We start from the raw sequence: 70953 nt of genomic DNA, 5'->3' as shown, positions 1-70953 counted from the left end.
AGGAAATCCTCCTTGCCCACTCCTTTTCCTCAGAACTCAGCTCTTCTCCCTATGAGGGGATTCAGTGCTTAACTGGATATGGTCTTGCATCCTCCTCCAGCTGTTTAATGTTAGTTTTGTCTCCTCTCCTAGATGGTAAGCTTCTGTGGTCAGGAAATATCCTCTCCATCCCCGGTAGCTCTCAGAGCATCTAATTTGGCACTATGCCTGCAGTAGGTGCTCCATAAATGACTGATTTAGCATGAGGCACTCAATTGCCTTCCCAAGCACGTCTGAGCCCCACACTTCATCCCAGCAGCCATCCCCAGCTACGGCAAGGAACTTGTCCAGTAGACCAAAAGTAAGGGGACTCCAGCGATCATCTAATCCACTCCATCATCCCTTTATGCTGGAAGGTAAGTCAATGATGCTCCAAACGTTCCTAAATGTAGAGCTGAAAGCATCTTCAGAGATCATCTTTGTAAATGAGGAAATGGATGCCAAGGGACGCCCAGAGTCCCACGGTAAGGAGCACTGGGGGTGGGATTCGAATTCAGGTCCTCCGGCTCTAGATAGACGACTGTAAACCTCTGCATCCCAGCTTGGTTGGCTACTTGGAGACATGACACATGAGGAGAGAAGGGGGATGTCACCCAACATCTACAGCCCGACCCAGGGCAGGCAGAGTGGTGGTCCCAAGGGGCCTTGGCATCTATCTAGAAGAGCCACAATGGAACCAGATAAAGAGAAAAACTCCATTGCTGGCAGCTGGAGCCCCCGGAGCCACAGCAGAGAAGGAGGAGCGTCCCTGAGTGTCAGCTCAGACCCCTTCTCAGACTCCAGCACCCCCGCCTGCTCTGAGTTCAGTCCCATCTATTTCTTCTGAACCCCGACCTGTCAGGGCTCTGGGGAGGAGACTGCCGGTGCCAAGGCCACATCGGGCAGCCGGAGAAGAAAGGTTTGCAGCGAGCCCGGCCTGGGGAAACCCGCCTTCTCCCTCAGCAGTCGCCAGGAGCCATCACCCACGCTGTAGAGCACCGTGGTCATCCGATTGACCGTGTAGACCGTGTCCCCTCTGACCACGGCCGTAAAAAGCGCCCCCTTGCTATTGACGAACTGGCCCGGGAGGGCCGTCCACTGCCCTGTGGCCAGGTTCAGGCAGTCGATGGCGCAGTGAAGAAAGTCATCGGAGGGCCCGTTACGGACCACGTAGAGGCTGTCTCGATGGGCCACCATGCAGTGGCCGTAGCTCTGAGGCCTCCTAAGGGAGGCCACGGGAAGCCAGGAGTCAGCCCCGGGCTTATACTCGTACACCGCGGTGGTGTCGGCGGGCTGCCACAGACAGATGAAGAGACGGCCGAGGGCTTGGGCACAAGGGACGCCGGCGGCGGGCTGGGGGATGTCTGCTATGAAGGTCCAGCAGCCAGAGGCAAAGTCGTACCTCTCCACTGACCTCAGGGGCACCCTCTGGAACTCTCCGCCGATAGCGTAGAGGCTGCCCTCGTAGCCCACCAGAGCCACGTCATAGCGAGCCTGGTGGGGGCTGGGGAACTCATGCCAGGTCCCCCGGTCTGCGTCGTAGCAGAAACCCGGCTCCACGACTTCCTTGTTGGCCCCCCGGACGCCCCCCACGATGTACAGCTTGTTCTCCAGGGTGGTGACTCCGGCCAGCAAGGTGCTGGCCTCCACGGGCAGGGACGACAGAGTCCGCCACACGTCGTCCTTCTCGTCCAGGTAGCACAGGGTCCGGGTGGCATCCTCCAGGTACTGGGGGGTGGGAGTGTGAGTGCCCACGGCCACGAAGCTGCTGGGCCTCAGGGCCTCCACATACGACCGCACCTCCGGGGACAGTTCGTTGGTCAGCTCCGGGGGACCGTCGCGAATGAAGAGTGCCGCCCCTTGGAGCACCTCCCACAGGCCAAAGGCGGAGGCGGCTTCACACAAGACCACGCAGTTGTCCGAGGTGACGCTGTGGCTGAGGTAGTGGGCCAATGGGGGGGCCTGCAGGAAGGCAGCACATTCCACGGCTTCAAACAACTCCTCCTCGCCCCCCAAGGCTGGCCGCTGACCCCCCAGGACCTCTAGGGTCGTCTGGAAGCCACCGGCACTCAGCACCCCGAGGTGGATCTCACCTCGGCTGGCCTCCTGCATCCCCGACCGGAACAAGCCCCGGAAGAAGTCGCTGTTTTCCACCAACAAGGCCTTGTCAGCTACAAAGAGGCGTCCCCCTACCCAGACCCGGATGCAGCCGGGGAGAGATGGCTGCGGGGTGGGGGCTGCCATCGGGCCGGGGAGGAGGGTGCAGGATGGCTTCTCCCCCTCAAGGCAGGGTCTCCAGCTGATTTGATCCCTTCTCACCCCTTTCCCAGGGACTTCCAGGCAACGGAGAAACTTCCCTGTGGGAATATAAATAGCTTCCTGACTAAAGATAGACCCTGCTCATGTGACCCCACAAACCCAGGAGGCAGAGATTGAGCAGGGGAACCTGGAGATCATGGGACAGCCCCGTCTAGGGGCTCCCTCTGCGTCCTCCCAGGCTGATCCCTAGGCCGGGTTCTTTTCTGGGAGAGGAGAAGGCAAGAAGAAGAACTAGCCACATTTAAGGAGCCCCATGATTTTCTCCTCTGTAAAACTGAATTGTGGGGTTGAATCGTGGCTATCAAACTCAAATGGAAATGGGAGTCACTAAATCATACATGAAGATCCCTGCAGGCCCCCATTTACTTAGAAAACTACACATTCTATTTTTATTTATTTTGTTAGATATTTCCCAACTGAATGCTATCCAGCTCCAGAGAAAGAGCAGTTGGAGTCGTCTTTCACATCAGCGTATTTATGGTTTTATTTGGGGTCTGGGGTATGTGTGAGTTTGCTCTTACAACAATGACCAGTGTTTTGCTTGACAATAAAAAAAGTGGGAAAAATTCCCAATTATATTTTAATCTGGTACTGGCAACTCAGGAGAGTTGTAGCTGACCTTGTCCCATGTTCACAGCTCTAAATGATAACTTTTAAGGTCCCTTTCATCTCTAAAGCTATTTTTTTTTTAATCCTCACCTTCTGTCTTAGAATCAATACTATGTATTGGTACCAAGGCAGAAGAGTGTAAGGGCTAGGCAATGGAGGTTAAATGACTTGCCCAAGGTGGCCCAACTAGGAACGGTCTGAGATCAAATTTGAACCCAGGACCTCCCATCTCTAGGCCTGGCCCTCAATCCACTGAGCTACGCAGCTGCCCCCTCTAAAACTATTTTTATATAATTCTAAGATCCCATGTGATGGAAAGACCCTAGGGCTGGGAGTCAAGAGATTTGGATTCTTTTGGAAAGGGAGAAAGCTCTGGGGATGGAATGTCATATAGACTGTCAGACTCGGTCTATGCTTAACTTTTTTCCCTCCTTACAAGGAAAGGTGGGGAAGAGAGCAGGGAAGAATATTTTGGACATTGAATATGATATAAAACAAAAGGCATCCATAAAACATTAATTATTATTTTTATAGAGATGGATTTGAGGACTGACTTTGGGGCTATTAGTATGATCTTGAACAAGTCACTGCTTTTCTGGATTTCAGAATCTTTGTGAAAAAGGCATATGAAGGCATCTGGGTGGCTCAGTGGATTGAGAGCCAGGACTCAAGATGGGAGGACCTGGGTTCAAATCTGATCTCAGACACTTCCCAGCTGTGTGACCCTGGGCAAGTCACTTAAACCCCATTGCCTAGCTCTTACCACTCTTGGTGGTACCACTGCCTTGGAACCAATACACATACATTAATTTTAAATTTTTTAAAATAATTTGTCTAGGATCACATAGCTTCTGAGGTAAAATTTGAACTTGGGTTTTTCTGATTCTGAGTGCAGTGTTATATCCATGACATCAGTATCACTGATTCAGGAAGAACAGGAACCAGCTCCATCCATTGCTCCTTATCAGCTGGCATAGGGACCAAGGCAGATGGAACAGAGAGAGAGTTGTAGAGGAAGAACAGACCAGGGAACCCCATCAACAATATCTCTTGACTGTGCTGGAATGTACACAGTTTTTGTTGTTCAGTCATTTTTTTCAGTCACATTTGACTCTTGGTGGTCCCTTTTCTGGTTTTCTTGGCAAAGATACTAGAGTGTTTGCCATTTCCTTCTCCAGTTCATCTGACAGATGAGGAAACTGAGGCAGGCAAGGTTATGTGACTTGCCCAGTGTCACACAGTTAGGGCATGCCTGAGGCCAGATTTGAACTTAGGAAGATCAGTCTTCCGGACTCCAGGCTCCACTGTGCCCTGTTGGCATGTGCAGTTGACTACATGTTCATCAGTGACTCCAATATGGGAAAAGGGGCAGCTACAGAGCATCCAGCTTGCCCGCCCCCATTGTATACACACCAGTAAGGAAGGGCAGCTGGGGCTCGAAGTGGGGGTGGAAAAGAGGGCATAAGTCAGCTACATGAGCCTGGGAAGACAGATTCCCAGAGGAAGGGAGCCAGGAATAGAAAGGATAAAGGAGAGACCCTGGGGACAGAGAGAGGAGGAGGAGGATCTAAGGAATGGCCGAAGGCCAGATTTGTCAGCCATTCCTCCAGCATCCCTCTCTCTTCCCAACTCCCTTCCTCTCCTGCTCCAGTTTGGGACACGGGTTCCTTTTGCTGCACAGAACCCCGACTCAGTGCTGTGGGCAATCTCCCAATAGAAGCTCCAGTGTATTTCCTCCATTCAGCCCCATCTTGGGAGTCCAGAGTCTGATGGTTCTCAGCCTCTAACCAGTATCCCCATCCCCAGTTTGTAACAGCCCTACTCACTTTCTGGGCTCAAGGCAGGGATGCACTCCCCTATAGGCATTGGGGAATTGTGAATGTTTGGTGGGGGGAACAGATAGAGAAAACAAAGATCTATGAGCCAGAAGTTGGGGAAGAGCCAAAGCCAAGCCTCTCCTCATAACCTCAGTCAGGTAATAAACATTTATTAAGCACCTGATGTATGCCAGGCACTGTGCTAAGCCCTAAGGACAAAAAGAAAAGGAAAAGGCAATCCTTTCCCTCAAAGAGCTCACAGTCTCTGGGAATATTGTTCTCAGCATAGAGGCAGAAATCAGTGGATAGAACTTGGACTTGGAGTCAAGAAGGCCAGAGTCCAAATTGTGTCTCATATACTTACTAGCCGTGTGTCCTTGGGCAAGTCACAGAACCTGTCTGCCTCATTTTCTTCCTTTGTAAAAGGCTCCAAGGCTCAATTTCTTCTCTGAAAGATGAAGATGAATAATTCCTGTCGCATGTGACTCACAGGGTCGTCAGGAGGCTCAGAGGAGAGGGATATCATGTAAAGCGCCCTGTTGTTCATCCTTCCTCTTGGAAGAGGACCTCACAGGGTGACATCTTCCCTTGAGAGCGAATTGGATTTAAGAAGGGCAGAGCCGCACAAAGTCATCAGCCCAGCTCTCTCTTCAAGAATCATCCAGGACCAGGGGCAGGGCAAAAGTCAAGATGATGGCTGATGATCCAGAATGCAGTGGATGACCTTGGCATCTCTGATGTCCAACCAAGCTCTGAGTGCTCCACAGTGCCTTCATAGTCTTGGAGCAAATTGTTCTCATCTGTCACATACAGATGTCTATCATCATCATCATTATTACCTAGAAATATGCCTACAGTGGAGAAGGGCAAATCACCAGACTATCACAGTTTAACAAAAATCCTATAGGAAAATCTAATTCCTTTAGCTTTCTCTTTATGCTCTGGGGGACCACTGGTTCTGGAGTCAGAAGACTTGAGTTTGAAACTCATCTCTAAATGGTCACTAGCTTTGTGACCTTGAATAAGTCACTTAACCTCTACTGGCCTCATTATTTTTCTTTCTAAATAAGGGAGTTGAACTAAATACACTCTGAATTCCCTTCCAACTCTAGACCCATAAGTCTAAATGTGCTCTCCTGGGGGGACATCAGGCAGCTTGGGCAATTAAGTGGCATGGTGTTTAGAGTGTAAGGTTAGGGGTCAAGAAGAATCATCTTTCTGAGTTCAAAACTGGCCTCAGAACTTACTGGTTGTGTGATCCTGGGTAAGTCACTTAACTCTCTGTCTCAGTTTCCTCATCTGCAAAATGAGCTGGGGAAGAAAACAGCAATTGTTGGTCATGATTAAACAATGATAAGAGGGGGCATCTTTTTTAGAAGAGAGTCACTACCATGGCATATAACTGTGGTGGTGAACCTAAGGCACATATGCCAGAAGGGACACTCAGAGCTCTCTCTTGGGGGCATACCTGCTATTGCCCCAGCACAGAGTTTGCCAGAGTTCATTACTAGAAAACCAGAGGGACATGGGGCTGGGCTACTCCCCTCCCCTTCCCCATGCATGCCTTAGGATGTCATCTACCCTTCTAAAAGGTTTGCCATCACTGGCATATAATGAGGATTATTAATCTTATTAGCCATCTCCCATCTATCTATCTCTCATTAAAATTTGTTAAATTGGGGGTAGCTAGGTGACTCAGTGGATTGAAAGCCAGACCTTGAGATAGGAGGTCTTGGGTTCAAATCTGACCTCAAACACTTCCTAGCTGTGTGGCCCTGGGCAAGTCATTTAACCCCAATTGCCTACCCCTTACCAGTTTTATGCCTTGGATGCAATTCACAGTATTGATTCTAAGATGGAAGGCAAGAGCTTTTTTTTTTTAACTTATTAAATTTTCCTTCTGGTTTAGAAATCATTATTTGGTGAACATAGGGGGTTTAAGTCAATGCACAATGCCTGAGCACTTCTGGGCGAATTGATAAATATCTCATTTCTACCCTTCTAAAAGGATCAGGATGATCCTGTGTGAATCTTAAAAACTACTCAGACTGTACTTTAGAAGATTTTATTTAGTTATTCCCTTATTGTAACAATGGAGATACTTGGTCTAACAAGAATCAGGAATGTATTGGGAACTTTTAAAATTACTCCACCCTAATTAGACATACTTTAGGGGAAAATAAAGTTGTAAACTCCTGATTGAACAATGAAAGTACTTAACTCATACCTTATAGTGAAGCTAGAACTTTAAGTTAAGTCTGTTTTTAGATCTAATACAAAAGGGTGTTAAGTACCTGTAAAGGTTAAATTAATCACAAATAGGTCAAGTAACTTACAAAAGGCAAGCTTAACAAAGAAGTGTGAAGTACTCAAAAGATATAATCTAACCAGAGAAGGTGAGAACTAAAGAGTGGTGAGAACTAAGAATGGGCAGTTCTGGAAAAAAGTGTCTACTGTGATTGGTAGGTGTGAAAATTTAGGGGAGGTGACATAAGAGAAAATTCTCTTTAAAAGAAGGCTAAAAGTCAGTTCAAGAGATTATTCTGAACTCAGGTCAGGAGACTGAATTCAGTGGAGGACTGGAAACCAGCTTGGAGATGGTCTCGTGGTGAGTGTTAAGACTGACTCCCTTACCCTTAGGCTCAGGGAGGCCACTTTGGCCAAGGCCTTTACTACTGCCTGGCTCAGCCTGAGCTGAAGCAATTTAAATTAATTCTCTCTCTCTCTCTCTCTCTCTCTCTCTCTCTCTCTCTCTCTCTCTCTCTCTCTCTCTCTCTCTCTCTCTTCTCTTCTCTCTTCTCTTTCTCTCTCTCTTCCTTAATTCCTTCTCTCTATATTAATTAAATCTCCATAATTTCCAGATGACTTGGGTATTTTATTATTTGGGAACCATCCCTGGCGACCAAATATTTAAATTTTAAGTCAAAACACTAAAATTATCTTTACACCTGTGAGGGTCCCACCATCCCATGAAGTTCCTAAGCAGCCAGTCTCTTTCTTTCTTGCAAATGAAACAAGTATGCATGTTATGGGGACTCTTCTGTGGTAGTGGGCAACATCTGCCTAGAAGCCTGGACATAAAGAGCTTCTCCTTCTCCCTGTATCTTCTCACCCTCCCCTCTGCAGAAGCCCCTCCTTCCCTTCACAGGGCATTTTGCCAAAGATTTGAGGGGGGGAAGTCTTCCACAACCCACTGGGCCCTGAGCAGCTGGTTTTAATTTTCTCCCTGTTATCAATACTAAGAATCCCCCAGGGAGTTAGAGAGGACATCAAACAGCCCCATGCTCCCACCAAGTCTCCACCAAGCCCACAGTGGCTAATTCTCCAGCTTTTACACCGCCTCTCCTTCTCTCATGCCCTGGGGGAATCTGTGTCCCTGTTCTGATAAGGGAGATGAGGACTCTGCTTCCATGTTTCAGCTCAACTCTGACTAGCATCAGAGACCAGGACCAGTCTCAGAGCCAGGAGGCAGCTAGTCTTTGCCTGGGCCGGTTCCCACACATTCTTCCCTGGTGTATGTTTCAGACTGATCGTTCCAATTCCTGTAGTTCATGTTCCAGACCCAGAGACTCTACCCACATGTTCCTTTCAGTGACCTTGAGTCCCTGGTGCACTGACCCTTGCTGGCGAAATAGGATGCAGGAGTGTTTACTGTCCATCTGAGCCATAGTCACAGGCAGATTTGGACAGTATATGGAATAGCAGAGAGCCCTGGACTTGGAATCAAAGGCCCTGAATTAGAATTGCACTACTGCTATTTACTATCTGTGTAAGGGAAGGCAAGTCTCTTCCCTTCAGTGGACCTATTTTGTCAACTATAAAATGAGGCATTTTTAGCAATCAAGCAATCAGCATTATTAAGCACCTACTATGTGCCAGGAACAGTGTTAAGTGCTGGGGTTACAAAAAGAGGTAAAAGACAATCCTTGTCCTCAAGGAGTTTATAATCTAATGGAGAAGAGAACAAACAAACAAAATCAGATATGTTTCACGCAGGAAAATTGGGAAATAGTCAATAGAGAAAAGGCACTAGACTCAAGAGGGGCTGGGGAAGGTGGGATTTTAGATGAGACTTAAAGGAGCCAAAGCCTCCAAACAACCACAAAAGAATAAAATATCTCAGAACAAATTCTGAAGTGCCAAAACCAACAGAAGAGAGTGAAACAGGGTTTCATTGAAAGGGGCAGCAGTAAGAACCCATCTTGCCAGGACAAGAGGTGAGCTCAATGGAATCAGCAGTATGAGGAGTAGCCTTGTATGAACAAACACTGAGGAGTTTGAGGAGTGACCCGGTGCAAGCACTCCTAGGAGGAGCCTTCAGTGGAAGGAAAGGAACAACCCCAACACTTGCCATACCCAGGGGAGTTGGCATCTGAGGAGTGGATTTCAGTTAAATTCATTGCACATGGCACCTGGAACAACCTAGGAACAGTACTCCCTCCACCCTGGAAGAGGAGCTAAGCCTCAACATATAGGCAAGATCATGAAAAAAGCCTCCCCAAAGGAGTAAAAAATAAAGAAAAGATCTGACTCCAGAAAGCTTTTTCAGCAATAGGGAAAGTGAAAATGCAGGTTCCGAAGAGGACAGCAATGCAAAAAAAAAAAAAAAAAAACAGAAACATGTGAACCCTCAAAGGTAAATGTGAGAGGATCATGGGCCCAAAATTGAACTCCTGGAAGAGTTCCAAAAGAGAATTAAAAAACAAATAATGAGAAACTTAGAAGAAAAATTAGAAAATGATAGAACAAGTCAACAACTTAGAGCAAAAACTAATTGAAGAAAACAGATTCCTAAAAAAAGAGAAATATAGAACTTTAAACAGGAAAATAACTCTTTTAAAAGAAGAAGTACAAAGCCTCAAAGAAGAAATGACTCCCTAAAAATTAGAATTGGAAAAAAATGAAAGCTAATGACTCCATAACACAGAAGGAACCAACAAAATAAATTTAAAAGAATGAAAAAATAGAAGAAAATTTGAAATCTCTCTCTGGTAAAATAACTGATCTGGAAAAAAGAGATAACCCAAGAATCATTGGGTTGCCTGAAAATCATGTTTGAAAAAAGAACCTGGACACCATATTATAAGAAATTATCAGGGAGAACTGCCCTGATGCTTTCAAACTAGAGAGGAAATAGAAATTGAAAAAATTCACCAATCACCACCTGAAAGAGATCCCAAATTTAACAATCCAAGGACTATTATATTCAAATCCCAGAACACTCAGGCCAAGGAGAAAATACTGAAAGCAACCAGAAAAAAAATTGAAATACCAAGGAGTCACAGACAGAATTACATAGGACCTAGTGGCTTCTACATTAAAGGTCCAAAAGGCATGGAATAGTATGTTCTATAAAGCAAAGGACCCAGGACTACTACCAAGAATCACCTACCTAGAAAACTGCACATAATACTCCAGGTAAGTAAATACACATTTAATGAAAATGGAGGACCACCAGACATTCCTGACTAAACAACCAGAGCCAAAAAGAAAATTCAATGATCAAATTTGACACTCAAGAGAAGCATAAAAAAGATACAAAAACAAAAACAAAGCTCAAGGTTAAACTGATCATACTCCTACATGGGGTAGTGTTAACGAGAATAGTTAAGATATCTTTGATAAGAGATACTTATGGTACTTAAGGTAATAAAGGAAATAATGGCATTAAACTGATTGCATTATTACCTAAGGTGATAACTAAGATACTTAAGATATAAGAGACATTTAAGGTATTCTAGGGAAACAATAGGGTTAAAATGATCCAATTGCTGCTACATAATGAGATAACTAAGAGATAAGATATCTATGAGTCTTGAAGAACCTAAGGTATCTTAATTACTCAGGATACTTAAGCTATGGAAGATACTTAAGAGTTTTATCACTATTAGGACAGTGACTAAGAGTATACATAAAGAGGAAGGAGTAAGTTGAATATGATAGGATGATATTCCTTACCCCCCCCCCAAAAAAAAACCAAAGCAAAAAAAAGTCAAGGGATAAGAAAGAGAAATGCACTAGGAAAAGAGAAAAGGAGAGAAAATTGGAAATAAATTATCTCACATGAAGCACATGAAAATCAATACAATGGAGGGAAAGATGGGGTAGGGGACAAGGCTCAAATCTTAGTTTCATCAGAATTGGCACAAAGTGGAAATAATATCCACATGCAATTAGTTATAGAAGCCCTTTTTACCCTATATGAAAGTAAGAAGGGAATGGGAAACAAGAAAAGGGGAAGATGGACAAAAGGGACAGTGAAGTTGAAGAGGCTAGTAGTCAGGAAAAAAAGTATTTTCCAACAGGGAAAGGCTAAAAGGAGAGGAAGAGAAGGATAGACAAGAGAAAAATAATATGGAGGGAAACACAGTAACCATAACTGTGAATATGAATGGGATGAACTCACCCATAAAACAGAAGAGGATAGCAGAGTGGATTGAAGGCCAGACTTCCACAATATGTTACCTACAAGAAACACATTTAAAGAAGGGAGATACACATAGAGTCATGATAAAGGACTATAATAGGATCTACTATGCTTCAACCAAAATTTAAAAAGCAGGAGTAGCAATTATGATCTCAGGCTGATTATAATGGAATACTACAATGCCATAAGAAATAACAGAGAAGATGATCACAAAAAAAAACCTGGAAAGACTTATGTGAAGCAATAAAAAGTGAAATTGCTAATGACTTAACTATTATCAGCAGTACAAAGATCCAGAACAACTCCAAAAGACCCAATATGAAAAAGGCTATCTACTGGAATAGAAGGAACTAATGAAGTCTAAATGCATATTGAAGCATACCATTCTTCACTTTTATTTCCTCCATGGATTTTTCACTAGTGTAAGTGATATGAGTCTTTATTCGTAACATGATGAACATAGTAATATATATTATATAATAAATACATATATAACCTATATCATTTTACTTGCCACCTTGGGGAAGTGGGTGGGGTGGAAAAGAGGGAGAAAACATGGATTGAAAAATGTCAGATAATGATTATTGAAAATTGTATTGACATATAATCTGGAAAAAATTAAAAACTTTCAAGAAGGAAAAAAGATAAAGAAGACCAGGAAGGTCAGTAGGCAGAGATGAAGAAGGACAACCTTCAAGGCATGGGAGATAGCCAGAGAAAATGCCTGGAACTAAGAAAAAGAGTGTTTGGTTCAATGGAACAGCAAAAGCCCAGTGTCATTAGATTATAGAGTAAATATTGGAGAGTAAGATGTGATTAGACTGAGGTAGGAGGGCACTGGGTTAGGAAGGGCTTTAAATGTCAAACAGAGCATTTTTGTATTTGATCCAGGCAGCAATAGGAAATTTATTGAGTAGGAGAGAGGCGTGGTCTGGACCATACTTTAGGAAAAACACTTTAAAAGCTGAACTTGTTGGAGTGGAGTGGAGAAAGACTTTAGGCAGGCAGAAGACCCATCAGCAGACCAGCAGACTGCTATAATAATCTAGCAGTGAGGTGATGATGGATTGCACCAGACTGGTGGTAATGTCAAAGAAAAGAGAGTGTATTGGAGAGAAGTTGCAAAGGTAAAACCAAAATGCCTTAGCAGTAGATTGGATACTGGGGGGAGGGGGGGTGAGAAATGGTGCTGAATCCAGGATGACTCCTAGGTTGTGAGCCTTGGGGACTGAGAGTATGGTGTTGCCCTCTGTACTGATAGGGAAGGTCAGAGAAGGATATTATTTAGGGAGAAAGATAATGAACTCTGTTTTGAACCTGTCAAATTTAAGATGTCTGTTGGATAGCCTTTTCAAGATATCTGAAAGTTGGTTGGAGAGGCAATACTGAAGATCAGCACAGAGACTGGTGTAGGATGGGTAGATCTAAGAACCATCAGACTGTTGTTGTTCAGTCATTTCAGTCATGCCCAACTCTGTGACTCCATTTGGGGATTCTCTTGGCAAAGATACTAAGTAGATTTGCCATTTCCTTCTCCAGTTCATTTTCTAGTTCAGGGAAACTGAGGCCAACAGGAGTAAATGACTTGCCTGAGGTCACACAGATAGATGGTGTCTGAAGCTAGATTTAAACCAAGATCTTCCTGATCTCCAGTCTAGTACCCTGCACTAAACAATTGACCTACCTGAGTGGTAGGTGCTAGTATTATCCCCATCTTGCAGATGAGAAAATGGAGGCAAATGGAGGTTAAGTGACTTGTCCGGGATGACATAGCTGGTAAGTATCTGAAGTCAGATTTGAATTCAGGTTTTCCTGACTCCAGGCCCAGTGCTTTGGGCACTATGGTACCACCTAGCTGCTCTTATTTGTGCTTAGCCCAGTGTTCTAGACCTCAATCGGATCAGTTTGGGTAAAGAATGATGTGGCATTGGTTGTAAGAGACTAACCCCATTTCTTGACCCTGAAATTTCAAGATCATGACCACAAGATCCTGGCCTGGACTCTTGGGTGATTGCCCTGCATAAATATTATTCCACCATGACTTAACCACAGAACTCTCAGGGTCATTGAAAAGTGCTGAAATCACATCTTTAGTGAGTCAAAGACCAGAGATTTCATTGTGTGAGAACTCCTTCCAGCCAATCAGTACCTTCTGGAATTTATATTCTTAGAGTATGACCTGAATCTCAGAGAAGCTGTGACTTGCCCAGAGGGGCAGCTAGGTAACAGTGGATAGAGTGCCAGGGCTAGAGTTGAGAGGAGCTGAGTTCAAATCTAGCCTCATATACTTCCTAGCTGGGTGACCCTTAACTCTGTTGGGCTATCCTTTGCCTTTCTGTCTCAGAAGTGTTACTTTTAAGATAGAAAGTAAGGGAAAGAAAGAAAGAAAGAAAGAAAGAAAGAAAGAAAGAAAGAAAGAAAGAAAGAAAGAAAGAAAGAAAGAAAGAAAGAAAGAAAGAAAGAAAGAAAGAAAGAAAGAAAGAAAGAAAGAAAGAAAGAAAGAAAGAAAGAAAGAAAGAAAGAAAGAAAGAAAGAAAGAAGAAAGAAAGAAAGAAAAAAGAAAAAAGAAGGAAGGAAGGAAGGAAGGAAGGAAGGAGGAAGGAAGGAAGGAAGGAAGGAAGGAAGGAAGGAAGGAAGGAAGGAAGGAAGGAAGGAAGGAAGGAAGGAAGGAAGGAAGGAAAAGAAAGAAGCAAATGAAGGGGATGGAAGAATTGATTTTTCAAATCCCAACAGACGTAACCAAATCTCTCCCCAATCTGATTTCATCCAATTTATTTCAACAATACATACATTTGTGTGTGTGTGTGTGTGGACACACACACATATATATAATTTTTTTCTTCAGTGGTGTTTAATTTTTCTCACATATAAAAAATTTTGGTGTCCATTTTCTAACATTTTGAATGCCACATTTTCTCCTTCCTTACCTTACCTTCCCCCTCCTTAAGACAGTAAGCAGTTTTATATTGTTTATATATGTACTGTCATACCAAACATTTCCATATTTGCCATGTTATGAAAGAAGACACATAAAAAAAAGACCAGGAAGAAAATAAAATAAAGAACGATCAGCTTTGCTCTGCATTCAGACGTCAGTTCTTTCTCAGGGGGTAGATGGCATTTTTTTCATCATGAGTCCTTTGGGATTGTCTTGATCATTGGATTACTGAGAAGAGCAGGGAGTCATTCCCAGTTGTTCATCATATTTTATTACTGTTTACTGTTGCTCCTGGTTCTGCTCACTTCACTCTGCATCAGTTCATGTAAGTCTTTCCAAAACTAGCCTGCTTATTGTTTCTTACATCTCAATTGTACTCCATCACCAACATATACCACCTTATTCAGTCATTCCCCAATTTTTGGACATCCCTTCAATTATCCAATTCTTTGTCATAACAAAGAGAACATATATATGTATACATATATATATATATATATATATAAACCTTATTTCATGTCTTAATACCCATTGTAAGATAGAAGAGCAACAAGGACCAGGCAATCAGGGATAAGTGACTTGCTCAGGGTCACTCAGCTAGAAAGTGTCTGAGACCAAATTTGAACCCAGGTTCTCCCAATTCCAATCCTGGCACTCCATCCACTGTGCACCCTAGCTGCTCCTAAATATTTTTATACAAATGGGTCCTTTTCCTTTTTTTTTTAAATCTCTATGGGGGGACCTAGCCCTATGGGTATGCACAGGTTTACAGTCCTTCAGGCACAGTTCCAAATTGCTCTCCAGAATGGTTGGCTCATCAACAAACATATTAATAACGAACATTAAATGTTGATTGTGTACAACGCTTTGTGCTAGTCAATGGAGATACAAAGATAAAAATGAAAGCTGAGAGTCTGTTGGGAGTATTGGACATATGCATACACAAGTAAAATACAAGATAAATCGAGAGAGATTCTGCCTAAGGAATACCTAGGCAGGATCGAAGCTAAGCCTTGAATGAGCACAAATTGTCTAAGAGGAGGAGAGAGGGAAGAAGTGTATTATCTACACAAGAAATAGCAGCATCTGCTGATACATGGAAGCTAAGAGACAAAGTTGAGTTCAGGGAATAATGGTAGGTCACTTTGGTTGAAATGTGGAGGTTGTAAAAAGGAATGGTAGGAAATGAAGCTGGGAAGGAAGAGAGGAACTCTGTTTCAGAGTGCCAGAAATGCCAGAGTTTAAGAGTTTTGTAATTTAGCCTGGAAGCAATGGGGACACATGGAATGTTTCAGAGCGATGGAGTAGATGTTCAAGCCCTTCACAACCTGGTTCCCTCTCATCCTTCCAGTCTGTCTGACCTGGGCAATTCCCTTGATCTCTGTTTGTCTCAGTTTCCTTGTCTATAAAATGGAAGTAATAATAACACTTACCACTCAAGAGTTTTTTGAGGATCAAAGGAGATAATAATTGTAAAGCTCTTGGCACAGTGTATGGCCCCTAGGAAGTTCTATATAAATTTTAACTATTGTTATGATTCTTATAACTTTATCTCCCCCACATCATTTTTTTAAAGACCCTTGCCTTCTGTCTTAGTATCCATTCTAAGACAGAAGAATGGCAAGGGATAGGCAATGGGGGTTAAGTGACTTGCCCAAGGTCACACAGCTAAGGAGTGTCAAAGGCCAGATTTGAACCCAGGTCTTCCTGACTCTAGGGACGATGCTCTATCATTGTGCAGTCTAGCTGCCCCCACACACATACTTTTTGATCTAGTGATATTGCTTTTTCTCTAAAACTCCATCTCCCAACTCTAGGCATTTTCTCTGGCTGTTCCCTAAGCCCAGTGTGCTCTCCTTCCTCATCTCTGCTTCCCAGTTTCCTTTAAGTTCCAGCTAAAACCCCACCTTCTACCAGCCCCTCTTAATTCTAGTGCCTTCCCTCTGCTGGTTATCTCCAATTTCCCCCCAATTATACCTTGTTTGTACAGTTATTTTTCGTATGTCTCCCCAGTTAGTCTGTGAGCTCCTTGAGAGTCTTTTGCTTTTCTTTGTATTCCTAGCCCTTAGCACAATGCCTGACTCATAGTAGACAAAAGGAACTTAATAAATACCATTGCCTGAATGCTTGACTCAGTATTTTGTAGTTCTCTAATGGGGGTGGGGGGGGCAGAAAGGGAAGGGAATAAGGATTGATAGAGTACCTACTATGTGCCAGGCATTATGCTAAACAGCTTACAAATATCTCTTTTGATCCTTGCAACTATCCTAGAAAGTAGGTGCTGGTATTATCCCATTTCACAGGTGAGGAAACTGAGGCAAAAAGAGGTTAAATAACTTGTCCAAGATCACACAGCTAGTAAGCACCTGGGGCACATCTTCCTGACTCCAGCCATCTATCTATCCACCGCCCCACCAGCTGCCTTCCTTTTTATATTCTACGTTGCACTTGTGTTGACACTTTATCATCTCCACTAATAAGAGTGATAAAATAATATCTTCTGTTCGGCTAGCACTTCAGCATTTGCCAAGCACTTTACATATATTATCTCATTTTATCCTCACAGCGCTGGGCTGTCCCAGGTTAAATGCCTCCTCTAAGGTCCCACGGCTAGCACACTAAGTATCGGTTCTTTGTGGCAGGGGCTGCGGCTTATTTATCTGGATCTCTCCTCCCTCCTCAGACTGAGTGATGTCTTCAGTCATTTCAGCCATGTCCAGCTCTTCAAAACTCCATCTGGAATTTTCTTGGCAACAATTCTGGAGTGGTTTTCCATTTCTTTCTCCAGCTCATTTTACAGATGAGGAAACTGAAGCACATAGCATTAAGTGACTTGCCCAGGGTCACATAGCTAGTAAGTATCCAAGGTCAGCTTTGAACTCAGGTCTTCCTAACTCCAGCCGTGGTACTTTACCCATTCATTGTGCCATCTAGCTGTCCCACATGGTATGTAGTTGGCTCTTAATAATGAATGGGGGGGCAGCTGGGTGGCTCAGTGGATTGAGAGTCAGGCCCAGAGACAGGAGGTCCTGGGTTCAAATTTGGCCTTAGACACTTCCTAGCTGTGTGACCCTGGGCAAGTCACTTAACCCCCATTGCCTAGCCCTTACTGCTCTTCTGTCTTGGAACAAATGTATATTGATTCTAAGATAGAAGGTAAGGGTTTTAAAAAAAAGACTTTAGGGAATTTCCCTTTGGGAAGGAAGGAACCAGTGTGTATGGTGAAGAAAGGAGCAGGGAGAAGGGCTCAGCTAATTGTAACTGGGTCCCCCAGGTCTCTTTGAGCATCTCTCAGTCATCTCCTTTTCCTCCTCCTCTTCTGATCCTAGGCCTCCCCAAGGAAATCCTCTTCTTCCTGCTCTTTAACAAAATGAGGTTCTGGCAAGGATGCACAGCAAGGTTTGCCCCAGCCTCCACTCCCCTCCCCAGACTGAGACTCAGCAAACACTTGGCCTTGAGAAAGGAGACAATCAGATGTGTCTGGTGACCAGCCCATACTCCCAGCTTTTGAATTAATGGTTTTTGATTGGAAATACATTAGAAAATACAATTTTAGCAGCTATTCTCAATGACTCCATAGCACAATGTGGATAAAATCACAGGGCAGCTTTAGCTTCCTAGTTCTCTGTCCCAGCATTGGCCCCTCCCTCCTTCTCTCCCTCCCTTCCTCCCCCTCTCTCTCCCTCCCTCCCTCCCCCCCTCTCTTCCCCCCTCTCCTTGTCCATCTCTCTATCTCCCTATCTCCCTCTTGCTTTCTCTCCCCACCCCTCCCTCTCTCCCTTTCTCTCTGTCTTTCTCTGTTTTTCTCTCTCTTTGTCTCTGTCTCTGTCTCTTCTGTCTGTCTGTCTGTCTCTCACACACACACACAGAGGATTTTTAGAACTGGAAGCAACTTTTAGAGATCTAGTCCAACTTTAGGCCATTAACTTAAGGAATAAGTAATAATAATGGTTCATCCATCTGTAGTTAGGTCCAATTCTCCATAATCCCATTTGGGGTTCCTTTGGCAAAGATACTGGGGTGATTTGCCATTTCTTTCTCCAGTTCATTTTATAGATGAGGAAACTGAGGCAAACAGGGCTAAGTAGTGACTTACTCACATGGCTAACAAATGTCTGAGGCCAAATTTGAACTCATGAAATAGTTTTCTTGACGCTAGGTCAGGCACTCTAGCCACTCTGCCACCTCACTGTCCCCGCAGAATAATGACAGCTAGCATTTATATACCTTTGAGTTTATTTTTTTTAATATGTTATGTTATCTCATTTGAGGTTCCCAACAACCCTAGGAAGTAGGTTCTATTATTAATTTCATTTTGCAAATGAATAAACAGACAGAATTTAAATTACTTGTCCAAAGTCACTCAGCTAATAAGTATGCAGCCAGATTTTATCTGAAGGCTCCTGGAGCCCAGGTCCAACTTGCTACCCACTAGGCCACCTCTTTGCTTAATATAAGAAATCAAACCAGCTAAGTAGTAAACAACAGAACCAAGACTCAAGCCCAGATCTTCTGGCTTCAAATCCAGGGCTCCAAATCATGGTAGGATATTGCCTCTGGCCTGGCGTTCTCTCTGGGAGGCTTTCTCCATCGTAGGGTCCTCCAAGTTCATGAGATCCAGGACTGAGCCCATCTCTCTGGCCATGGAGAACTGGCCAAGTGGGAATGTTCTCACTTCCCCATCCTTGACTCCAAGGGAAAATCCCTGGCTATTAGCTTTTCAAGCCAACCTAGCCAGACAGTGAAGTGTAAACACATTCCTCCCAACACCTTGCAGTCTTAATAACAGGCATAGTTTATAAAGACCTCTCAGAGACACAGTTGGATTCTATAAATATTCCTGGAGCTCTGTCCAGGAAAATGGTTTTCCTTTGGGGATGAGGAAGAGTTCTTTACAGGAAACTCTGCCCCCGCTTACCCCCACCCCAGCCCCTCTGGCTCCTCTGCCTGGGTTCCCAGGAGTGGGTCCTCCTAAGTGACATGGGAGAGTTAGCCTGGATCATTTCTAAGATCTCCTCCAACCCTGACGCGAGAGGAATCCATTAGTGATTCATTCGATAAGGGGCATGTGCAAGGAGGGAGCTCTGACATTTATCTTTTCCACCCTTCTTTTTTCTCACACCTTCCCACTCCTCAGTCCAAGCGCCCCCCCCCCCCCCCCCCAGCAATGCTATCAGGCTAGCAAGGAGGAATGCACATTGAACTGGGAGTCAGGACGGTTTAGTCCTGGTGACTTTGGACAAGTAGGGGCGCTTTTCTGAGCCTCAGTTTCATCGCCAGCGAAATGGGAACAATAGCTCTCTTTAAGGTTAAAAAAAAAACCCGGGCTCCCTAGTATGATCTCTCTCCCTAAGCCACCACCCCACCCCACCCCCACCCCCGCCCCGCGCTTACTCCCGGAGATGAGCCCCCGCGATGGGGGGAGTCTGCAGTCCTTACAAGGAGTTTGGCCACTGCTCAGGGGACGGCTCCGCCTGCCGGGCCCTCCTCCTCCTCCTTCCCCTGAGGGCCCCAGCAACACTGGAGAGGGACGGGGCGGGCAGCGTGGAACTGGAGTTGGAATCAGAGCCCGGAGCCCGGGAGGCCACGTTCAGTGGGGCGTCGGTGAGGGGTATCGGAGAGGTCTCTTTCGGCCAGAATGGGAGAGTGAGTGAACCTCAGCCTCCGAGCTCCAGCTCTCCCTCTCCGGACAGGCGGACACCCAGAAGGGACCCGCTCCAGAGGCGCTCCGGACCCCCCAGGAGTCAGTGTCTGGTCCTCGACGGTCACTGGACTAAACAACCTGGGCTCTTAGAGGGCAGGAGCGCCCAATGAGCTTGTCTTTACCTGCCTGCTCCCGGGAGTGGTGTCAGCCTAAGCTCTGGTGCTCCGAGGAACTAGGCGTTAAGGGGATCCCCGCCTCTTCCAAGTGACCCTCCGCGGGAGCCCCCAGTTATTCTCCTAGAGGTGACATCCCGCCCCCCGGTCCTCTGCCCGCTGGATTGATCATGTCGGTGTTTGGCAAACCCCGGGCTGGGAGCCTGGGTCCGGAGCGCCTGATACACAGTTCGATCCCGGAGGTTAACGTGGCCATCCTGGGCTGCAGAGGAGCCGGGAAATCTGGTGAGTGGGATGGAGGAAAGGGAGCAGCGGGACTGCAAGCCTGCCTCCCGGGGGCTCCCGGAGCCCTCCCCCTAGGCAGGTAGAGATAGACGGGTCTGTCTTAGGACTTGAGTGCCAAGCTACTGTGGCCCTTCATTCCCTCTGTTCTCTATCCCAGGGAAGGGAAGTTGACGTTTTCTCTTTCCTTCTACTCCTCCCTATCCCAGTGATCTGAGGGAATGGTAACTAGACCCAGCCAAGGCCACATCTAGCTGCAAAAATTCAATCTCTGGATGAAGATGGGGTTCTGGGGAGACAAATAGGGCTTTGGGGGAGGGTTTTGGACAATGGGAAAATCAGTCGTTTGGGAAGGTATCTTGGAGAGTCAGCCTCAAAGCCTATAAAGCTGGCCTCAAAAGCCAGAAGGAACTGGATTCAAGTGCCACCTTTACTACATACTGGCTGTGTGACCCCAGACAAGTTACTTAGCCTCTCAGAGCTCTAGGAAACTCTGGATTGCAGAGAAGTTGCTGCCCTGGGTTAATAGAGGATGATGTTTCCTCTTGGGGAGTTCCCCTACAACCAGGAAATCATGGTCCAATAGCTTGCCTCATCCCATCCCTTTGGGAGGTACATATAGTCTGACTTCTATGGCAACTGTGACAGGGACAGATTGATTTTTGTCTTGGGGATCACCATCTCCCAGCACAGTGCCTGACACATGATAACTTAAAAAATGTTTAAAGGAATGATTTGAGAGAAAGAGGAGAAAATCATGGAAGCAAAATTCTGGATTCTGAAAACTCTAAACCCCTCACTCTTTTTAAAAAACCTTACTTTCTGTTGTAGTATCAATTCTAAAACAGAAAAATGGCCATCGAGGTTAAGTGACTTGCCCAGGGTCACACAGCTAGAAAGTGTCTGAATTCAGATTTGAACCCAGGTACTCCCAACTCCAGGCCTGGCATGCTATCCATTGTGCTGTCCCCAAAACCCTCACTCTTGCAGAAGTAGTCTTTCCTTCTTCCATTAGGTTCTTCCTGCCTAACACTTTGTTCTGCTTTCTTTAATGTACTTATCATGTATTATTTACTGAGTATTTTAGTTATCTGAGTTTTATCTTAGTCTCCCTTCCAGACCATAGATCTCTTATTTAAACTTTTCATCTTCCCAAGAGATTGTCAATCAGTCAGCAAGCATTTTATTAAGCTATGAGGGTGTGCCAGGCTCTGCATGCTGAGTGTCTGGTAAAGAAAGAAAGAAAGAAAGAAAGAAAGAAAGAAAGAAAGAAAGAAAGAAAGAAAGAAAGAAAGAAAGAAAGAAGAAAGAAAGAAAGAAAGAAAGAAAGAAAGAAAGAAAGAAAGAAAGAAAGAAAGAAAGAAAGAAAGAAAGAAAGAAAGAAAGAAAGAAAGAAAGAAAGAAAGAAGAGAGAAAGAAAGAATAGAGAGAAAGAAAGAGAGAGAGAAAGGAAGAAAGAAAGAAAGAGAGAGAGAGAGAGAGAAAGAAGAGAGAGAAAGAAAGAAAGAAAGAAAGAAAGAAAGAAAGGAAGAAAGAAAAGAAAGAAAGAAAGAAAGAAGAAGAAAGAAAGAAAGAAAGAGAGAGAAAGAGAGAGAGAAAGAGAGAAAGAAAGAGAGAGAAAGAAAGAGAGAGAAAGAAAGAGAGAGAGAAAGAGAGAGAGAGAAAGGAAAGAAAGGAAGAAAGAAAGAAAGGAAGAAAGAAAGAAAGGAAGAAAGGAAGAAAGGAAGAAAGAAAGAAAGAAAGAAAGAAAGAAAGAAAGAAAGAAAGAGAAAGAAAGAGAAAGAAAGAAAGAATGAGAAAGAAAGAAAGAAGAAGAAAGAAAGAAAGAAAGAAAGAAAGAAAGAAAGAAAGAAAGAAAGAAAGAAAGAAGAAAGAAAGAGAAGAAAGAAAGAAAGAAAGAAGAGAAAGAAAGAAAGAAAGAAAGAAAGAAGAAAGAAAGAAAGAAAGAAAGAAAGAAAGAGAAAAGAAGAAAGAAAGAAAGAAGTAAGAAGAAGAGAGAAGAGAGAAGAGAGAGAGAGAGAGAGAGAGAGAGAGAGAGAGAGAGAGAGAGAGAGGGAGGGAGGAGGGAGGAGAGGGAGGGAGGGAGGAGGAAGGAAGGAAGGAAGGAAGGAAGGAAGGAAGGAAGGAAGGAAGGAAGGAAGGAAGGAAGGAAGGAAGGAAGGAAGGAAGGAAGGAAGGAAGGAAGGAAGGAAGGAAGGAAGGAAGGAAGGAAGGAAGGAAGGAAGGAAGGAAGGAAAGCAAAAACATAATTTTTACCCTCAGAGAATTGACATTTAATAAATGTCCCTTGAACTGGAATTTGCATATAGAATGAATGCCACTATGACAGTTGGAAATGGAGCCTTGGTCAGACTTCTGTGTTTTTTCCCTCTTAGGTCTTGATTGGTCCAAGTCAGCAGGCTCTCTCTTTGACTTCTCTCTATTTTCACCTATCACATACCAAAAAAAAAAAAAAATTTAAGCCCTTACACCTTCTATCTTAGAATCAGTGGTTAAGTGACTTGCCCAGGGTCACCCAACTAGGAAGTGTTTGATTTTGAACTCAGGACCTCCCATCTCTGAACCTGGCTCTCAACCCATTGAGCCCCCCAGCTGCTCCCTCACCTACCACTTTTTAAGGTCCCAACAATTAGTCGATGATCCCATTTAGGAACAATTGGGATTGCTTTTTCCTCATCACATTCCTTTAGAACTGTGATAGGTGAGCAGACTGCAACTTCAAAACCAATGGCCTGATGTAGAACAAAATTGGCACCTGGTTTTCCTGAAGCATAAAGAGTGGAGAGAGAAAGGTCAGCTCAGCAGCTCAGTGGATAGAAAGCCAAACCTGAAGACAGGAGATCCTGGGTGCAAATATAGCCTCAATCACCTCCCAGCTGCCCCTTCCTAGGCAAGTCCTTTATCTCCAATTGCCTAGCACTTACCAATCTTCTGCTTTGGAACCAATACTTAGTCTCCATTCTAAAACAGAAGGTAAGAATTTTTTTTAAGTAGATAGAGAAGTTGTGTGAAGAGCTGGCCTCTGTGCTAATGATAATAATGATAATAGTTAATATCTATGGAATACTTTACTATGTTCCAGACATGGTGCTAAGTGCTTTACAATTATTGTCTCATTTTATCCTCACAACAAATGTAAGAGGTAGATACTATTATCATACCCATTTTACAGATGAGAATACTGAGGCAGCAGAAATTAAATGACTTCCCAGAATCACACAGTGAGTGTCTGATGTCATATTTGAACTCAGGGCTTCTCCCTGGATCAAATCTTTCCTTTGCTACCTACCGACTGGATGGCTCTGGGCAAGTCATTTAACTTCCCAGACACCTTACTGAAGCTTTATAAACTGCAGAGAAAGTGCTATTCTAGATCGGTAAAGGGAGTTGTGTTTTTTTTTTAATCTGGAAGTTTACTATAACAATGAAATCCCTGGTTACAACGACCCTATTTCTTTGCTGCAGAGAAGGGTTATTTTTTACCTTCATTATGAGTTTTGCCTGTTTGAGGGAATGTCCTTTTTCTGTACTTTTTTGGAACTGCCTATTGTGTCAAGGCAGAATATGTCATCTTTTTTTAAATGGAAAGGGATTGAATTCTTAGCATTGAAAATCAAGATGTTAACTAACCAAAGCCATTTTTCAATGGCATCATTTCTTTCACTAAGAGCTACATAAATAAAAGAATTGGAATTTTTCAACTATGTATTCCCAGATGGGAGTTTGCAAAATAATGGAATCTTGGAATCTTGGGGAAAAGTTTTCAGAAGCATTTAGAAAAGCACTTTTAGTTAAGAAAATATCCTGCTTCTTTTTACAGAGCAGCCTAACATCTGACCCTGCATGACTGATTTCAGGACCCAGAACGAACCTCTGTTGACTTTGCTAACTGATAAATGTTCTTCATATGTTTTTAAATTCCTTCCAAAATTGGTTCCAAAAATGTTATATTCAGTGAAAACCCTCCCTCTGGCATTTTCAGTCATCTAGTGTTTCCACCTTGGTAAACTTGGAGCTGGGAAGGAGCAAGGACTAGAATTCTAAAGTCAGTCTATCTTGACCAGAGGCTACGATTTCTCGCAGGAAAACTGACTTTTTACTGCTCCTGAGGGACATTCTGCATCTCCAGCCTTTATCTTTTCTTTTTGGTCCTTTAGAAAAAAACGAGTAAAATTCCCACATCAGCATCCCACCCCACCCCCAACGTTGCTCGAAGGACAATAAGCTCTTCCCTTATTGATATGTTTTGTCCAAGCAAGGGGCCCAGGGCAGCTTGGGGGGGGGGGTGTCTTTACATAACTCTGGCTGTGTACATCATTTGCCCTCCATGTTTTAATCCCTAGCTTAATGAAATCCTTGAGTGATCTCCTTGTTTCTGATTCCTTCGGAGTAGGGTGAGGATCTCAATGATGCAAAACCCTCCTTAATGCCTTCTCAGGCTCCTTTTCTCCCCTGGAGAGCTGGACTCTCCATCAGTGGGGATCAGAAGGATCAAAATGGTTGTTTCTTGCAAACACGAATGTGCCTGCTTGCAGTGAAAAGAGACTAAGATGGCAGGGGGAGATTGGGAAAAACCATCTTTATTTGTTTGTTTTGCCTCTTGCAGCTTTGACTGTGAAGTTTCTGACCAAGCGGTTTATCAGTGAATATGATCCTAACTTGGGTAAGATGCTTATTTACTTATTTCCATCTCCCCCTTGTTTCTCTTTCCAGGGGATCCATCCCTGAGAGGGGCAGCTAGGTGGCTCAGGGGATAGAGTGACAGACTTGGAGTCAGGGAGACCCAAGATCAAATCTCTTACTCAAATACTTACTAATTGTATGACCCCAGACCAGTCACTTAACCCAAACAGCCTCAGTTTCTTCATCTGTAAAATGAACTGGAGAAGGAAATGGCAAACCGCTCCAGGACCTTTGCCAAGAAAACCCTAAATAAGGGGTACAAAGAGTCAGGTATGATCAAAAGACTGAACAGCAACAAAAACAACAATCCCTGAGTGTCTCCACTGAGACCTGATTTCCAGCTACCCCAAGACTATCCCTACAGCTCTGATTGGGGGAGAGAAGTGAATTGCCAAGAGCAGGTGGAGTGGAAGGATTATTGGTTCAGGGATCCAAGAGCCTCCATTCCAATCTTGGTTCTCCTGCTTTATTACTTGTAAGACCTTAGGCAATCAATCAATCAGTCTTATTTAATGGCCTACTATGTGGGAGACACAAAGACAGAAAACCAGCAATCCTTGTGCTTAAGGATTTTAAAAACAAGTAAGTCACTTTGCCCTGATTGTCCTTAACTTCCTTATCTATGTAATGAGAATTGGATGGCACAATCTCTAGTATTCCTTCTAGCTCTAAATTTGTAATCTTATGATATAGGTTCAGGCCCAGACTCTGATGTTTACAAATTATGTGACTTTGGGGACAGATAGGCGACTCAGTGGATAAAAAGCCAAACCTAGAGACAGGAGGTCCTGGGTTCAAATTTGGCCTCAGATACTTCCCAGCTGTGTGACCCTGGGCAAGTCATTTAACCCCATTGCCTAGCCCTTACCACTCTTTTGCCTTGGAATCAATACATAGTATTGATTTTTAAAAAACTGTCATATACTCTGTCTTTCAGTCAAGGTTCCTGATTTGTAAGCTCCTCGCTGCATGCCTCTGTATCTACTATTCTCCAGGAACTCCTTCCTTACCTCTAATTCTTGAAATCCTTTTGTTGTTGTTCAGTCGTTTACCAGTTGTGTCCAATTCTGCATGACCCCATTTGGGGGTTTCTTTGCAAAGATATTAGACTGGTTTGCCATTTCTTTCTCCAGATCATTTTATAGATGAGGAAACTGAGGCAAAGATGGTTAAGTGACTTGCCCAGGGTCATACAGTTAGTAAGTATCTGAGACCAGATTTGAACTCAGAAAGGAGTCTTCTTATTTCAAGCACAGTGCTCTATCCACTACACCACCTAGCTGCCCCTTAGAATCATGCTTTCCTTCCTTTGTATTTGTTTTAATGGATCTATTTCACTGTTCTATTGGCTGCCCTCCCCCTAGAATGGAAGTTCTTTGTGGGTAGGGACTGTTGGTGCCTTGGGTCATTGTATCCAGTGGAAGTGAGAAATTGAGAATGGTTTGTAGCAGGAGCTTGGAGTAGCTGGGACTGATGGCCTGTCATTTGAATGAGAACATTCTGGTTTGGAATGTGACCGGGAGAGGCAGTTGGAGGAAGGAGCAGACCAACTGACGGCTGGACTCTGACTTTGGAGGCAGAGAAGTCTGTTAGGTCTTTCTGGCTTTCGGAGACTGAAGCCTGAAGGTTGTCTTTGGCTTTGAAGACAGAAGAAAGAAGGACAAAGTCCCGCTCTCTCTGGCTTGCTCTGTTGTGATAGTGACTGAACTTCCAGACCTATCAGCCATTTTCCAAATTGAACTTTTTTCCATAATCCTTCAAAATAAGACTCATCCTAGCCTTAGGGAGTCCCCCAAACCCTCTTTCCTCTTATTCCCTTATCCTTCCCTGTCTTCTCCAATAAACCCCTTACTTAAGATAGAGAAGAGAAAGAGAATTTCATTTGAGACATCATAAACTCACCCTGAGTAGATTTAAAAGACCAACAGAAGAAGGAGGGTGAAGGGAGGGAGTAAGAAGATGAACAGCCTGATCTGGAGTTATCAATTACCATTTAAAATAGTCCCTTATTACAATCCTCAGACCTGCCGCTGTGCCTCACAAATAATGGGCTCATTGAGGTCAGATGCCTGACTGTGTACCACCTTGAACCAGTAGTTCAGGATGTGAAGCTCGGTTTCCTGAGCTGGAAAATGAGGGCGTTAGAATGGGTATCCTCAAGGACCTCCTGTAACGCCAACATTCTAGGAATATAGAAATATGTCTCTGAGTATTGTTATCAGGATCAAATGACATCCTGAAAATGAAAGCCCTTCCTAACTATTATTTATAAATATCCATTGTAACAATGATGCATGTATAACTCAGTGAAATTGCTTGTCTGCTCTAGGAGGTGGGAGGGAAGAGGGGAGGGAAAGGACATGAATCATGGAACCATGGAAAAATATTCTTAATTAATTAATTAATTTAAAAAATAAATTTCAGTTATAGGATCAAAGACTTAGAGGTCATTAGTCTAAATTAAGACAATACATGACCTTCAAGGATTTAAACTACACACACCACACACATACACATTTTATTTTATTTTTTAAAACTCTTTCCTTCTGTCTTAGAATCCATACTGTGTAGGGGCAGCTAGATGGCTCAGGAGATTGAGAGGCAGGCCTAGAGAAGGAGATCCTGGGTTCAAATCTGGCCTCAGGCACTTCCCAGCTATGTGATCCTGGGCAAGTCACTTAACCCCCGTTGCCTAGCCCTTACCACCCTTCTACCTTAGAACCAATTCACAGTATCAATTCTAAGACAGAAAGTAAAGGTTAAAAAAAAATCAATAGAGCAGGGCTCTAAAGGAATGGGACATGGAATAAGCCAGTCTTTAGGTTGATGGGGGAGAAGGAGATAAAGGTCCAGAAACGGTTGTTGCTTGGAGAGGGCAGGTCAGGATGGACTTCTGGAAAGTGGGAAGGGGAGAACAGAGGGAAATATAAAGATGATCAATACCTGGAGTGAGAAGGATGCTGAAAAGGGAGAAAGGCATGGAGTCAGGAATACCTGAGCTCAAATCTGGCCTGAGACACTTACTGTGTGATCCTGGATGAGTTGCTTAATCCTGTTTCTTCATCTGCCAAACAAGCTGGAGAAGGAAATGGCAAAAAGATACTCCAGTGTCTTTGCCAAGAAAACCCCAAATATAGGTTCAAATCTGGCCTCAGACACTCCCCAGCTGTGTGACCCTGGGCAAGTCACTTAACCCCCATGACCTAGCCTTTACCACTCTTCTGCCTTGGAACCAATACACAGCATTGATTTTAAGATGGAAGGTAAGAATTTTTTTAAAAATAAAACCACAAGGAGTTAGACATGATTTTTTTAATTAATTTAAAATTTTTAATATCAAATTAGAGTTAGACACAATTTAAAGACTGGACAACAAAAACAACAATGCCTAAGAGTCTCCATTGAGGCCTAATTTCCACCCCAAGATGAGTTGGACAAGGGATTGAGGGTGCCAGTGGGTGAGTCCCTTGGCAGAGGCATACAGCCTACCCTATGTGAATTATCCTTTTTAAGCAAAAGTGCTCTCGTCCTCCCCAGTTACAGATCTCAGTCCATTCATCTTGTTTGTCCTTGGCGGTTTGAGCTTCATGATTAAGCCTGGTGTTCTGAGTGGCGGATGGAGTCATTGGAATGTTAGAGGGAGTCTGGGACTCGAGACTTGGCTCAGCATGGGCATGCACTCCTGCGTCCTCGCGGAGCTCCACACCGCACCCAGGTGCTTCTGTCTGGCGGACCGAGAGGGGCCTCCGCCATTCTCGCCTTTTTTCGCTGCCTAACAGAGGAGCAGAATTCAGAGAGCTGCTCTGGGGTCTCTGCTTCCCATTCTTGGGCAGCGGAGTCTGTGGCTTCAAGAGGAAGAAGAAAGGAGCGCAGGGCAAAAGTGAATGATAACAAGTGTTGTCTGTTTGGACTTCAATGTTGTCCATAAAGGGATCTCCTCCTAGGGAAACTCCCTCCAGCTGGGCAGACCCATATAATTTTATTGTCTTCTAGTAATTTTATAGCCTTGAAGAGTTGTCTGTATAAGAATCCCTGTGAGCCACATGGTGACTTAATTTTAAAATGGGATATCTATATTTTGTTATATTTTTAATTGATTTTGTATTTCTCAATTATATTAAAATTTTTTTACCTTCCATCTTAAAATTGATATAAATAATTTGTTTTAAAAACTTACCTTCTATCTTAGAACCATTATTGTGTAATGGTTCCAAGGCAGAAGAGCCGTAAGGGCTAGGCAATGGGGGTTAAGTGACTTGCCCAGGGTCACACAGCTAAGAAGTGTCTGAGGCCAAATTTGAACCCAAGACTTCCTACCTCCAGGCCTGACTCCTCAATCCACTGAGCCATCTAGCTGACCCCCCCTCAATTACATTTTAATCTGGTTCAGGTCTACATGAGTGTCATGGGCACTTGCCCCCTCATATTGCTACTCAGGTCCATGCCTGACAGCAACAGCAGGAACTGGCCAAGAAAACTCAGTGTCCCTTTTTTTTTTCCTAACTCCTCACCTTTTATCTTAGAATCAGTACTATGTATGGGTTCCAAGGCAGAAGAGTGGTAAGGGCTAGGCAATGGGGTTAAGTGACTTGCCCAGGGTCACCCAGCTGGGAAGTGTCTGAGGCCAGATTTGAACCTGGGACCTCCCATCTCTAGGCCTGGCTCGCAATCCACTGAGTCACCCAGCTGCCCCCTCAAAGTGTCCCTTTGAGATGTGCACTTCTTCCCATCCCCCACTTCCCACCAAGATCACACACTCCTCATCCCCAAACCTTTACCCTGCTGAAAATGTGACTCTGAGACCGAGTTCCTTGTGGGTTCCTAGATGTGACGGGGAGAAGAGGAAAACTCTCTGGGACCAACCCTCTGAGGTGTTCTTGGAATAGTGACTCTTGGGTGAAAGTATGACGGGGGCAACGTTTGTTTACCAGAGTCCCTCCTCCCTTCTCAGCATCCTCTTCACTCTAAGCGTCTGCTTTCATTTTAGACCTACTTGACCCTTCTGGCTCTACATTCAACGTATACTTTTTTCATTGGGTCCTCATCAAATCCCTATAAGGAAAGAAGGTGAGATATCTTTATGCCCATTCTACAGCCAAGGAAACTGATGACACGAGAGAGATTGAGTGACTTGCCCCACATCACAGAGAGCCTTTTCCCCCTGAGTCATCTCTGAAGAGCAGTGACTCTGGATCACCATCTGCTTCGGTTTTCACAAACGTAAGGGAGTAAAGAGGTCCAGGAAGTTTTAGCAGCAGGGTTTACTTCCTTTAAGAAACTTTGCTAGCATCTGATGTTCCTAGAGATGATGACTAAGTAGCAGGCTGTCACTCTCCCCTGGAGACCTTATACTCTGGCTAGAAAACAAAGCCAGCACCAAGAAGAAAACCAGAAAACGACGAGAGATACAGTGCTATCGGGGAAAGAGCACTGAGGGACTAGAGTTCAGATTCTGATAATGATGCTCCTAGGACCCTTGGCAAATCCTTTTGTTTCTCTAAGTCTCGGTTTCCTCAACTAAAATAAGAGGGAAACAGAAGGAGAAAAATGGGGACTTGCCAAGGTGGGTTGGCTTTATGGAAGAGGGGGGCGATGATGGCTCCTGCTTGGGACGTGGTGAATTTGAGCTGCCAATGGATTGTCCAATGAAGATGCCCCAATGAGCCATTGGCCATGGAGAATAAAGGCTAGGAGAAAGGTGAGGGCTGGACAGGTAGGAATGGTGCTCATCTGTGCAGAGATGATCATTGAATGCATGGCTTCTGATGAGGTCACCAAAAGGAGGGGAGGGGAGAGAGCAGACTTGATGAGCCTCTAAGGACCTTCCCAACTCTACAGTCCAGGGTCCTAATCAACTGCCAAACTGTGTGGGAGAGCCTGGAGAAAGAAGTCGAGGCTGGAATCGTCACAAAATGCTTCTCGGCAGACAAGTGGTTTGAATTTGTCTTTGGCCTGAAAGGACGCATAGAATTGGAATGGGCAGCTGGTGGCACAGAGGATAATTTTGTGCCTGGAGTCAGGAGTTCAAAGCTGGCCTCAGACACTAACTGGTTGGGTGACCTAGACAAATCCCTTAACCCTTTTGGTCTCAGTTTCTTCACCTGTCAAATGAGTTGGAGAAGGAAATGGCAAACCACTATGGAATCTTTACCCAGAAAACCTCAAATGGGGTCATAAAGAGTTAGACAAGGGGCAGTTGGGTGGCTCAGTGGATGGAGAGCCAGGCCCAGAGACAAGAGGTCCTGGGTTCAAATCTAGGCTCAAACACTTCCTAGCTGTGTGACCCTGGACAAGTCACTTAACCCCCATTGCCTAGCCCTTACCGCTCTTCTGCCTTGGAACCAATACACAGTCTTAATTCTAAGACGGAAGGTAAGAGTTTAAAAAAAATCCTGAAAGGCTAGAAAAAAACAAAGCATCAGACACAACTTAAAAAATATCTCCATGGCCTAGCACAGTACATGGCACATACTGCATGCTTGATTAATGTTCACTGATGGATTAATTGATGATCAAAGTCCCAATGGTGGGAATGAGATTGTGGGCCCTGGGAGTGAAGCAGAAAAGTTTTTACCTGATATGAGAGGCTTCGGGGTTCCCCAGTGTTATAAAAGTTCTAGGCAGAGGAGTGACATGATGGCCAGAGGAAATAGATAGAGCACCAGGTCTGGAGACAAAGGGTTCTGGGTTCAACTCTGGCCTCAGACACTTCCTAGCTGTGTGACCCTGGACAAGTCACTTAACCACCATTGCCTAGCCCTTACTGCTCTTCTGCCTTGGAACCCATACACAGTATTGATTCCAAGATGGAAGGTGAGGGTTAAAAAAAAAAAGTAGAATGAGTCTAGCTCAAGCTGAGAAATAGGCAAAGTTTATCATCAGGTCTCTCCCTTGTTGAAACCTTTTTCAGTGCCTCCTCACACCCTACATAGGATCCAGGGGCTCTCACATTACCTGAGGTTTGCAGGATCTTTTTCCCCCATCCAACCCTCAGCCTATCCTTTCTAAAAGAAAAACAAACAAACATTTATTAAGTCCTTACTATGTGCTAGGCACTGTAATCTCTTGATCCTTACAATAATCCTAGGCGGTAGATATTGTTTTTATTCCTGTTTTATAATTAAGGAAACTGAAGCTAAGAGATTAAGTGACTTGCCCAAGGTCTGGACATGGCTAGTAAGTGCCTGAGGCAGAATTTGAACTCAGGTCTTCTTTGACTCCAGGTCCAGAGCTCTATCTGCTGTGCTACCTAGGGGTCCTTACCTGTGACCTTTCCTTCTCCTCCATCCTATTTTAATACTTACAAATCTTGTCTGACTTTCTGGAGGCTTTCTTAGGTAACCCCTCTAATCTAAAAAATTAGTCAGAGCTGAGTTGTCAATGTGTGCCAATAGGATCCTCCTCCCCAACACACTTGCTATGATACAATAAAGCTTTTGGGTGGCGAGGGATTCTAAGAGTGGGAATGTCATGCACAGGCTTTTGAAGGAAATATTTGGATTGGAAGATCACACTGGGCAAGTGGTTGCCTACACTGCTCATGCAAAGGGCTAGGACATCTCCCAGAGAGGAGTGCTGAACCAGGAGGCATGCTGGACTGAGTGATCTGTGTTTATATACTGCCTCAGATACATCTTCACTGTGCAGTGTTGGACCACTTCCTTAACTCTTTTAGATTAAGTTTTCTCACCTGTAAAATGGGGTTGGGGAATGGTAAACTACATGGCCTCTAAGATCCCTTCCATCTTTGGATCTGTGGTCAGATGCTGGGTGCTAGGTCCAGGATCATTCATGGACTTTCTTTCTGTCTCTCTGTCTCTGTCTCTCTCTGTCTCTCTGTCTTTCTGTCTCTCTCTCTCTCTCTTTCTCTCTCTCTCTCCTCTCTCTCTCACCCCTTTCTCTTTCTCCCTCCCTCCATCTCTCTTCTCTTTTTCTCTCTTCCCTTTTCTCTCTCCCTCCTTCCATCCATCTCTTTCTCTCCCCTTCTCTCCTCTTTTTCTCTCTTCCTTTTTCTTCTCTCCATCCATCTTTCTCTCTCTTCCCTTTTCCTCTTCCTTTCTCTCTCCCTCTATCCATCAATCTCTCTCTTCCTCTCACCCACTTTTTCTCTCTGTCTCTTTCTCTCTCCTCTATTTTCTTCTTTCCTTTCTCTATCCCTCCATACATTCCTCTCTCTCTCTCTGTCTCTCTCTGTCTCTCTGTCTCTGTCTCTCTCTGTCTCTCTGTCTGTCTCTCTGTCTCTCTCTGTCTCTGTCTCTGTCTCTCTCTCCCTCCATTTCCCCCTCTCCACCACCACCCCTCCTCCCTTTGGGAGGGATGGAGGCATAAGCCTCTTTGAGGAGGGTTGGTCCATTGTCTTTGCTGAGGCTGCATAGGGCATCTTGCCTGTTTGGGAGGCCCCAGGAGAGCTTATTGGGCCACTTTGGCAGGGAAATGAAAGAAACTGAATGAGATGTGAAACTCTAAGGACAGCTGTTGTTGGACCAAATATAGCAAAGTGTTTGGGCCATTTTTTCCATTGAATTTCTTGTCAAATAATTACTGCTATTTATATAAGCCCCCAAAGCAGACCATGGATGAGGGTTGTTAATGATTTATTCTCGATGTTCCCAAAACTTGTGTGTCTTCCAGGACCTGACTCAGGCCCTCGTCATGCAAGTACAAACAGTGGTCTGAAGAGGGCTTTGCTTGGAGGCTCAGGAGGGTGAAGTCATGCCCACCCTTCCCCTCCGCCCCCGTGGATGGACTCACTTCCAGGAAGGACTTTGCTAAATAGAAATGAGCCCAATGACACATGCCGGGGTTCTCTTGCTGATATGTCAGTGCAGGAGTCTAGAGGCAATGTGAATCTTAGCGAGGTTCTTGCAGGGCTGGCCTTTTGGTCTGAACTGAAGCCTATCATTTTATTGGTTAGGGAAAGCCTGGTGCAGAAATTCCTTTTCTGAAGAGCTACAAAGAAGGTTATGACCAAAAAGGGTGACCATAACAACAGCAGGAAGCATCCAGGTCCCAAGCCCAGAAGCCCATGGCTCAACCCCAAAGCAACCCAGAGACCCCTGCTCAACAGCTGATAGAGAGCAAGAAGAAACGGCAGGTTTTCTCCCCCCTCACCATGCTTCCCCCGCCTCCTTCCCCACTGATGTGCTCGCTGCTTCTGTATTTCAGAAGACACCTATACCTCAGAGGAGACCGTGGACCAACAGCCCATCTTGCTGAAGGTGATGGACACGGCAGATCAGGTAACACCAAGGAGCTCCTCCCTGCCATCTGAGAGCTAGCTGGTCCTCGGGTGGTCAAGAGCCTGGGACAATAGATTCAGAGCTGCAACTTGATCTAATTCAACCATTATTTTACAGGTAAAGAAGCGAAGCCCAGAACAGTCATGGGTCCATCTTTAGTGAAAGGGAACTCATTGTTTATCAAGGCAAAGGAGTGACTTGCCCAAAGTCTCATATATAATAAGGGACAGAGCCATGATTCAGTCCTGTGCCCTCTAAGATGTCTTGGGAGTGGGCAGCTAGTTGGCTCAGTGGATAGAGAGCCAGGTCTGGAGATGGGAGGTCCTGAGTTCAAATGTGACCTCAGATGTTTCTTAGCTAGCTGTATGGTTTTTTTTTTAGTAGCCAAACACATTTATTAGTCTTTTTTTTCTTTTTTCTTTTTCCAGGAACCCAAAAATATTTTGTAGTTCTAATGTAAGCAACTGAGTTGCACATCATACAATCATATCTTTCAAAAAATAAAATAAAATAAAAAACAAAACATAAGCTGTTTAAAAGCTGTGTGATTCTAGGCCAAATGACAGCCCTATTTGCCTAGCCCTTTCCCTTCTGTCGGAGGAGGAGGAGGAGGAGGAGGAGGAGTGGTCCTTTTCAGCCTCCACATGTGTGTAACCTTGAACAAGGTCCTGACCCTCCCTTGTGAGGGCATCATTTATGGGCTTCAGTTTTTACTTTTGTAAAATGAGAAGGTTGGACTAGATGGTCTCTTAAGGTTCCATTCTGGCTCTTAGAGTTTACATTTGAACATTGTGGCCCCTTGGGAGACGTTCTATGTTCTAACATTCTGTATTCTAAGGGCTTTGTCATCTCCACTAGTCTATGTTCAAAAATCCCTTCTGCTCTAAAATTCTTTTTTTCAAAGTCATGTCTGACTCTTCATGACCCCATTTGGGGTTTTCTTGGCAGAGACACTACACTGGTTTACCATTTCCTTCTCTAGCTCATTTGACAGAGAAGGAAACTGAGGCAAGCAGGGTAAGGTGACCTGCCCAGGACCACACAGCAAGTAGGTATGTCCAGGGTTACACAGAAAATGTGTCTGAGGCCAGGTTTGAACCTAGGACCTTCTGTCTTTAGACCTGACTCAGTTCACTGAGCCACCTAGCTGCCCTCTAAAATGCTATTTAAACTAGAATATTAGAAGGCAGCTGGGTGGCTCAGTGAACTGAGTCAAGGTTCAAACCTGGCCTCAGACACTTCCTAGCTGTGTGACCCTGTACAAGTCACTGAACCCCCAATGCCTAGCCCTTATCGATCTTCTGCTTTGGAATCAATATACAGTATTGATTCTAAGATGGAAGGAAAATAATAAATTAAAATAAATAAAATAAATAAAAATAATATATAAATATATATAAATTTAATAAATTTAAAAATAAACAAATAAATAAAATGGCATAGTGGCTGTATGCTTTGAGATCCCAGTGTTCATCCAAGGCATTAGTTACCAGGACAGCAATGGCAACATCACCAGTGTGATAGCAAGGTTCAAATGGATATTTAAATTTCTCTTAATCCTCACACACACAGTTCTACACGCACACACATATGATGATAAATGGCCATGCAAGTATAGATATATACCCACCCACCACTGTGCAGATGTCCAGCAAGTGCTCCCCTCACCATGGAATGGTTCTCTCTGAAGGACCCTGAGACAATGCCATGTGAGGATTAATTGAATATTAATTGAATTGAATTAATTAATTGAAAATAGAAGATTATTAACCTAAAGAAAAGAAGACTCAAGGGGAATATGATAGTTGTCTGAAAGTATTTGAAGAGCTTCCATGTGGTGGCTAGGTGGCTCAATGGATACAGACCCTGGGACTTAGAGTCAGGAAGACCTGAGTTCAAGTTCTTCCTAAGACATTTGATGAGTTGGGTGACTGTGGGCATGTCATGTATCCACTCCATGTTTCAGTTTCCTGATCTATAAAATGGGAATAATAATACCACCTACTTCTCAGGGTTGTTGTGAAGACAAAAATAAGATGATCTTTATAAAGTACTTTGCAAACCTTAAAGTACTTTAAAAATGCTAGCCATCATCATCATCATCATCATTATAAAAAGATAGTATAATTATATATTAATATTATGCATTATGTCATATTATTTTATTCATTGTTTTTTCATTTGTTTTATTTTTTATTCATTGTTTATTTTCATTGTTTTTTATTTCTTCATTCATTGCTATACAACTATATCATACCATATCAATAGAATATATAATTATAAATATAGTATCTTATTAATTATATTGTCAGAGACATGTTCTGTTTGATCTCAAAAGGCAGAATAGAAAGACTAAGTGGAGACTGCAGAGAGGTAAATGAAGGCTTAACTTAAGGAAAGCATCCCTAACCATTAACATTAGAGCTACCCCAAAGGGGAGTAGTACTTTGGGAAGGAGTGGATTCCCCTTTACTGGAGATGAAGGCTGGCCCACAGCTTCCGGACTATGCCGTAGTGGGAATTCTGGGTAAGACATGGGTTGGACTAACGGTCCTCTGAGGTCCCCCCCTGCTCCGAGATTCCGCACTTCTGCAGCCTCTCTCCTTTCGGTTCCCTTCAAAGGGACGTTGTGAGCAAGCCAGGAATCTTTAAACCATCCCTGCAACAAGCGGGAGTTGTCAATCATCTGTCCCCAGCAAGCTCTCCAGCGGGGCAAAGTTACATAGAAACGGGCCACCGTCTGCCGCCCGTGGATGGTCAGGTCTCAGAGCTGGTGACATTAGAGCCTCAGGACCCGGCAGGAGAGGGGACAATGGCCCCTTTCACGCCAAGCCAAACCCAGATTCAAACGTTCCTTTGACACGGGCTCCGCTGGGGAACAATGTACAAAGGAAGGAGAGATAGGGCGAGGGTAACTCAGGTGAGGGCTGGGGACGAGGTCCGAGACCAGCCCGTGTGTCATCTGCTTCTCTCTCTGACCCCCAGGACGTTCCCAGAAACTGTAAGCGCTACCTGAGCTGGGCGCAAGCCTTCCTCGTGGTCTATGGTATTGATGACAGGAGGAACTTTGAGGGCTGTAGCCAATACCTGGAGATCATCGCCCACCATGCAAAGGAGACCCAGCATGACTACCCAGTGCTGCTTCTGGGGAACAAGCTGGACATGGCCCAGTACCGGTACGGACCTGTAATCTACTTGTCTCTCTTCAGCAGCCAGGTAGAAGGATCCAGTGGCAAATCTGGTGGACTTCAGACGGAGACAAGGCCCTTTGGTCACTCTCTGATTCAGAGGTCATTCCTTCCTTCCTTCCTTCCCTCCTTCTCTCCTTCCTCCCTACCTTCCTTCCTTCCCTCCTTCTCTCCTTCCTCCCTACCTTCCTTCCTTCCCTCCTTCTCTCCTTCCTCCCTACCTTCCTTCCTTCCCTCCTTCTCTCCTTCCTTCCTTCTCTCCTTCTCTCCTTCTCTCCTTCCCTACTTCATTCCCTACTTCCTACCTTCCTTCCTTCCTTCCTTCCTTCCTGCCTACCTTCCTTCCTTCCCTCTTTCCCTCCTTCCTTCCCTCCTTCCTTCCTTCCTTCCTTCCTTCCTTCCTTCCTTCCTTCCTTCCTTCCTTCCATTGAATCCAGGAGGTCCAGAGGCCATTGAATCCAGGAGGTCGAGGTTATAGTTCTGGAGCAGGATGTCCCTGTATCATCTGAGGAATAGAGAAATGTAGGAGCAGCCAAGTAGTACCTGGTAGAGCTTCAGGTCTAGAGTTGGTAGGATGATAGCTCAGATCTGCTCTCAGACACCTTCTAGCAGTGTGACCCTGGGCAAATCACTTAACCACTGTTGTCTAGCCCTGACCTCTCTTCCATCTTGGAATCTTTGTATCCATTCTAAGTCTGAAAGTAAGGTTTGAAAAACAAAATTATGTCCCAGGTTGCTTCAAGAAGATAAAAGTACACACTCTTCTGCCTTGGAACCAATACACATTATTGATTCTAAGACAGAAAGTTAAGGATTAAAAAATTAAAAAAAAGGAAAAGAAAAGAAAGGAAAAAAGTAAAAAATAAATGAGAAGATATAGGTATGTTCCTAGAATTGCACTATGTAAACTTTGAGAATTCATGGCAAATAAGAAGATATGCTAGAAGGGGATAATGTTGTTCCCATTTGCAAAAGGGGTAAAAGAATGGATCCTAGAAACTACCCATTGGCAGGCTTGAAAATTCTGTGAAACAGTTAAAAATATTTATAGACATAGACGTGAACTTATCCCATCTACATCGCAGCACTCTCTCAACTTTGAAAACTAGAGTAAAACTTTTTGGTCCTCTCTTTGTATCAGAGAAGTTTGAATTTTTTCTTTTCCATTCATGGGGTGTTTATAGAAAAATTTTAGTTAAGTATTTGGTCATAGGCTTCATGGTTGGGTTTCTAAATGTTTTCTGTGTCATTTATGGCTTCCCCAAAATTACCCCGAAATTCCCAAGTAATTTCTAATGCTGCCCCATGATATATTGAAACTACGATGGGGAAAGTCATGGTGGGGACGGGATAACTGTATTTAGAAACCTTCCTGACTTTTAGAACATAGTGCAATGAGCACAAGGTGCCCACATGCATTCATTAATTAGCTTCCTTTTCTTTTAGGAGAGAGTCACTGGGTTGGCAGATAAGGGTGATGGCAAAGACAGTGTAACTTGACTTTAGCCAAGCATGTCACAAAGTCTAGCATGTTATCCCCCAGGATAAGACATGAAGAGGATGATAGATCGTGCTATTAAATTTGCTGCTTGTCTTTCTGAGGAGAGGCAGCTCTTGTGCTGGCACAAACACAGAATTAGGAATCAAATACTTGGAGTTCCAATTCCAGTGCTGCTACCTGTACAGCCTTAGGCAGATCAATCATCTTTTCTTGGCCTGTTTTCTCTCCTATGTATCAAAAAGGAGGTTGAGTTAGATCAGGGATGGTAAACTCTTGCCTTGGGGCCAAATCCATCTTGCCTTCTGATTTTGAACAGCTGGTGAGCTAAGGACAGTTTATACATTAAAAAACAAACAAACAAAAAAACCTTCCCTTCCCTCTTAGAATCAGTACAGAATATCAGTTCCAAAGCAAAAGAGAAGTAAGGGCTATAAATTGGAGTCAAGTGACTTACCCAGGGTCACACAGCTAAATGTCTAAGGTCGAATTTGAATCCAGAACCTTTTGTCTCTAACCTTGGTTCTCAATCCACTAAGCCACCTGGCTTCCTTATTTTTTACATTTTTAAATAAAGTGTGTTATATTTCTAAATTTCAGAACCATTCTTGATTCACCAGCTATCCAAAATCCAATGACAGAGGCAGTTCAGTGCCCCTGGGATTAGAACTCCAGGCGTGAGGTCTATAGGACCTGTGGGACCTGGGTCTGTAGTACCAATCCCATTCGCCTAGTCCTTGCCCTTCAGTCTTAAGAGTTGTTACTAAGAAAGTAAGAGTCTAAAAAAAAATCTGATGGCAGGCTGGATCTGACCCAGGGGCCATGGTTTTCAAACTCTGTATTAGACCTTCTCTTAAGGACCCTTCCAGATATTAGGCATAGAGTGCCACAAAGGTCTTTTTTCTGAATTGATACATAGATTTGGAGCTGGAAATCTAGAAGTTATCTAATCCAACCCCTCGTTTGACAGATTAAGAAACTGAGACCCAGATAAGGTAAATAACTTGCCCAAAGTCACCCAGGAGCCTCTCTTGTCTTGTCTCTTTCCTGTTCAATGATGTTATCAGTGACTTAGATGAGGACACAAACATTCCCACGAAATTAAAAATTTGATTAATATCTTGTATTTTCTATCACCTTTGTGTCTGAATATGTCCCTCCCTCTCCCCTACTTGTTAATCTGTAACTAAGAATTTTTTTTAAAAGCAGCTCAGCAAAATGAACACTTCATTCAAGTCTGCCAGTACAGTGTTCCCTCATTTCTGCCAAGAAGGGAAATTATGCCCATCAAATTTTCAGGTGGAAAGCCTCAGACAGCCCAGAAAGGTGAAGGACTGTGGATAGAATGAAAGTTGGAATCAAGATTAATAGGCTAGACAGGCAGGTGGATAAGTGGAGAGGGAGCTAGGCCCAGAGATGGGATATCTTGGTTTCAAATCTAGCCCATAGACACTATCTAGCTGTGTGACCCTGGGCATGTCACTTAACCCCAATTTCCTGTCTCTTACCACTCTTCTGCCTTAGAAACAATACTTAGCATCCATTCTAATATGGAATGGAAGGGGTTTAGAAAAAAAAGATTAATAGGCTAACCCTAACCCTTACACTAAATTTGTGCCTCCAAATCTAACCTGAATGGAATAAAACCAAGAATACAAGGTTTATTGGAAGAAATGTAAAATTCTGGATTTAGAACCAAAAAGTTAGTCACCCAGTTGTTTTGTTGTTTTTTAATTAAAACCCTTACCTTCCATCTTGGAGTCAATACTGTGTATTGGCTCCAAGGCAGAAGAGTGGTAAGGACTAGGTAATGGGGGTCAAGTGACTTGCCCAGGGTCATACGGCTGGGATCCCAGTTTTAATAAAGAGAGACCTGGATTGGTGATAGCTCATGTGAAGAAGTCTAAGAGATCTGGTGTGGTGGATAGAGTGCCATGCCTGAAGTAAGGAGGATTTTTCCTCCCAAGTTCAAATCTTCTACCACACTTCTATCACACTAATTGTGCGACCCTGGGTAAGTCACTTAACCTATTTGCCTCAGTTCTCATCTGTCAAATGAGCTGGAGAAGGAAATGGCAAACTAGTCCAGGATCTTTGCCAAGAAATGTCCAAATGGGGTCATGAAGAGTCAGACATGACTAAAATGACTGAACAATTAAACTTAATATAACCAACATTGTGATACAGCCACTTGAAAAAAACTAATAGTCCATCAATAGAAGTATGATATTTAGGTTACAGATAATAATAATAATTACAACAATAAAAGCTTCTAAATCTTATCTGATTTGCACAACAAATCATGCTATTATTATTACCATTTCACAGATGAGGAAACTGAGGCAAACAGGTTAAGTGACTTGCTCAGGGCCACACAGCTTATAACTATGTCTTCTCAGCTCTAAGCCTAATGCCCTATTTACTGTGTCACTCTGCCTCACATCATGTGATGATAGTCCTTTGGCACTCTCTTCTGATGAGATAACAGCTTAAGTTCCGTGTTTAGGTCTGGAATCTACCTTTAAGCAAGGGACATTCTAAAAATGAGAGAACATCCAAAGGATGGTGAAGAAAGATCTAAAATCATGTCTTATGAAAAATGGTTTGCTGGAACAAGGAATGTTTAGTCTGGAGGAAGGATGACTAAGGAAAGGAAGACATAATAGCTCTTTTGAAATATTTGAAAAAACTGTCTCATATAAAAGCTTTGGGAAAGGCAGCACGGAGTAACATAAAGAAAGAGATAGCCTGGGGCAGCTAGGTAGCATAGTAGATCTAGAGCATCACATCTGGAGTCGAGAAGACCTGGGATCAACTCTGGCCTCAGACACTTCTTAGTTGGGTGACCCTGGCCAAGTTGCTTAACCCCAATTGCCTAGGTGTTTCTGCAAGAAAGAAAGAAAGAAAGAAAGAAAGAAAGAAAGAAAGAAAGAAAGAAAGAAAGAAAGAAAGAAGAAGAAAGAAAGAAAGAAAGAAAGAAAGAAAGAAAGAAAGAAAGAAAGAAAGAAAGAAAGAAAGAAAGAAAGAAAGGAAAGAAGAAGGAAGGAAGGAAGGAAGGAAGGAAGGAAGGAAGGAAGGAAGGAAGGAAGGAAGGAAGGAAGGAAGGAAGGAAGGAAGGAAGGAAGGAAGGAAGGAAGAAAGAAAGAAAGAAAGAAAGAAAGAAAGAAAGAAAGAAAGAAAGAAAGAAAGAAAGAAAGAAAGAAAGAAAGAAAGAAAGAAAGAAAGAAAGAAAGAAAGAAAGAAAGAAAGAAAGAAAGAAAGAAAGAAAGAAAGAAAGAAAGAAAAAAAGAAAGATAGGTTTCCAGACTGGGAAGGCCAGAATTGGAACTAACAAATGGGAATTCGGGGAATTCAAAAAAAGAAAGAAGGGATATAGGAAAGAAGGGTGGGTGGGAAGTAGGAAGTAAAATAGAGGAAAGGAAGAAAGTAAGGGAAAGAAAAGGGAGGGGAAAAGAGGAAAAGGAAATGAAAGGATGGAAGGGAAGGAGAGGGGAGGGAAGGGGAAAAGAACAAAGGAAGGAACAAACAAATAAAAGGATAAAGGAAGGAAAGGAGGAAGAGAAGAAGGGAGAGAGGGAAAAGGGATTTTATAGAAACTGTGGTTGTCCTAAAAGGGAAAGGGTAGAGCAGCTAAATGGCTCAGAGGGTAGACAGCCAGGCCTAAAAACTGGAGGTCCTGGCTTCAACTTCCTAGATGTGTGACCCCAGGCAGGTCACTTAGCCCCATTTGCCTAGTCCTTACCTCTCTTCTGCCTTGGAACCAATGCTTAATAATCTAAGAATGAAGGTAAGGGCTATTAAAAAAAAAAGGAGAAGGAATGGGCTGCCACATGACAGTGGCATCTCCCCATCTCTGGAGGCATTTTTGGAAAGCTGAGATTGGATAGTTGCCATTTAGGGATGTTGTAAGAGGGATTCCTTGGGCTAGATGATTTCTACGGTTCCTTCCCACTCTAGGGTTCTAGGAGTCTATGAACTTCTTTTAGCCAATCCCTGATCCTCGGTGGTCACTGTTCTATTGTCCTCATCAGGGAACCTCACTCCTGGACAGCTGGGTTCAGGGGCTGCTGTGCTTTCAAGTATAGCGAGCGTCGACTTTGCTTTTCCTGTGTGGGGTACGGAGATACCTCCTTTGAGTTCCCCTGACCCAGGGATGGGTACCCAGGAGGTCATTTCACCGGGCGCTGGCCATTCTATTGATCTCTTTCCCTGCCTCCGATTCCCCTGCTCCAGGCCTGTCAGATGCTCATAGAATGAAGAAAGGAAGGAATGCCTGATGTCAGGGCATGCTCTTGGCAGAGATTTCTTCAGTCTAACAGCAGGCAGTCATTCAGTCGACCTCCCTGCCCTCCTCCCATCCCAAGTCTTGTTACTGAACAAGGGTTAGTGGGTCGGCCAGCCCCATCTCAGGCTCACAGTCCCCTCTGGGCTCAGAATTGGCTGAATTTGATGTCAAGTGATAGATGATGTAAGACTTTTGAGCTTTTCTTTCTTATTCTTTCTCTCCTCCACAATCAGGTCTGTATCATTCCTGGGGATCTTTCCCAGGCCAGGTTTGTTGGGACTGTGTAGGATGGCCTCATGCAAACAGAACTGTAACCTTGAAAACTTGGCTAAAAGCTCCCTTTGCTCACTCTCTCATTTCCCGTTCTTCCTCCCCCATCCTATTCCCATAGCTCTCATGGCTCCTCTTCCCATGCTAGAAGCAGAAAAGTTTCAGTTCAGCTCCATCTTTTTAAATTAAAAAACAAAAACAAAAACAAAAACACCCTCACCTTCTGTCTTAGAATCAATACTGGGTATTGGTTCTAAGGCAGAGGAGTGGTAAGGGCTAGGCAATGGGGGTCAAGTGACTTGCCCAGGGTCACACAGCTGGGAAGTGTCTGAGGTCACATTTGAACCCAGGACCTCCCATCTCTAGACCTCGCTCTCTATCCATTGAGCCACCCAGCTGCTCCCTTAGTTCCATCTATTTTAAAGGGAGCAGGACCTCTTCCTGTTTTCTGGAAGAAGGCCATCCCCCTGGAAATGTTGTAGCCTGCTTATTCAGGCCAAACAAGAGGGATGTACTGTTTCCTCCTAACCTCCTCCTGTCCTCTCCTTCTCCCTACTTGCTGGTGGTGAGGATTCAGGTCAGACTCATTGTTTGTCAGATATCAATCAATCATTCTCACCCTTCCCTTTCCCTTTTATCCTCCCCTTAAGGATAGGTGGGAAAATAAGAGACAGAAGTTGGGAGGGGGAAAGCTGGGCCAACCTCAAAACAGAACAATTCATGGAGATTGCTGCTCTCTTTACCTCTTCATATATATTTTTATTTTATGGATACCTTTTGTTTTTCCATCTCTGTTCTCTTTTCTCCAGCCAAAGAACCATCTCTTGTAACAACTAAAGAAGACATAAAAGTGATAAAAAAGATAAAAAAATTCACCAAAACTAGCCAATCTGTTAACTACATCTAACAGTCTTTGCAGTATTCCACACCCATAGTCCTTTATCTTTCCACTGAAGGGTTTTTGTTTAGTCTGGTCTACTCTCCATAACCCTATTTGGGGTTTTCTTGGCAGAGATACTGGAGTGGTTTGCCATTTCCTCCTCCATCTCATTTGACAAATGAGGAAACGAAGGCAAATAGGTTATTAAGTGATTTGCCCAGGGTCACACAGCTAGGAAATGTCTGAGGCCAGATTTGAACTCTGGAAAATCATCTTCCTGACTCCAGATCTAGGACTGAGCCAACTAACTGCCCCATTTTCTCATCTCTTCTTTGGAGACAGGTGTGGTCATTATAATTACATATAGTCATGGTCTGTATCATTCTTGCATTATTTTGTTCCTGGTTCTGCTTTTTTCACCCTGAATCAGTTCATATAATCTTTCCACTGCACTGTGACCTCTATTTATGGTCCACAAATCATCTCTTTTTACCATCTTCCTCAACAAACTCAGAATCTGCCCTCACACATTTCCCAGCTGTGTGACCCTGGGCAAGTCACTTGACCCCCATTGCTAGCCCTTACTGTTCTTCTGCCTTGGAGCCAATACCCAGTATTGATTCCAAGACTGAAGATGAGGATTTAAAAACTCAACAACAGACTCATAGAATCATCATCGATTTGGAGCGAGAAGGACCTCAGAGGTCATCTAGTCCAACTTCTTCATTTCATTTCAGGAAACTGAGATGCAGAGAAGTTAAGGCATTTGCTTAAGGTCACACAGGTAACAAGCAGCAAGCGTCGGGTTTAGAGCCGGTCCTCCAGCACTTTTGTCTTTGGCGCCATTGCCTGTCCACACTCCAACCAGGGACGTGTACTTAGAAAAAGCTGCTCTCTGCAGACTGTGAGACCTAGTTCATGGAATGGCTAGTTTTCCTAAACTGCTCTCTTTCTTCTCCCTTCTATGTGTTCTTTCTAAGTTGTTTCAAGGGAGGGTTCTGGGCTGGGGAAGAAAGAACAGAAGGTGTAATGGGGCAGCTAGTTGGCCAAGGGTAGCAAGGCGAAGTTAGGCTCCGGGTTTAGCATTCTCAGTGGATTTCAGTGGAGCCTGGATCCCCTGGCGTGGGGTCTTCGGGGGTCCAGGCCGTTCCCCCTCGGGAAGGGGCTATTTGTTTCTGAACATCCTCACTTCTTTCTTATTCTGCTCACCAGGCAGGTCGCCAAGTCAGAGGGCATGACTCTGGCTAGCAAGTTTGGTTGCCTGTTCTACGAGGTCTCTGCCTGTCTGGATTTCGAGGCCGTGCAGCATGTGTTCCATGAAGCCATCCGGGAAGTCCGGAGGGAGCAGGAGAAGAATATGCCTAGCCGGCCCCTCTTCATCTCCGAGGAAAGGTCCATTTTCCATCAGGCCCCCCTCACTGCCAAGCACGGCCTGCCTAGCTGCACCTTCAACACCCTCTCCACTGTCAACTACAAGGAGATGCCCACCGTGGCTCAGGCCAAGCTGGTGACTGTCAAGTCATCCCGGGCCCAGAGCAAGCGCAAGGCTCCCACCTTGACCCTACTAAAAGGCTTCAAGATCTTCTGAAACACTGGCCCTCCCCACCCACTCACGCCTCCTGGAACAACTGTGTGAAAGGCAGAATGGGGCTGTGGGAGAGGGAGTCCTGGGGACAACTAATAGAACTGTTCCCATCACTTTGGCCTCTCAAGATAAGGGGCTGAGCCCTTTCAGGCAGATTATCCCCCAGCTGACTGGTTCCCACTCGGATTCCCAACCCCTTCCAATTCACTTCTGGAATGAGAGTTCCAGGGTTGTTGGCTCTATGTTAGTGGTGCTTGCCTGGGGCAGCTCTTCACAAAAGAGTTGGTCAGAGTCCCTTGTGCCAGAAGGCAAAGTGAGTGTGAGTGTGTGTGTGTAAGAAAGAGAGAGGAAATGAGGAAGTGAGAGAATGAGATAATGAATGAGAATAAGAGAGTGAGAGAAATAATGAGAGAAAAGGAGTGAGAGAATGAGAGAAAAGGGGTGATGGAATGAGAAAATGAGAGAAAGAATAAAAGAATGAGTGAGTGAGAATGAGAGAACACAAGAGAGAGAATGAGGAGAGGGAGAATGAGAGAGGAGAGAGAATAAGAGAATGAGAGTGACAGAATGAGTGAGAGAGAATGAGAAAGGAGAGAGAATAAGAGAATGAGAGTCACAGAATGAGTGAGGGAGAATGAGAGAGGAGAGAGAATAAGAGAATGAGAGTGACAGAATGAGTGAGGAAGAATAAGAGAGGAGAGAGAATAAGAGAATGAGAGAGTGACAGAATGAATGAGGGAGAATGAGAGAGGAGAGAGAATAAGAGAATGAGAGTGACAGAATGAGTGAGGGAGAATGAGAGAGGAGAGAGAATAAGAGAATGAGAGTGACAGAATGAGTGAGGAAGAATAAGAGAGGAGAGAGAATAAGAGAATGAGAGAGTGACAGAATGAATGAGGGAGAATGAGAGAGGAGAGAGAATAAGAGAATGAGAGTGACAGAATGAGTGAGATAGAATGAGAGAGGAGAGAGAATAAGAGAATGAGAGTGACAGAATGGGTGAGGAAGAATGAGAAAGGAGAGAGAATAAGAGAATGAGAGAGTGACAGAATTAGTGAGGGAGAATGAGAGAGGAGAGAGAAAAAGAGAATGAGAGTGGCAAAATGAGTGAGAGAGAATGAGAGAGGAGAGAGAATAAGAGAATGAGAGTGACAGAATGAGTAAGGGAGAATGAGAGAGGAGAGAGAATAAGAGAATGAGAGAGTGACAGAATGAGTGAGAGAGAATGAGAGAGGAGAGAGAGAATGAGAGTGACAGAATGAGTGAGAGAGAATGAGAGGAGAGAGAGAATAAGAGAATGAGAGAGAATGAGAGGAGAGAGAGAATGAGAGAATGAGAGTGACAATGAGTGAGAGAGAATGAGAGAGGAGAGAGAGAATAAGAGAATGAGAGAGTGACAGAATGAGTGAGAATGAGAAGAGAGAGAAGGGGGGGGGGGGCAGAGGGAGAGAGATCTCATTCCTGCAATCCATGAGATTCCAGTCTCCAAGGTGATGGAAGCAGCTGTGACCTTGAGCTGTGAGCCCGCGGAAGGCAAGGGCAGGTTCCGAGACAAACACACAAGTGAAACTTGAGGAATTTCTGCCTTTGAGGCCGAGTTCAAAGTCTCCATACCTTTCTCCCAGCTGCCCTCACTCCCCCACCCCCCACTTCCTGCCTCCCTCCCTCGCTCCCTATCTTTCTTCAGGACAATCCCTGAAACACAACCGGAGCTGCGCGTTTGCTTCCAAGTAAATCGTTCTGGTTATCGACCTTTGGGCGAAACTTGGAGCTCGGAGCTCGGAGCTAGGTTCCTGAGAGCGCAGAGACCCCTGGTGGAGAGGAGGAGAACAGCAGTTGTCAAGTCCAGCAGCTTTGGGGATGGGTCGGAATCTGCACACCGCTCAGTACTCATGGCCCATACCCACGGAGGGCCAGAGACCAAACAGGACGGTGCGTAGCACATAGTAGGGGCTTGACTGAAACACAACGTCTGCCCCATCATTTTGGGTTAAAACAGACTTTTTTTTAAACCCCTCACCTTCCATCTTGGAATCATTACTGTGTATTGGTTCCAAGGCAGAAGAGTGGAAAGGGCTAGGCAATGGGAGTTAAGTGACTTGGCCAGGTCACACAGCTAGGAAATATCTGAGGTCAAATTTGAACCCAGGACCTTCTGCCTCAAGGCCTGGCTCTGAATCCACTGAGCTACCCAGCTGCCCCCTAAAACAGACTTTCAAAGAATGGCTTGGAAAGAAAATAATACAGTTCATGGTGATAACGTGCAATCTAAGGAAATGTGGAAGAAGAAAGAGCTTTCCATTAAAAAAAAAACAAAAAAAAAACAAACAAAAAACTCTTACCTTCTGACTTAGAATCAATACTAGGTATCTGTTCCAAAGCAGAAGAGCAGTAAGGACTAAGCAATTGGGGTTGTGGCTTGCCCAGGGTCACACAGCTAGGAAATGTCTAAGGTCACATCTCCAGTTCTGGCTCTCTATCCACTGATCCACCTAGCTGCCCCAAGAGCCTTCATTTTTGCTTAGGTGATGGTAAGAGAATTTACAGATTGATTGGATATGGATATCTGAAGCTCTTCTTTTTGTTGTTGGTTTTTTATTTGTTTTTGTTTAGCATTCATTTCTAAAGCTACCCCAATTTTTTCCATCCTTCAGTCACTTAACAGATCCCAAAGAGGATCTTCCAACATCCTTACTCAGGATACAGTCTCCTACTGAAGTCAGGCTAACAATTGGGAGGAAAAAAACAAAACCTTAAGGGAAATAACACCCAGAACTAAAAATAATATACATTGATGACCCACAGAGCAAACACCATTCAAAGTACCATTACGAAAACTGGTTTAGATTAAGAAATGCATTATGTGAAATCATAGATATGCTTAGGCAGAACTCTGATCCTTAAAACATACTTTGTCAATAAAACTATTATTTTTCCATAAGTTTTTTGGCATTGCCTCTATAGCTTAAGGACAGTATGAAAGAGACTCGTGAGGAATGTGCGTCCTCAGGGTCAGGCCACTTTTGGCTGTGCCTCTCTGTACATACAGTTCATTGCAGTTTGGTTCACATCTGTGTGCATTTAACTATTTGAATACATATGCAAGTTTGGTAAACGCTTCTGGAAACATTTTAATAAAGAATTCTTAAAGAAACATAACATTTTAGTGTAATTTATCTTTTAGTTTTGCTTAAATATAAAATATTTGGCCCATAGCTATTGTCTATAAACAGTCTTTGGCCATACTGATGTTTTTAGCAGAACTTTGGTGGTTTTAACTTAACCCACCAAGCAGGCACCTGGTATTGAAAATATTTCCTTGGTTTTCATTTTTTGGCCCACCATAAGAAATCCCACTAGATGTTGGCCTCTGAGTACTCTGGGGAAATATCAGCTTCTTTCAATTCAATCATCGCCCGTTCTGGGTTTTGACTTTCGAAGAGCAATGTTTCCTTTAAAATATTCAAGCTGTTGTCATCCTTTGGTGACACAGACTCCTTGTTTATAGTCTGAACCGAGGATTTGATTTCTGCTGTTTGTTTATCCTGGGAACTCATCTTCCGATTTCTAAAAAGGGAAAAAAGAAACAACTGAGACTGGATACTCCTTATTCTCTGACTCTAGACACTTAGGTAGGTTAGGGGATGCTCAAGTTATCAGCTCAGAGGGCTTCATGTCTGATATAGGTAGAGATTCCAGAGTGGCTTTGTCAGATAAGTGACTTCCAGTGTAAACTAAACATTTTGTATTCCAGCAGAGAAAATGACAGGCGGGATGAATAGAGCTGTCAGTGGTGGCACAAGAGATTCTTCTTGTGAAGGGTCTCTCTCATCAATTTCTTCCTTTCCATTCATTCCTAATGCCAGTTCAGTAGACCAGACCTTCATTACTTCTCTAAATTATTATAGTTATCCGAGTCTCTCCTCCCTACAGTGTCCTACAAACTATATATAGCCAAGCTGATCTTGCTAAAATATCATTTTACCCACATTGGTGCAAAGTGGAATGAGTATTTGCTAGAAAGACCCTCCCCAGGTAGGCAGAGCCTCCTAGTCTAACATTTACCCAACAAATATTTATTGAGTTTCTACTGCATATAAGGTGCTGCAGGGATCATAAGGAGTTAGAATGTTTAATATAAAATTAAGGATTAGACAAATATACAAATATAAACGACAAAGTAGAAAGCGAAAGAATAATTTGACTTCAGACACTTCCTACTTATGTGACCCTGGAAAAGTCACTTAACCCCAACTGCCTAGCAATGACTGCTTTTCTACCTTGGAATAGGTACTTAGTATTAATTCTAAGACAGAAGAGAAGAGTTTTTTTTTTTAAAGGAAAAGAAAGGAAAGAAGGAAGATAGAATATTAAGAAGTTCAAAAAGTTCTACGAAGGTTCAAAAGCAAGAGTGATATAATAATATGTATTATATACATATATTATATACGTTATTAATATGTATTATATAAAATATAACAAGGTTATAATGATTATCTATCAATGATAGGAGAATTTAATAAGCCATTCCCCACCCACAAGTAGGCATTTAATAAGTGCTCATTCGATTGGAAGTCATTGGTTGATGACTTCATGGCAAAACCTTTGAGTAGCTATTAATGATATCAATTAATATTAATAATCCCCGACATTTAAGTCATCACTGCTGTTTCTCAGAGTGCCAGACATACACGATCATTTCATCTTCACAGCAATCCTGTCAGGTCAAATACCACAGGCATTAGCCCCATTTTATAGATCCTGAATTTGCCTTTGCTTACTACTACTAAGTTCCGGAGCTGAGATTTTGAACCTAGCTCTCTTGGGCTTCCATTTCTAGGATTCTTTGTAACATACCACATCGATTCTACATATCATTAACTGATGAGTTTATAACAGATGACCTTTTGAAAGAAGAATCTCTTGTGCCACCACTGACAGTTCTATTCATCCCACCTGACACTTTCTCTGTTGGAATAGAAAATGTTCAGTTTACACTTGAAGCCACTTATCTGACAAAGCCAATCTGGAATCTCTACCCACATCAGGGAGAAGGACCCTGACTGGCTCATCCCATCTTTCTCTTCTTCTTTTTTTTTTAACCCTTACTTTCTGTCTTGGAAAGGAAATTTTCTAAAACAGTAAAAAGTGTAAGAGCTACACAACTGTAGTTAAGTGATTTGACCAGGGTCAAACAGCTAGGAAGTATCTGAAGCTAGATTTGAACCCAGGTCCTTCTGACTCCAGGTCTTGTGCTCAATCCTACCTAGCTGCCATTCATCTCATCTTTTTATTCTGCCTCCTCTGCCCCTACATTGAGCAAAATATCTTTTACATAATCAGCTCTCAAAAAATACCTTTTGAATGAATGAATGAATGAATGAATGAATGAATCAGCTACTTCAACCTATCATGACGTCCATCACTTGTCATTAGAATCTAGTCGTTCTTAACAAAGCTGTGGAGTGTTATGATTTTTTTTAAAAGTCTAGGAGTCACCCGGGGGCAGCTGGGTGGCTCAGTGGATTGATTGCCAGGCCTAGAGACGGGAGGTCCTGGGTTCAAATCTGACCTCAGACATTCCCTAGCTGCATGACCCTGGACAAGTCGCTTAACTCCCATTGCCCAGCCCTTACCACTCTTCGACCTTGGAGCCAATACACAGTATTGGTAAGGGTTTAAAAAAAAAAAAGTCTATGAGTCTCAGTTAAATTTTATTTTTAACAAGTGATAGTGAGTGTCATCTTGGGAAAGTTTTAGTTTTTCTCTTTAATTGTTTCCTCTCTCCCCCATCTTATAGTGCTATAGGAATTATAACTAAGGGTAATTTGGGTAGCATCATTTTATTTATCATGGGGCAGCTAGGTGGTACAATAGAGAGAATGTTGGGCCTGGATTCAGGAAGACCTGAGTTCAAATACAGCCTCAGATACTTTCTAGCTGTGTGACCCTGAGCAAGTCAATTAACCCTGTTTGCCTCCGTTTCCTCTTCTGTTAAATGAGAGGGAAAAGGAAATGGCAAATCACTCCAAGAAAACCCCAAGTGGAGACACAGAAAGACAGACATAACTGAAACACCTGAAAAACAAAAATTTCATTTATTGTAGGCTCAATCCTGAGAAGCCCTTGAAGGTAGTATATTCTCAGTTCTAAATTATAGACAGGAGTCAAGAGAGATTACCCAAGGTCTAGAATAAGATTTTCCCAGGAAAAGTCACCTTAATCCTCTTTCAAAACACACACACACACACACACACACACACACACACACACACACACACACACACACAATTAGAACCACATTTTTTTTTTAACCCTTACCTTCCGTCTTGGAGTCCATACTATGTATTGGCTCCAAGGCAGAAGAGTGGTAAGGGCTAGGCAATGGGGGTCAAGTGACTTGCCCAGGGTCACACAGCTGGGAAGTGTCTGAGGCCAGATTTGAACCCAGGACTTCCCATCTCTGGGCCTGACTCTCAATCCACTGAGCCACCCAGCTGCCCCCTAGAACCACATTTCTTGAAGATAGTCAGAACTTAAATATTAAGTTTCTAACCTGTTTGCCGTGATACTTCTCCCCAGAAGAAAGACACTCAAAATCAATACTGCAGAAGAAAGGACAAGGACAGCAATATTCCAGGGTGTTGCTGTAGAAAGAAAAGATAATGAAACATTTCCTACTCAGTCTTTTAGTAGGTAGGGTCTAGTGTTTGCAACCCAACACCATAGTATTTTGTATCTGTCGATAAGGCAGCTCAGTGGCACAATGGACAGAGTATAGGGTGTGACATCAAGAAGATTCACCTTCCTGAGTTCAAATCTGGCCTCTGACACTCATGGCCAGGGGCTGCTCTGGGAATTTTCTCTGGTTGTCCTCTATGCCTGGAATGTTCTTCCTGGGATCTGACAGTAGACCTTCCCTTCTTCCTTTAAGCTCCAACTAAAATCCTACCTTCTATAGAAAGCCTTTTCCAACCTCTTGTCATTCTATTACGTCCCTTTTATTGATTATTTCCAATTTAGCCTGTATATAGCTTGCTTTGCATATATTTGTTTACATGTTGGCTGCCCTATTAGACTGTAAGCTCCTCAAGGGCAAGGACTGTTTGCTGTATTTCCAGCCTGGCACATTTCTCATTGTTAATCAATAGCGTCTGACTCTATGTGACCCCATGGGCAAAGACCCTGGAGTGGTTTGCCATTTCCTTCTCCTGTGTGTCTCCCTTTTACAGAGGAGGAATTGAGGCAAATAGGGGTTAAATGACTTGCCCAGGGTCACAGAGCTAGTAAACATCTGATACCAGATTTGAACTCAGATCTTCCTGACTCCAGAACTGATGCTCTATTGCACCACCCAGCTGCCCCAGTCTAGTGCTTAATAAATATTGTTGACTGATTGATTGGGAGATGGGTAGAGATATTTGCTTTACATGCTTCAATTTTTCCCAGGGCTGCTTCTGCTTGCTAGTGTAAGAGATAGCCATGTTGAGTCTAAAAATAAACCAAATATGAGCCATAAAATGGAAAATCTTAACAACAATAATGTGTGATGATCCACTGAGAATGACTTAACCATTAGCAACAAGGCAAGGATCTAGAATGACTCCAGGAGGCTCATGATGGAAAAGGATCTCCATTGTCATAGAAGGAGGAGATGGAGTCCAAATACAGATTGAAGCATACCATTCTTCACTTTATTTCCTCCATTATTTTTCTCTAGTGTAAGCAACTGCATATTACCTGCCTTTTTGAGAGGGAGTGAGTGGAAGGGAGGGAATCGTGGATTGCAAAATGCCAAAAAACAGATATTTTAAATTATATCAACATATAATCTGGGAAATTTTAAATTTAATCTTTTAAAAAATTTTTAAAGAAATTCAATAAGGAGTTGACTGTACTGTTATTACATGTCCATTCATAAAGCTCCAACCCAACCAAAGAAAAAATTAGGTTTTGTTCCTGCCTATGGATTATCATGGAAATTTGACTTAATTAGTTTCCCCAAATCTTTCTTTCTGAATCTAAGCCAAGAACTCACAGTCCTCCGTCCGGTAAAGCCACAGCATTTCCTCTAGCTGTTCTTTTGACCAGCCAAGTTCAGGCATGGCCTCAGCCTGCCCATTGCCGCTGTCCATGTTGATATGTTCCTGGTTGTGGACACTTTTGCAGATCCCTCTGGCTTCTTTGTTGCCCAACGGGCCACTCGGAGCTATGGCTGGAGTCCTAAAGGTTTGCCTAGATGGACCAGAGGCTTCTGGAGAGAGAATGGCTTTGCAAGTTGACTCCTGAAGTCTTCCCACTCTCCTATCTAAATATTACTGGCTGGGGCATCTGGTTTCCAGAGACAGAGGCCTAAAGAGGAAACAATTAACGACAAAAAGGTAGGTCTTATTGTAAATTTGACAGCATAGTAAAACTCTTGGACAGCTGAGTGACGCAGTGCATAGAGTGCCAAGCCTGAAGTCAGGAAAACTTCCTGTGGGATAATCTAACCTTAGACCCTTACTAGTTGTGTGATTCTGGGCAGGTCACTTAACCCTGCTGGCCTCAGTTTCCTCATTTATAAAATGGGCTGCAGAAGGAACTAGCACACTTTTCTGCTGATCAACTACACTCAACCTATCAGCCTCAGTTTCTTCATCTATAAAATTAATGCTTTATAGGATTGGAATGAGGATCAATACTATTTATAAAATGCTTTGCAAACCTTAAAGTGCTATATAAATAAATGGAAGCCATTGGGGAATTAAAGCCAAAGAAGGAAATGGCAAACCACTCCAGTGCCTTTGCCAAGAAAACCCTAAATGGGCTCCTGAAGAGTCAGATATGACTGAAACTACAGAACAGCAGCAACAACAAAGTGCCAAGCACTGGGTCGTGTATATACATAAATATTATAGAAGGTAAAGTAAGGGAAATTCTCTAACAGCTAAACATAGGAGTGGTTAGGGAAAGGTTCCTGGTGTTGATATCTGGTCCGAACCTTGAAGGCAGAGAAATTTCTGATATGAAAAGAATGGCTATGACCGCAGCTGTGTTTTAATGGGACTCCCAGTGAGGAAACTCCCTTTCCCAATGCAGATCACCAACTTCTTTGTAACTTCTAGTCTTAGAGATGCCTTGAGGCATTCACTGAAAGAGTAAGTCATGTCATATGCCCAATAAGGGTCAGAGGTGAGACCTGATGTGAAACTGGGTCTTCGTGACTCAGAAAACAAAACAAGTAAGGCACATTTAGTTGAGTGGGAAGGGAATTGCTACTATAGTAGCTCAGAGATGGATGTTATTCTTATGTATCATCTGACAGCTTCCTATTTTTACATCTTATTTTTGCTAAGTGAATACTAGTAAACTAAATTGTTTCTGTGGAGTTGAAGACACACACACATGCCATCAATGTGTAAATTAACACATTTAAAAACTGTACAATCTAAAGGAAAATTTTGTGCTCTCTAAATAGAATGATTGGCAGTTTTCGAATCAGGACATCCGAAGTTCTAAATCCTTTCTCTCTCTGAGCCTTACATCCTCCTCTGTCAAATGGAAAGGTTGGACTAAACCTTTAAGGTCCTTCACAGCTTTAAAAATGGAGGATTCTATGATCCCATTGACAGGCTGGAATTTGCTTTTAGCTCGCTTACTTACCATCATGGGCCCTTTGCAAGCTGCCACTTCTGATGGAGCCAGAAGCAGAGAAGGGCTCAGCAAAGAGATGAACTCACCACCACCCAGGAATATTTAAAAACACACCCCAGATTCTGACAGTAACCACCAGGTGTCTCTGTGGAGGGCAGAGTTGGGCCACAGAGGACTTTTCCTTCTAACCTAAAGGAGTGGGCTTGAATTTCCCAGACCTTGCTTATCTCCAGCTTATCTAATTACACATTCTGCACTTCCTTTTCTTCCCCCTAGTCCTGCTGAGTGGAAATTCTTGTCTCAAGACATCCATATTCTTAGGCACCATCAATTAGCCCAAGGACCCCTGCCCCTATGGAAGTTTCTATTGTTGTTCAGGTATTTACAACTCTTCAGGTCCCCTTTTGGGGTTTTCTTTGTAAAGATACTGGAGTGAATTGGTCTTTCCTTCTTTAGCTCATTTTACAGATAAGGAAACTGAGGCAGACAACATTAAATGACTTGCCCAGAGCCACACAGCTTCTAATTGTCTGAATCCAGATTTGAACTCATGAAGATGAGTCTCCAGGACCAGTTCTTTACTCACTTCACCACCTTGCTGCCCCCTAGAATGCTACTTCCAAATTTTCCCAAATGATAGCTCATGAGCCCCTAAACCAGATGAATATTTTGCTAATTGAACTAAGGACTATTCCTTTTGTTCTAATTAGCTTCTATGTATTCATGGGTCAAGGGGAATATGATTGGGGATGTAGACTCTAAATGATCACCCTGCTGCAGATATTAATAACATGGAAATAGGGCTTGATCAATGACACATGTAAAACCCTTGGAATCAGCTGATAAGCTATGGGAGGAGAGGAGGGAAAGAATATGAATCATGGAACCATGGAAAAATATTCTAATTTAATTAATTAAATTAAAACATTTTAAAAAAACCTTTTGTGTACTCAAATAGTCCCTCTCCCCCACTTACAGCCTTACTGTATTTAAATAAAGACAATGTAAAATGATTGTATATTTAAAAGGAAAACCAGCTTTAAAGAATGAGGGAGAATTAGCTTAACAAAAGGAAACCGAGATGGAGGATTTAAAACCTCTTCCCTTTCTCAGAGAAGGGGAAGGAGAAAAGGAAATGCTCTACCAGCTGCTTGGGTTTCCAAGGGAAACACTAATCACGTCATTCCTCAGCAGGGTTCCCATTCACTGAGTGGAGTTCTGTGCCAAAGTCTCCCATAGCTCAATGCTCATCACAGCCCCCTTTCAAAGTGTCTTTCATCTCCCACTCCTCAGCTGCCCCAGCCAACCCCCTCCCCAGCTGTCACAGACATTCTTAATTTTTCTTGCCAACAGAACCCAGTCCAACCCAGTTCAAACCAAATGATTCAGTACCTGTTTCTTTCTGGACTTTCTTTTTGAGAGCTTGAAGTATGGGCAGTCGTTTTTTCAGTTAAGTCTGACTCTTTCATAGGGTTTTCTTGGCAAAGATACTGGAGAGGTTCACCTTTTTCTTTTCCAGCTCATTTAACTGATGAGGAAACTGAGGCAAACAGAGCTAAGTGACTTGCCCAGGGTCACACTGCTAGGAAGTGCCTGAAGCCACATTTGAACTCAGAAAGATGAGTCTTCCTGATTCCAGGCCAGGCACACTAGCCACCCACTTGCCCTGACATTGGACTACATTTCCCAAATCTTCCCCAAGGGCTTGAACTCTAGACCTAGCCACAGGACAACCTTCTGAACCCTAGTGACATAAGCAATCTCTTTTAAAGCTTGAAAGTCTTCTACCTCACTTCTTACACATTTCCACTTTGAATCACAGCGGAGAGATGGCCACTTTTAGCAATATTGATCTGTTACCAAATAGGGAACTGCAACAACTTATATGTAAGGGGGAATGACCTGTACCAGACTCCAGTGACTCATTCATTTGCTCTGAGGTCAGAGAAGATAAATAGACTCCATGGCCAGCAGGTCAAAACTTAGAGAAGTGAGACCCACCCAAAGGATAGTTCATTACCCCCTCTTGAGGGGCAATGCCAAGTTATCTGCTTTCTCTCTCTGGGGGAATGGATAAGAGAAGGGAGGAAAGGGGCCACTAGGTGGCTCAGAGGAAAGAGAGTCTCAGGCCTGGAGACAAGAGTTCCTGGGTTCAAATTTTACTTGACCTCAGACACTTCCTAGTTGTGTGACCCTGGAGAAGTCACTTAACCCCCATTGCCTAGCCATTACTGCTCTTCTACCTTTGTACCAACATTATGTATTGTTCCTAAAGGCAGAAGGTAAGATTAAAAAAAAAAAAAGACCAGGGAGGGAAGATCTGGAATGTTCTCTTTCTCCTCACCAAAGAGGCAGTTCCAGTTTCTTCTTCAGGCCATAGCAGGCAAATGATCTGTCTGACTGGGTCAGATTGAAGCAGTCACCTGACTGAGGTCTACTGTTTACTCAAAATCTAATTATGCCCCACTTGTTCTCCTATTTCACAAAGAAACCAAATCTTATCTATTTGGCACCAAAACATCCTGGAAAGAGGAAAAAGCAGTCAGAGCTGCTATCTGATTTAACTGACTGCCTTTTTCTGAACCAACCAATCAAAAGAGCCCCAGCTAACAAGTTTAGTTCCTGGGGAAAGCAAGCAAAACAAAATACTCCTTTATATCTACTTTGTAATTCATAATGCAAAAATACTACAAGAGGTAATTAAGACAAATGCTTCAGGGTGGGAAGAGAAATAAGTAATTGTAGTGGGTCACAGATGGATATTAATAATGAATGCTCTCTGACAGTTACCTAGTTTAATTATTCTTTTTTTTTTAACCTTGATTTTTTACATTTTATTTAGATGATTTAGATTATTTTTCCATGGTTACAAGGCTCATGTTCTTTCCCTCTCCTCCCCCCACCCCTTCCCATGTCTGACTGGGTTTTCCTACTGGGTTTTATATGTGTCATTGATCAAGACCCATTTCTACATTATTAATATTTGTACTAGGGTGGTCATTTAGAGTCTACTTTCCCAATCATAGACCCATCAACCCATGTGATCAAGCAGTTGTTTTTCTTCAGCGTTTCTACTCCCACAGTTCTTCCTCTGAATGTGGATAGTGTTCTTTCTCATAAATCTGAGTTGTTCTGGATCACTGCATTGCCACTTATGGAGAAGTCCATTACATTCGATTGTACCACAGTGTATCACTCTCTGTGTACAATTTTCTCTTGGTTCTGCTCCTCTCACTTTGCATCAGTTCCTGGAGGTTGTTCCAGTCTCCATGGAATTCCTCCAGCTCATTATTCCTTTGAGCACAATAGTATTCCATCACCATGATGGAATTTGTTCAGCCACACAATTTGTTCAGCCATTCCCCAATTGAAGGACATCCCCTTGTTTTCCAATTTTTTGCCACCATAAACAGCATGGCTATGAATATTCTTGTACATGTATTTTTCCTTATTATCTCTTTGGGATACAAACCCAGCAGTGGTATGACTGGATCAAAGGGCAGTACATATATATATATATATATACAGTATTGATTCCAAGATGGAAGGTAATAAATAAAAAAAGAATTTAAAAAAGAATCAATACTAAGTAATAATTCTAAGGCAGAAGAGTGGTAAGGACTAGGTTAAGTGGCTTGCCCAGGGTCACACAGCTGGGAAGTATCTGAGGCTCAATTTGAACCCAGGACCTCCCCATTCTAAACCTGGCTCTCAATCCACTGTACTACTTAGCTGCCCCTGTATATACTTTCTTTAGGGAGCATCCTCCTTTCTCAATCTCTTTGTTAATATTGCCCCATTCTTAATATAATCTCTGACTAACAACACTCTCGCCCTGTAACAATGTAACATCTTGAAGTTTGGATGAAGTAACATGACTTTTCTTTACAAGTATTTTTTTACAATAGCTTCATCTCTGACTCATGGAGCAGAAAATCATTCCATCTGTAATTACTGAAACTCAGGAAAGGACAAAGCAAATAAATCCTTAGAAAATCCCATTTACTGAACTGAACATGGATGCAGGTTGGCATCCGTGGTCTGGTCCTAAATGGATACATAGCCTCCTACTTTAGCACCAACAAGAAAAATGAAAGCTAAATCCTTTCACTCCATGTTGGTAAATTTAGTGTATTAGAGATAAGACAGAAAAGTAAGCAGTAGGACATTTTTGAAGATGGATCGCACTAATATCATGGGATATCAGGAGGTCTATCTCTCTTGAGTCTACGTGGTATTTGTCACGATGTAGGGTTAAGAATGGCAAATCTGGACAACAGAGAGAGTCAAAGCTGTGGTTTTTCCAGTAGCCATGTAGCGCTGTGACAGTTGAGCTATCAAGCACCGCAGACTTGATACTTTCAAATGGTGGCTCTGGGGAATACTTTTGAGAACTCCTTGGACAGCAAGGAGATCGAATCAGAGAATACTTGAAGAAATCAATTCAGATTAATCACTACTCATTGGAAGGACAAATTCTGCAGCTGAAAAGCCCCTGATGTTGGGAAAGATTGAAGGCAAAAGGAGAAGGGGATGGCAGGGGATGAGATGGATAGATAATGTCACAGAAACAATTGAACGTGAGCTTGGACAGACTTTGGGAAACTGAGGAGGACAGACAGAAGAGCCTATTGTGCTTTATATAGTTCATGGAGTCCTGAAGAGCCAGATACAACCAAACAACAAAATGGTCGGTACTCACACACCTAGACTAACCATATGATTCAACCCACGTGGAATTTTAGGTGGAGAATCTCAGGAAGAAGGCATCAGTGGTTCTAAGAACACCTTCTCCTTTTCTACTTAGCCCCTGTAGGGTTAAGAAAAAAATTGTGGGAAGCGATCTGTCTGTCTGAGAAAGGAGTCACTGCAAATTTCCGACCACCCCCATTCCAGACCAGTCTTTACCTCCTTTACTCCAGTCACTTCCTTCCTAGAAGAGCAGACCAAGAGGGAAAATTTCTCTTGTCTTCTAGCTAAGCACTGCTAGATCATCAGTACATTAAGGAGTCCTGATTTTCTGGGTAGCAAATGAGTCTGGGGTTCAGAGGAGTTGTGTGTCACAGTCAGGAGTTCCAGCTAGCTCTTTCTGAGGACAAATTCAGCATTTATTCCACCAGAAGTGTCAGACAAGAAGGAGGGGGCCTTCTTCACATTCCATGAGTCTGACCAAGCCAGATTAAAATGAAACTGGTGGGAGGAGGGGGAGGTGCAGCTAGGTAGTACAGCAGATGGAGCTCCAGGCCTGGAACTGGGAAAATGTGGGCTCCAATCTAGTCTCGGATACTTCCTAGCTGAGAGCCACACTAAGTCACACACACATATAAATTTTAACAAAATAAATAAAAATACATGAAAACATAAATAAAATTAATTTGTGGTTTTCTTGAATAGTAGATGACCGGCAGGGTTCCTTATGTGTGGTTTAGTGGCTCTGTTTCTATTTGAGTTTGACACCACTGTGCTATTTGAGTTTGACACCACTGCTGCCTCTCTTGTGGCCCTGAAAAGTAAGATGTTGTGGTCAATAAATTTACATCCTCCTTCTGAGTAGCTGTTATTCACGTTTTTTTAAATTGTACCTTACTCTTCATGACCCTTTTTGGGGTTTTCTTGGTAGAGATACTGGAGTGGTTTGCCATTTCCTTCTCCAGCCCATTTTACAGAGCAGAAACAAGCAAATATGGTGAAGTGACTTGCCCAGGGTCACACAACTAGTGTGAGGCTAGAATTGAACTCAGAAAGAAAAGTCTTCTGGACTCTAAGCCCAGCACTCTAATCCACTGCACCAACTAGCTGCCCTCTTGAATAGAAGATAATATTATTATCCCTGGATTTTAAAAGTATTTTAAAAGCATTCTTATATATACTATTTATTTAATCCAGCTGATTATAACATCTATAGAATGATTCCACGCCCTCACAGAATCATAGATTCAGATCTACCAAAGAAATAAGAGCTCTGCTCGTCCATTTGAGAAGTTATTTTACAAATGAGGAAACTGAGGTCTATAGAATTTAAGTAACTCACCCAAGATTACACAAACAAGTGGCAGAGCTGAGATTTGAATTCAGAATTTCTGACTCCAATTCCAGACCTCTATTCACTATTCCCACTGCCTCCTTTAAAATCCCTGAACTTCCAGGAAGTACAAACCAACAGAGAACTCACCTTGAATGTCCAGATTCTAGGACCAAATACCGATTCTTATTCTTATTCTTCTCTTTTTCCGGATCACCTTCCAGTCACTTATACTGAGAAGTTCTCGAGGGAGACAGCTACACCTTCTAACTGGTAGTGGTGACTACAGAGTTTTATAAAGCCCCAGCCCAGAGGATAGCTGTCTTTAGAGTAACACACCCACTTCTAGAGTTTCCCCTGTACAACTTAGAGGTGATTGAACTCCATAATGACCTGACCTCTGAAATCTCCTTAAGGTGAATTCCTGTCACCAGATGAGCTTGCACAATCCCAAAGGGCATCTATTTCCCTTATTTCAAACTAAGAGTAAACAAAAAATTCTGCCCCCACAACATGTAAGCTTTTTGGAGGTGGGGTGGGGTAGGGGAAACAGAAAGAGAAAGAAAGAGAGAGAAGAGACAGAGAAACAGAGAGAATGAGAGAGAGGCTGAGAGAATGGGAGAGAGGTTCTAGCACTGTGCCTTAGCTTTTTTTTCATCCAGTCTCAGCCTAAGTTGCACTTTCTCTAAGTTCTATCAATATTTAACCAAGGAGGGCTGATTTAAAAAAAAAAATTCTGATTTGTCATCAGGGTTATGGCCCAAAGACTTCACTCACTCACTTATGCTTCGTACACACAGCAGGAAAATGACTGAAATCTGCTGGAGAGTCATACAGTTGAATTCTACTTGTATTTACTAAGGATCTGTTGTGTTCCAGGCACTGAGACAGAAACATAAATCTCTGCCCTCAAGTAGCTTCCAGTCTAGTAGAGAAATAAGTTGTAGGAATGGTTGACTCTGTGTGCAGAGGAGGGAATGCCATCCATATTAGAGAGACTGTACAAAGTCCTCAATTGGGGACCTTTTCCCACCTGGCTCCTACTTTTCCTATTTATCCAGCCCACTCTTCCAGAATTATTTCCCAGTGTTCTCCTTTCTACACTATGGCTCTGTAAAACTGGCTTTTTCTGTTTTTCATGAAATGGGCATTTGGTGTCCCATCTCAAGTGGTGTTCATGTTCTCTCTCCTCATCTCCTCCTCCTGGAACCTTTAGCTACCTTCAAATGTCATCTCAGGTATCACTGCCTACCTATATAATAGGACCATGGCATATAAAGGGAGGTCATCTCCCCCTCATTTTACACTTAAATTTATATATTTTACCCTTAAGGAAACTGAGGCCCATGGAAGTTAATTTATTTGCAAGCCCTTATCTCTTTTCTCTGGTTTATTGCTATAGCCTGTGGGTTGGTCACCACTCTAGTCCATCTTCCATTTATCTGCCAAAATAATGTTCCTAAAGGGAAGTTCTGACAATGTCTCCCCCTGCTGAACCTCCCCATTCAATAAACTTCAATAGCTCCCTATTACCTTCAGGATCAAATATAAAACCCTATATTTAGTTTTTAAAGCTCTTTCCTATAGCACTAGTATAAACTATTACAGATCATTTACTGCAGGGGGGGGAGGTTAGTAAAGAAGAAAGAATCTGAATCACAAAATGTTAGAAAACAATTATTTGAAAATGTTATTATGTGTAATTAGAATTTTAAAAAGAAAGTTAAAGAGCACCAAAAAAAAGGACTTCATTATCTGCACTTTCTTTCTAGTCTTCTTGTATCTTACACTCTTTCCTGTACTCTTTGATCCAGGGACACTGACTTCCTTGTTGTTCCTAGAACAAGATCCTCCATCTCTCCTGACACCTGGAGTGCTACTTATCTCTTTCTCCTGGTTTCTCCAGCCTGAATCTCACCTTCTCCAGAAAGCCTTTTGCAATCTCTCTTTAATTCTAGTGCGGATCCTCTGTCAGTTGTTACCTATTTATTCTATATATAGTTTGTTTGGACATAGTTGTTTGAATATCTTCTCCCCAATAGATTGTGAGTTTCTCAAACCTTGGGACTATTTTTTTGCCTTTCTTTGTAAACCCCTAGGCTTAACACAGAGCCTGGAACATAGTAGGTACTTAATAAAATACTTGACAGACTGACTTACCTAAAGTTAAGATAGAGAGAGTCAGAGGCAGGATTTGAAATTTGGGTTTTTAGACTCTGAGGCCAGTGCTCTGTCCACTGCATCATACCGCTTTCTCCTAGTTTCCCTTGCTTCCACTCCATCCCACCCATATGTTATCTTGTACCTATACTTATCGGCGTAAATTTTATATCCATTCTCCTTAAAAAGTAAACTACTTGGGGGCAGCTGGGTGGCTCAGTACACTGAAAGCCAGGCCTGGACACTGGAGGTCCTAGGTTCAAATTTTACCTCAGACACTTCCTAGCTGTGTGGTGCTGGACTAGTCACTTAACCCTGTTTGCCTCCATTTCTCCATCTGTCAAATAAGCTGCAGAAGGATATGGCAAACCACTTTAGTATCTGGGGTCTCAAAGAGTCCAACATGACTGAAAAATGACTAAACAACAAGTATCTATCCACTCTGAACTGGTCACTGTGCTAAGAGAAGCAGGAAATGACCCCTGCTCTCCAGGAAATCATAGTCTAATGGGGGAGACTACATGCAAACAACTACAAACAAATGAGATGTATTCAGGATAAATTAGAGAGAAGTCACAAGCATTGAGGAGATCCAAGAAAGGCTTCATACAGACAGTAGGTTTGTAGCTGGGACTTGATGGAAGTCAGGGAAGCCAGACAGCAAGGATGCAGAGTGAATTAAAATGAGAAAGGGGGGCAGCTAGGTGGCTTAGTGGATAAAGAGCCAGGTCTAAAGAAAGTCTTGGGTGCAAATTTGACCTCAGATATTTCAGACCAATTTTATTCCCCATCCTGACCCTCCATACATATATCTCCAACTCTTCTCAAACAATCGCACTGTCAAGGCTAGTCTGCTAAAATTGTTTTTAAAAAATTAAGGATTAATTAAAACCTTAAAAGGGGAAAAAACAAAATACTCAGTTGAGGATGGGGTAGGAGCAGATCAGCACAGTGGAAGTATGGCAACTAGTGGGTGGTCTCTTGTTTATCATTTATTTTCAAAGAGGACTAATGACATCACATCTTGATTCATAAGTCAATTGGATTTGTGAGGCAGAGTTGCACAAAGTCATTAACCTTTCCTAGCCCTGTGATCTTAGGCAAGCCACTTCATCTCAGTTTCCAGCTCTTACTAGTCTTCCTCCTTGGAACCAATATTTAGTATTGGTTCTAAGACAGAAGATGAAGGCTTGAAAAAGAAGTTGTCAATCTCACTCTCGCTTCGAGTCATCCAAGTCCAGTGGCAGAACAAAAGTCTTCCCTGTCTTCACATGCTTGTGGTGGACATCTCTCCTCATTCACCAATGGGTTTGAGGCCTGTTGGTTATCTTCAAACTGGTGTAGCCCATGTGGCAACTGAGTGATATGTAGACACCAGAGGTGGATGAATAGCCCTGAAAATTGCTCAACAAGCCCTCACACCAGAGGTGCCAGTCCACGTTGAACACCCCACATACCAGTGATATCCAACCTTTTGGAGATGGAGTGCCAGGCCCCACCCCCATCCCACCCCCTACCAGACTGAGTGTCATGCCCCTCCCCCTTATCAAGTGCCTAGCACACCCTGCCTCCCACCCCCATTACCCTACACAGGGGAGAAAGCAAGCACTCCCGTTGGGCTGCTGAGTGGAGGGGCAAGTGAAGTGAAGAGTGTCTTCAGCAAGTTGAGAGTGGAGGAAAGGAGTGGCCTGAGCACTCTACTCCCCTCCAGCTCTGCTGCCTATGAGCTGCTCACCTTACCCACTGTGTGCTTCCATTGGACTGCTGGGCAGAGGGGCAGGGATGTGAAAAAATATCATCAGGCTCAGTGGAAAGGGGGAGAAGAGCAGCTCCATCCAAGTCCCTCTGCCTTTCTAGTAATATATATGTCTGCTTTCTCTATTTCAAGTGATTATTAATAAACTCTATGGAAAATAAAAACCTGGAATTATTCATTTAAATCTAACAAATCTATATCAGATTGTTTCCAGGGAGGGGAAAGGGAAGAGAAGGAGAGAGAGGAAGAATTTGGCTCAAGCTTTTTTTAAAAAAGGTTAAAAAAGGTGTTTTCATGTAATTGAAGAAAAAAATAAAATATTATTAAAAAGAAAAAAGAGCTGCTAAAATATTTTTGTACAAGTAGGTTCTTTTAGAATACAGACCCAGCAATGGGTATACATAGTTTTATGGCCCTTTGGGCGTGTTCCCATATTGTTTTACAGAATGATTGTATCAGTTCACAGTTCCACCAACAGTGTATTAGTGTCCCAACTTTTTCCACATTCTCTCCAACATTTATCATTTTCCTTTTTGGTTTTATTAGCCAATCTGATAAGTATGAGGTGGTTTCTCAGAATTCTCTTAATTTGCATTTCTTTCATCAATAGTGAATTGGATGGAGCATTTTTTCACATGGCTAAAGATAATTTTAATTTCTTCATCCGAGAACTGCCTATTTATATCCTTTGACTATTTATCAGTTGAGCTATTGGAGTGTCTTTTTAAGAATTTATGTACAAACGTGGAAATTTTCTAGTGGCAATCACAAAGTATAGAACTTTAATTGTCCCAATGAAGCATGAGTAATCTGAACTTGCCACCTTACACTGTTTTATCTTATCAACATCAGATTGGTGTCATTGGCCCCTGCCTATATTTCTTAATTCCTTACTTGTCTTTGACCACCCTCCCATTCCTGGTTACAGGATAACGAAACATCTTCTTCAATCTTGAATAAATCAGAGTCCAACAGCAATAAAACCAAAGCCTATGAATCTTTCATTTGATCATAATAAAAGAGGACACTAAAAGTTAAATCATTAATTCTTATAAAAAGCATCTTTGAGCAATTGTTAAAAAATGAATTGCATAACATGAGCTGTCAGCAACAATTTGGCAATGAAGATATCTGGGGGAAAGACATTGCAAATTCACAACAGGCTATTTAACTTTTCTATTTATTAGTGCTTCTATATTTGATGATTACATAGGAGATTTTTAAAGGAGCTTTTACTATAAGGAATTTGAACTATATTAATATCTGAACCTATCAGGTGACTAGGTAACTTAGAGGATAAGAGTGATGAACCTGGAGTTGGGAATACCTGAGTTCAAATCCTGCCTCACTAGCTGTGGAACTTTGGGCAAGTCACTATCTCTGCTTCAGTTGCTTCATCTGCAAAATTGGGATAATAATATCACATGTCCATATCAACTAAAATGGAGGCATTCACATAGGAAATACCAAGAATTTGCTTTGGGAAAAGACATTTTGCAATAGCCTACTGTGTATTTGGGCACAGCTCCTTTCTATTGGCTATGTAGCTCCCCATGTGATAAGCTGGGCTTAGGTCTCTGAGATGCTTTGTCTTATATTATTTGTCTTTTTTGGTTCTTCATACAAGAAGAGTCCTAAAACCCAGGAGCTCAAGCCATGGGGCCCTTCTTTGGAGCCGAGGATTCCAGGTCAAAGGTTGCCACCAGCCCTGCAGAGAAGCATTACCAAGCTAGGATCCCAGGGGAACTTGGGGCTTGGAATCCAACAGGACTAACTGAGCTAAACTGTGGACATCCCCAGAGTTTAAAGTGGCATGGAGAAATTATGTCTCTACTGTGTTGAAGAGAAATGTTGCTATTGTTCAGTTACTGCAGTCATATCTGACTCTCTGTGACCCTATTTGGGATTTCCTGGGCAGAAATTCTGGACTGGTCTGCCATTTCCTTCTCCAGCTTATTTTACAGATGAAGAAACTGAGGCAAACTGTATTAAGTACAAAGTCCTTTTACTGATCCAAGCTTCTTATGAGAGAAAAAGCCTGTCTTTTCTTCCTTCCTTCTATATTAGAAACAATCTTGTGCATTGTTTCCAAGGCAAAAGAGCTGTTAGGGCAAGGCAATGGGAGTTAAATGACTTGCCCAGGGCCATACAGCTAGGAAGTACTTGAGATCAGATTTGAACCCAGGTTCTCCTATCTCTAGGCCTCCAATATCTTTGCCAAGAAAACCCCAAATGGGGTCACAAAGAGTCAGACACAACAGAGAGACCAGAACAACAACGTTCCTGAAAGCCATCAAACCTGCTCTCTTCCTTCTCATCAACTCTGGACACAACTCCTTGTCCCTCTGTTTCCTCTGTCCCAAATATACATTCTGTTGGAACAGTCTATAAGGCATCCGTTCAGATGCATATTAAAATCTGAGTAATAGACATCCTTCATCCATTTGGTTTTCCCTGTATGGATGAACAGGACAAATTCCTTTGAATGATTGATAGACTTCTTCCAGGACACTCATCAGTATCCCAGGGTTCAATGCAGTCAGTACAGTGTCCTCCACAAAGAGTACTTGCTGGTCCACTCCATCCTGCTGGAGATCCCCTCTTAACCCAGATTCCATACTAAGATCTCTACTGTAACAGCAATTGCTTTTGGCAAGCATTCATCTCTCGGTTTATGCCTCACTGGATGTTTATTATCAGGTCATTGAAAAAGGTTATATCTATTGTCACACATTCCAAGAGATGTTGAATGACCTTGATATAGGAATAGGAAACACTTGTTGTAAAATAAATGGTAAGACAGAATTTTTTTCACCTGAATTGACACAAAATTACACAAAATAAAACCTATTATTTTATTGCTTAAAAATTAGTTTTTGTGTTATTTTTAAAATACCATCATAATCTCAATGGGATCTATGTTACAAACAAAGTAATCCTTATCATTAACTTTTCATAAAGTCATTCTTTTCATTTTGTGGAGGTTTTTAACTTAAGCACCAAAAGAGAGCATTTCTATATACACAGTAGAATACAGAATGAAGGTTATATATGAAAATGTGGATGCCCATTCCATGTCATCATCTATTTTTTTAGAGTATAGAAGAATTTCCCATGTTATTTTTTTTTGGCAGTATCCAAAAACGTGTTTTATTTTGCATATTAGTCCATTACCATTCTGTAAAGAGATCCCACATTATTTTCAAAATTGTCCTGCGTGTCTGTGTTTGCTTCCGTTCCCTTCTGTGCATTTTTTAAAAATGTTTTAACAGCGTCTTTTGGGAGGGGGATGACTACAGCTCTTTTTCTCTATCACCTCCCAACTCAAAGTCAAGAAAAACAAAAAAGAAAAAATCTTGTAAGAAATAAGCATAGTCAGACAAAATTAATACATAGAGTGGCGCTAGGTGGCTCAGTGGATAAAAGCCAGGCCTAGAGAGAGGAGGTCCTAGGTACAAATTTGACCACAAGAAGGTCCTAGCTGTGTGACCCTGGGCAAGTCACTTAATCCCCATTGCCTAGCCCTTATAGGTTTTCTGCCTTGGAACTATTAGTTAACATTGATTCTAAGACAGAAAGTGAGGATTTCAAAAAAATTAATATACATAGTGACCATACAGAAAGTAGGTATCTTTCTGCTCTTTGGGTCTATCACTTCCCTGTAAGAAGGTGGGTAACATACTTCCTCATAAATCCTCCAGAAGTATGTTTGATCATTAACTTGATCAGAATTCTTAATTCTTTCAAAGTTTTGGAAACTTTATTGTCTTTTTTTGTTACATTATTGTCCTTCAATAAATCATTTTCCTGGTTTTGTGTACTTCACTCAATATGAACCCACAAAAAGTTTTTTTTAAAACCCTCATGAAATTCCTTCTTCTAAGTGAGCAGAACAAAATTAAAATCACCCCAGTATAAACAAAAAATTTAAACCAGAATGTTCAAGAATCAATCTTTTCCCTCCAAGCAAGTAATCATTAATTTAGTCAATAGTTTACTTACTGAGCATCTGCTATGTAGAGATTACTGAATTAGGGTTTGAGATGGATACAAAAATGACTTTAAATATTGTCTCTGCTTTCCAGGAATAGTTGAGGAGATCAGACAGATATATAAAAAAAATGAAATAAGAATGAAAGACTATACATAATTCAGTATCAAGGGCACAGCTCAGTGCCTCAATGGAGAGACAGCCAGACCTAGAGACAGGAGTTCAAATCTGGTCTCAAGCACTTCCTAGCTGTGTGACCCTGGGCAAGTCACTTAACCCCAGTTGCCTAGCCCTCACCATGCTTTTGCCGTGCACTTAATACAATTCTAAAACAGAAAGTAAGGTTTGAAAAAAATTCAGTATCAAATAAAATCAATGGTACAGGAATATGAAAAAGAAGAGCTAAAGAGAGGAGGGAGAGGGAATAATAGGCAAAAGAATTAAGCACACAAAGTTTATTTTATTTTTAAATGATAAGTTTAAGAATTATCAATAGATAACTAATCAAATAAATACATAAAAAGGAATAAAATCTCACATAAATTCCTTAACATTTAGCAAAGAAGAACCAAATAGATAGCAAGTAAAAATTTCACTTGCTTCATTTCCCCTTCCAAAGTTATCTTAAAATATCTTAAAAAAAAAAAAGTTGGCTTTCTTTCCTTCTTTTTAAAAAAAATAGTTGTAGTCAAATGTCAATGGACATTTAGCTCCATTTCTGCTGATCAGGATTTTCAAAACTCTATATGGATTGTTCCAGAGATACTGATATGCTTCGTATTTATCATTTTTTATGGCACCATAACATTTTATTACATGACTATACCATCATTTATTCTGTCATTCTCCAGTTTGAGGCCATTACAAATAAAGCAACTATAAATATTCTTTGTAGGTAGGTCCTTTCTTTTTTTTATGGTCTTTTTAGGATAAAGTCCTAACAATGAAATTGTTGGATCCAAAGGTATAATCAGTTTTGTGACTCCTTGTATATAATTAAAGAAAAAACACTCACCTTCCATCTTGGAATCAATACTGTGTATTGGAGGAAGGAAGGAAGGAAGGAAGGAAGGAAGGAAGGAAGGAAGGAAGGAAGGAAGGAAGGAAGGAAGGAAGGAAGGAAGGAAGGAAGGAAGGAAGGAAGGAAGGAAGGAAGGAAGGAAGGTAGGAAGGTAGGAAGGAAGGAAAATATCATTTGTTAAGTACTTACTATGTGCTTGCTATGGGATGTATGGAGTGTTCAAAGAGAACTAGCACCTTTAATGTGAAGGCTTATAGAACCCTTCTCAGAGCTGCTCATTCAACTTTAGTATCCCATTGCCACTCTATTCTCACCTGTGGTTCCAAGAAGCTGTAGCATTTGCAGAAGCCACATCCTGGGAAAATCATCTCAGCAGGTTTTAAACCATTTAAACCAAATTAAGGATAACCAACAGGCCTCAAATGCATTGGTGAGTTAGGAGGATGTCTACTCCAAGCATGTGAAGATGACCCCTGGCGGAACAGGCAGATAAGAACAATTTGTTCCAATGT

At 42.8% G+C, this 70953-nt stretch overlaps 3 protein-coding genes across 5 annotated transcripts in view; 1 reads left to right on the top strand and 2 right to left on the bottom strand.

Annotated features, from left to right (window-relative positions):
• The window catches only part of KBTBD13 (kelch repeat and BTB domain containing 13), a 5138-nt gene extending 2749 nt beyond the window's left edge, over positions 1–2389 (bottom strand). The window contains exon 1 of the mRNA XM_001375368.3: positions 1–2389. This exon is cut by the window's left edge and continues 2749 nt beyond it. Within this exon, the coding sequence (XP_001375405.1) occupies positions 877–2262 (1386 nt within the window). The 5' untranslated portion in view covers positions 2263–2389 and the 3' untranslated portion in view covers positions 1–876.
• Positions 2390–19603: 17214 nt separating this feature from the next.
• Positions 19604–49014, top strand: RASL12 (RAS like family 12). Of its 2 annotated transcripts, XM_001375329.4 has the most exons (5): positions 19607–20230; positions 24834–24890; positions 34076–34149; positions 37135–37325; positions 45483–49014. In XM_001375329.4, the coding sequence occupies exons 1-5, from the start codon at positions 20116–20118 to the stop codon at positions 45856–45858; spliced, it is 813 nt and encodes a 270-aa protein (XP_001375366.1). In that variant the 5' UTR covers positions 19607–20115; the 3' UTR covers positions 45859–49014. The 2 variants fall into 2 exon arrangements, with proteins under 2 accessions (XP_007479644.1, XP_001375366.1); XM_007479582.3 differs by lacking the exon at positions 24834–24890 and having other exon boundaries at positions 19604–20230.
• Positions 49015–49115: 101 nt separating this feature from the next.
• On the bottom strand, positions 49116–62178 carry SLC51B (solute carrier family 51 subunit beta). Of its 2 annotated transcripts, none has more exons than XM_007479580.3 (4): positions 61664–62178; positions 53894–54207; positions 52412–52502; positions 49116–49422 (listed from the first exon to the last, which is right to left on the bottom strand). In XM_007479580.3, the coding sequence occupies exons 2-4, from the start codon at positions 53988–53990 to the stop codon at positions 49212–49214; spliced, it is 399 nt and encodes a 132-aa protein (XP_007479642.1). In that variant the 5' UTR covers positions 53991–54207; positions 61664–62178; the 3' UTR covers positions 49116–49211. The 2 variants fall into 2 exon arrangements, with proteins under 2 accessions (XP_007479642.1, XP_007479643.1); XM_007479581.3 differs by lacking the exon at positions 61664–62178 and adding an exon at positions 56884–57337.
• Positions 62179–70953: the final 8775 nt, after the last annotated feature.

Source organism: Monodelphis domestica, chromosome 1 (genome assembly GCF_027887165.1).
Source record: "Monodelphis domestica isolate mMonDom1 chromosome 1, mMonDom1.pri, whole genome shotgun sequence".
In the NCBI taxonomy this organism is placed as follows: Eukaryota; Metazoa; Chordata; class Mammalia; order Didelphimorphia; family Didelphidae; genus Monodelphis; species Monodelphis domestica.
The sequence above is the reverse complement of the archived record's forward strand: the minus strand, read 5'-3'. Positions and strand labels throughout refer to the sequence as shown.

Coding starts and splice junctions, on each gene's coding strand:
- RASL12 (XM_001375329.4), top strand. CDS start 20,116: ATGTCGGTGTTTGGCAAACCCCGGGCTGGGAGCCTGGGTCCGGAGCGC. Junction 24,891..34,075: donor TGAATATGATCCTAACTTGG/GTAAGATGCTTA, acceptor TCTGTATTTCAG/AAGACACCTATACCTCAGAG. Junction 37,326..45,482: donor CTGGACATGGCCCAGTACCG/GTACGGACCTGT, acceptor TCTGCTCACCAG/GCAGGTCGCCAAGTCAGAGG.
- SLC51B (XM_007479580.3), bottom strand. CDS start 53,990: ATGGACAGCGGCAATGGGCAGGCTGAGGCCATGCCTGAACTTGGCTGG. Junction 52,503..53,893: donor GCTTTACCGGACGGAGGACT/GTGAGTTCTTGG, acceptor TTCTTTCTACAG/CAACACCCTGGAATATTGCT. Junction 49,423..52,411: donor AGAAGTATCACGGCAAACAG/GTTAGAAACTTA, acceptor TTCCCTTTTTAG/AAATCGGAAGATGAGTTCCC.